General features: G+C 43.8%; 1 long non-coding RNA gene across 1 annotated transcript; it reads left to right on the forward strand.

The window, feature by feature from the left end:
• The first annotated feature begins 26,729 nt into the window (after positions 1-26,729).
• On the forward strand, positions 26,730-59,675 carry LOC109283850 (uncharacterized). The gene is made up of 4 exons (XR_002091133.2): positions 26,730-26,803; positions 54,771-54,987; positions 57,882-57,999; positions 59,524-59,675. It is a non-coding gene; the product is annotated as an uncharacterized LOC109283850 (long non-coding RNA).
• Positions 59,676-72,089: the final 12,414 nt, after the last annotated feature.

Here is a 72,089-nt window from a genome sequence, read left to right on the forward strand (position 1 = left end):
CTAACTTTACAGCTAGCTGGAATGTTTTATTGTGCAATAAGTACTTTGCATGTGTTGCTGGTCTTAGTTAATTGTGCAGTTAACTAGTTAAGTGCACAATACTTGAAACTAGGGCTGTGTGAAGCGTTGCCGCTGTTTCATTTTGATCCTGTTTCAACTTGTTTTGAGCAAAACTGAAATGAAATGAAGGGCTTTGAAACAGCCTCAAAATTAAACAAAGCCAGTCAAAATGTTTTAAAGTTTTGAACCATTTCAGATTTCAAAGCAGCCAGCAGGGGAGAGCCAGGGCTCCATAGCCCCATGTGACTCAGCCCCATGGGGAGTGCAGCCCTGGCTCTACCTGCCTCCTCGGATCGGCTTTGGTGCAGGGCCCGGGGCAAATCAGCTCATGCGCAGACTTACCGCTGCCTCATCCTGAGGTGGCGGTGGGTCCCTGCACAGCCTGATTTGTGTAGGGCCCAGGGCAAATCAGCTCATGCAGGGACCCACCACTGTCTTGGGATTGGGGTGGCAGTGGGTTTGCGCATGAGCTGATTTTCCCCGGGGCCTGCACTAGAGCTGACCTGAGGATGCAGGGAGGTGGGGAGAACCAGGGCTGCACTGACAGCCAGGGCTTTGATCGGCTCCAGTGCGGGGCCCAGAGAAATCAGCTTGTGTGGGGACCCACTGCCACCTTGGGATCAGGGTGGCGGCAGGTCCCTGGATGAGCTAATTTGCCCCAGGCCCCACATTCTCCTCTGATCAGCTCCAGTGCGGGGCCCGGGGTAAATCAGCTCGTGCAAGGACCCTCCGCCACCTCAGGATTGGGATGGGGCCAGGTCCTTCCACGAACTGATTTTCCCTGGCCCCATACCAGAGCTGCTCCAAAGAGGGTGTGGGGTCCAGGGCAAATCAGCTCCTGTGGGGACCCACCCCCACTCTGATCCTGGGCTGAGGCAGGTCCCCACAGGAGCTGATTTGCCCCAGGCCTGCCTGCCACTGGTCCCTGGTGGCAGCACCAGCCTCCTGTGATCCAGGAGGAAGATCAGGATCCACACCCCTGGGAGGAGTCTGGCACAGCCTCTGCAGTCCTCCTGGGGCTGCAGGTGAGCCTCCTGTCATCAGGCAGGCAGATCGGCGGCCCCCCAATCTGCCTGCCAGATGACAGGAAGCTGGTGCTGCTGGCTGGGGCCAGCAGCAGCACTGATCTTCCCAGCATGGGCTGCACCCAGCTGGCAGCACCAGACTCCTGTGATCTTGTAAGCAGATCGGGGGCTTGCCCGCACCCCTGGGAGGGTTGCAGGGGCTAGTTGCAGGTGGGCCTGGAGCAAATCAGCTCCTGCAGGGACCCACCCCGACCCACTGCTGCCCTGATTGTGGCAGTGATGTGGGCTGGGGCCAGCAGTAGCACTGATCTTCCTGGCACTGGCTTTGGGCGAAACTTTGAAACAGCATTGAAACAGACAAAGAGTTTTGATGAAACAAAATGGAACAGTGCTTTCAAAACTAAATGAAACTCAAAATGAAACACAGTTCCATTGAAATGGAAGTTGAACGATGCTGTTTCGCATAGCCCTACTTGTAACCTGTGGAGGGGACCTCAGTGTAGATAATAAAACTTACATGTACAGCAGCCCTTAGGCTCCTAGCAGAGCACAGGCAAGGAAATTATTGCATTATGAGGATATCTTGAGTTAACTATCCTGGCATTTGTTTCATATGGCCTTGCTCAGTTTTCTGGTACTTCCGTAATCTATAGTGCATTGTATCCCAGAATGCCAGTTCATGGCCCTCTCTTTAACGTGGTAAAGGTTCCTGTATCTCTCTTACCTCAGCTTCTCATTGACAGTGTTTTTCATTCCAGTCCACATGCAAACATTGAATGGGAAAATTGTGGGAAACAGACTGGCATGGATCATTAGAGAAAAATACTGTGTGTAGTTTTCTCTCATACTGTATTCATTTTTAGCTGACCAACAGCTGCAGATAGTTTTATAGGAGTTCACATATCATCAGCTAATTTAAATACCAAGCTCTTTCAGGTGATGTGTAACACATCCAGTTTACCATTCCTCTTAACTTTCTAGCAGTTGGTTCAGGTTCTTGAGGTCCATTAATAAGTAGCCTAGGTTCTTCTGCAGCTTCAGAAAACCGAAGCTATCCTATGGTATCTAAAATCTACTTATGTGAACATTTACCATGGCCACAGGGAAAACCATGGTATTATATTTACAGCAGACTGGCTGCCATTGCTCTACATATTGTAATTTTCATAAGCCCTTGCCCATGGTGTTTACATGGTCCAACCAGTATAAATTGACATGTAAGCAAAGTTTATTTCAACCACTCCTGGTGGCTGTGTACACATATTCAAGAGATCTGGGAGAATTATCCCAGGTTTGCTGTCCTGATAAAATGTATCTGGAGATCCCTAAAGAGACATTTGGATGTTGAGCCTCCGAAGAGCAGTGCTGATGCTCTGCAGCTGGGGGGCACCTGTCTACATCTCATCATGCTCTTCAGGCTCCCCCAGTCTGCCTGGAGACAGATGTCAGCAGTGCACAGAGCAGCCCTGATTGGCTGGCCCAGATTGCTCAAGGTCATTCTGTGTCTCCCTGATGCAAAATATGAGGATTGTGAAGGGGGCATGTTTTACTCCTGCTTAGTGGGAGTCCAGCCTGAGTGATATGCTGTTTCCTGGGGTGGGTGTAGGGGGAGGAGAGAGGGTGCAAAGCATCCAGGGATTCTGGAGGACTATGCTCTGGTTTCAATCAGAAGGGAACATCTACAGATATTTGTTCTCCCAGGACAAACTTCCCTAGGAATGATTTAACCCTGGTTGTTCCCGGGCTATTTTTCTCTTGGAGTAGCCATTTTTGCTCTGGGAGAAAAATTCTGAACATCTATCATTTCTAATCATGGTTTCTACTGTGAGAACAGTGCCTCTCCTAGGAGAAATTAAATGTCTGTACATGGCCTCACACTGCCCTCAATACCAAGCCAGCTCTCTGTAGCTGCCTTCCATATCCTACAGAAGGCAGGGTAGATTTGCACCTTCTAACTAAGATGAGATAGATATAAGCTTTCTTGTACTCAAGCTCACTTCCTGCCCATGATAGCTGTTTCCAGCTCTATTTGCACAAATCCGTTTCCAAATACACTATGTACTGGATGCATCTACATGTGCAATTAAGGCAACACGGTGAACTCCAGACAGCTTTGAGCCAGAATACACTGCTTCTGAGCACAGCCTCTACATGTCTACCTGGAACAGCAGCACTTTGAGCTGGGGTGGAGCAGCTTCGAGCTGGCAGGGAGCATAAGGGTTCAGCCCCGAGCTCCAGGTGGTGGTGTCAGGGCTGACTTGGGCACACGGGTGCAGAACCTGAAGAGCTGTGTGGCTAAGTGGCAGGCAGCCCCCACACCTTCATAGATTTCATAGACATTAGGGCTGGAAGGGACCTCGGAAGATCATCGAGTCCAGCCCCCTGCCCAAAGGGCAGGAAGTCAGCTGGGTTCATAGGATCCCAGCAAGATGAGCATCCAGTTTGCTCTTGAAGGTGTTCAGTGTAGGCACTTGAACCACCTTTGGTGGCAGGCTGTTCCAGACCTTGGAGGCTCGGACAGTAAAGAAATTCTTCCTTATGTCCAGCCTGAAACGGTCTTGTAGTAGTTTATGACCATTCGACCTAGTCGTCATCCCTTGGGGCGCTCTGGTGAACAAACGTTCCCCCAGATACTGGTGGTCACCCCTGATAAACTTATAGGTGGCCATCAGATCACCCCTGAGCCTGCGCTTTTCCAGGCTAAAGAGCCCCAGGGCTCTCAGCCTGTTATCGTAGGGTCTGCTTCCCTGACCTCCGATCATGCGCGTGGCTCTTCTCTGGACTCTCTCAAGCTTCTCCACATCCTTTTTGAATTGTGGAGCCCCAAACTGGACACAGCACTTCAGCTGCGGCCTCACTAAGGCCGAGTACAAGGGGAGAATGACATCCCGGGATTTGCTTGAGAAGCATCTATGGATGCAAGCCAGCATTTTGGTCTCTTTACTAGCCGCAGCATCGCACTGCAGGCTCATGTTCATCTTGTGCTCTATGGTGACTCCCAAGTCTCTTTCTTGCATAGTGTTAGCCAACATAGCACTGCTGAGCCTATAAGGATGCTGCGGGTTTTTTTTCCCCAAGGTGGAGAACCTTGCATTTATCGGCGTTGAACACCATCAGATTCTCGTCCGCCCACTTGCTGAGCCTGTCCAGGTCAGCCTGGATTACCTGCCTGTCTTCTGGTGTGGATGCTTTTCCCCAAAGTTTGGTGTCATCAGTGAACTTGGCCAGTCCGCTTCTGACTCCAGTGTCCACATCATTAATGAAGATGTTGAACAGTATGGGTCCAAGGACAGAGCCTTGGGGGACCGCACTGGTCACAGGACACCACGATGAGTGACTTCCATCAATTACTACCCTCTGGGTCTGACCCCGGAGCCAGTTTTCCAGCCAGTGGATTGTGGAGGACCCAAGGCGACAATTGGCCAGTTTCTCTAAGAGGTGATTATGGGAAACTAGGTCAAAGGCTTTTTTGAAGTCAAGATATATGACATCAATCTCTTCTCCCTTGTCCAGGTGATAGGTCACCTGGTTGTAGAAGGAAATGAGATTGGTCAAACAAGACCTACCCGCAACAAACCCGTGCTGGCTATCCCTTAAGATGTTGGCGTCGGCCAGTCCATTAAGGATGGCCTCTTTAATAAACTTTTCTAAGATCTTCCCTGGGATAGAAGTCAGGCTAATGGGCCTATAGTTAGCCAGATCCACTTTCCTCCCTTTCTTGAAGATAGGCACCACATTGGCCTTCTTCCAGTCTTTGGGCACTACATCAGAGCGCCAAGAGTTTTCAAAGATCCGCGCTAGAGGCTGGGCTATGATGCTCGCCAGCTCCTTGAGTACCCTGGGGTGAAGATTGTCAGGGCCGGCTGACTTGAAGGTATCCAGCTTCTCAAGATGTTCCTTCACGAAGTCAGCATCAATGGAAGGCAGGGGATCACCCTCACCCGGACTTCCCTGTCCCGTAGTGGGCATGGGCGTCCCATGGGACTGATGAAAGACCGACACAAAGTACCTATTTAATAGGTTGGCTTTTTCCTGGGTGTCAGTTGTCAGTTGCCCCATCTGCTTCAGCAGGGGTCCAACGTTGCCCCTGCTTTTCCTCCGGCTCCCCACATATCTGAAAAAGGACTTTTTATTGTCCTTGATGCTCAAAGCTAGTTGGAGTTTAGTTGCAGCCTTGGCTTTCCTTGTCTGCTCCCTACAGGACCGGACTAGTGCAGAATAATCCTCCTTGGAGGTGACTCCCATCCTCCATCCTTTGTAGGCCTTTCTTTTTAGCCTCAGGAGGTCTGCTACGTCCCTGGAGAGCCAGGGGGGCTGCTGTGCCCTCTTGCTGCCTTTCCTCCGAGATGGAATAGACTTAGTTTGTGCTTTGAGGATCGCTCCCTTGAGGAGCAACCACTCTTTTTGAACTCCCCTTTCTCCGTGTTCATGGTCCCTTAGGGCCTCACTGACAAGCCTCCTGAGCTTGTCAAAGTTGGCTTTCCTGAAGTCAAGGACTTCCGTGTTGCTGACTGACTTGCCAGCTTTTTTGCGGATGGTGAAGGTGATCAGCTCGTGGTCGCTGTCACCCAGCTTCCCATCGATCACTAGGTCACCGACTAGGTCATCCCCAGTAGCTAGCACCAGGTCGAGCAGTACTTTGCCTCTCATTGGCCCATAGACTTCTTGAGTCAGGTAGAGGTCATCCATGCACGAGAGGAAGCTTTGCGACCACTCAGATTTTGCTGAGCGATCCTCCCACAAGATGTCCTGGTAATTGAAGTCACCCATGACAACCATGGTCCTGGAGCATGCAGCCTCAGCCAGTTCCCAGGCAAACTCCTGGTCAAGCTCAGGACTTTGGGTGGGAGGTCTGTAGTAGACTCCTACAATTGTGTCCCCTGTGCCGTGTTCCCCACGGATTTTAACCCAGAGGGTCTCCAGCCATCCACCCTGGTCACCAATATCGGCTTGCAGGGACATGTAGCTTTCCTTAACATAGAGAGCTACACCCCCGCCCCTTTTCTCTACACGATCCCTCCTGTAGAGGGTATAGCCATCTATACCCGTGGTCCAGTCATGGGTGGAGTCCCACCAGGTCTCCGTTATCCCTATGACATCATAATTATTTGCATTGAGCAGGAGGATGAGTTCCTCCTGCTTATTCCCCAAGCACCTGGCATTTGTGTACAGGCAAGCAAGTGCCCCCTGGGGGACTTCTTCTTTGCCCACAGATTTTGCCAGTGCTGGGGCAGGGGTGGGCTCCCTTAAGTGCCTTGACCTGCTGGCTTTGCAAGGATTGCTCAGCGGGCCAGCAGTGGCGGTAGTGCCCCCATCCCCCAGCGGGCTTAGTTTAAAGCCCGCTGGAGCAGGTCAGCCAGTCTGGCTGAGAAGAGCCTCCTCCCTAGGGGAGAGAGGTGGAGGCCATCTCTTCCCAGCAGCTCGCTGCCTCTCTCACCAAAGAGTGGGCTGTGGTCATGAAAGCCAAAGCCTTCCCGACAACACCAGCGCGGCAGTCTTTGGTTGACCACGTGGATCCTCCTCTCCCTCCTTGGCCCATAGCCTGAGACTGGGAGGATCGATGAGAACACCACCTGTGCCCCCAGACCCTTTAGCCCCGCTCCCAAATCCCTGTAGCGCCTCATGACCTGGCTGGGAGCTCTCCGAGCTGTGTCATTGGTGCCCACATGAATTAGGAGCATGGGATAGCGGTCTGTGGGTTTGAGGAGCTCTGGGATCCTCTCTGCAATGTCCTGGATGCGGGCCCCCAGGAAGCAGCAGACTTCCTGGGCTAAGGGGTCGGAGCGGCAGATTGCCCCCTCAGTCCCCCTCAGGAGAGAGTCTCCCACAACAAACACCCTACATTTTGTCTTGGGGAGAGCAGGGGTGGGAGCTGCAGTTGGGTCCATGTTGCCTGCGGGAGCCAGCAACTTAGCACTCTTGTGCCCCAGCCAGCCCCTGTCACCATCTACACATGCATTTCAGTGCAGTTACTTACTCTGTTGTAAAATAGTACTGTCCTTGATGGTAGTATCTTATGGCAGAGTTAGTTTACTGTGTCCTAGTACTGGTGCACATGTAAAGCACATGTATAGATGCACCCACTTAGCTTTATTCCAGTGCTCCATGTTGTCCTGCTTCCCATGCTTTTCCCTATCACCTGTTTACTTGTAAATTGGAATGGGCATCTTGCCACAAAGTCTGACCAGTTTCATCCTCCTGAGTCAGGAGTGAGATTTTTCGACATGGTGGATTAATTTTCATTGCTATTGTCTTTATTATAGATAAACAAACATGTAGACCCTGTTTCTGCATTGCCCTGTTCTTGAACTAAGCATAAGAATGCAACATGGACTCCATGTTCCATTAAAAGCAACTCCAAAAATTTGAGAACAGATCCCTTGCTCCTATACATTATTTTACTTCCAAGGACTTCAAAGAAAACATGACAATTTATACCAGTGGAGGATCCATTCCTCATTCCATTTTCTGGGGGGAATCTTAAGGCCTATTTAATTCATAGTTCCAGTAATAGCTATCTGAAGCTTGTTGTATCTCATAGTTTGTATTCCATAACCCAGAAGGTCAAAGAAAGACTGAAGCACAGGAGCACTCTGGCCACAATCTTTTTTTCCTTTTTCTTCCCAACATATGTCCAAAAATGAGGGATTGTTCAGACTACAGCCATTCTGGCAGTTTTCCACTAGCCGAGGAGCTCCTTTAGACAAGGCATGCTCCCAAGGCTGTTTTTGTCCTGTACTACCAAAGTAACATATGTTATCCTTAGCAGAACGGGCAGTTGGCTTCATTCTTTAAGGCTGCATGCCAGCATTCCACAAGCATTAAATCTTACTTTAAAAAAAGGGTAGAAGCTTTTAAGTAAGCACATAAAGTATCTCCTTCTTTCTTTCCCTCTTCAATTCATTTCCATTACAGCAAAAGCTTTGTTTTCCGGCACCCATGGGGAATGGGGGGTGCTGGATAACAAAATATGCCAGTTTACTGAGAGGCCTGAACAGGTGTCTTTGCCTGTTCGGGCTGCTGCCCCTCTCGCTACATCACTACCTTTCCGATGGGCCCCATGTGTCCTGAGGGACAGGGAGGGGGCCCCTGCACAGGCTACTATGCCCTGGGCCATGGGGGCTCAGCAAAACCAGAAGTGCCACAATGGACACTTCTGGTTTCTCTTTTACCTTACAAACTGGCATGCCGGTTAATAGAGCATGCCGGCTTGTAAGGTGCTGGATAACACAGCTTTTACTATACTTTCTTCCTCTGTTGATATTTTCCTCATCTTCTATGTACCATCATTGCAAATACTGTACTTTGAAGGAAGACTGTTTCAAACAATTATCGTAATTAATAGCCCCTTACTTTTTCTTGGGTAACTGCTGACAGGTCTAGTTTTCCCTTCCCTCCAATACAAATATGCATATCTGATCCTCTTTTTGATTGTTTAATTGTATACTTGTGGGCAATTTATTTGGCACTTAGAAAGTTTGAATATTTTACTACTTGAACATCTGTAAATTAGTCAGTCTGTCTGGTAGCCAAGATAAATTAACTGAATACTAGAAATAGTCTGAATATAAAGTACAGTATTAATCAAATTTATTTTGGCAAAAAGATTATAAACTTGTACATCAGTATCCATTCATCTTAAGAATGAGGATCACACAGGCCACTTTCAGTAGTGCATATGGTGTCAAAATCCCTACTGCCCTGCTGGAAAGGAAAGGATTGCCTTTTTTATGAGAAGTTAGTGTTACTTAAACAACCATTTTGGAAACATCCAATGTAAATGAACCTCATTCTCCATTCCTGGGGGGGGGGTGGGAATCACACTTTTTTTGCTTAAATAATGTTGACATGGACTTAAAACATTAAGATTGATTTGAGATCAATTGCTCCCTTTAGAAGTTTTGGCTGCAAAAAGAATAGAAATTTTTCAAAATTATGCTCATGGATTCCTATTATGTTCTGTCAATTGACAGCACTTTTTTAAAGCTAGCAATAACCATTTTTATCAGCATAAAATGCCACACTGAAACTTGCTCCACATATTCCACTGGAAGTAGTGAATCCTCCCTCATTCAGTGTTGGGAGACATAATGATAATCTGTCTGAAAAGGGAAATCTTCTAGGCATTTTCCTAGCATAGCACTGAGACATTTACGTTACTAGTAGTATGGGTGGTTGTACAGGTGGAGTGGGTATGGTACGTTTCAGCATGATGCTTTCTGGCACCATATGCATTGTTTCTTACCACTCTTCATTTCTTTTTCCTTTGGTCCTCTGGGCATCATATGTCCAGCAATTTCTTAGCAGCAGCTACATTTTAGGCCATACCTATAATGTGGATGTAACTTTCCCCATTAAAACTCAATTTAATAATGGAATTATGTTGATAATGCAATGATAATTCCTAGTAAAGTGATATTGGTTGTGTTGGGAGTCTTCAGTATTGTGAAGAATGGCTGCTTCCATGATACTGTTTTTCTAGATAGCCTAATCTCCATGGAATATCCACTAAGTATTCCCTTAGGCTGAGTACAGACAGTCAAAAAGCCCAAGGCTGAATCCATTCAGTCTTTGCAGGTTAGTTTAAGCTGCAGAGATTAAAATGAGAAACAACTGGAAACACATTTACTTTTGATTCAGGAAATGCAGCCACATGCCTGCAGTGGCTCAGGCCAGAAGCTAGGGGGTGCTAGAGCATGCCTGTCTGGTACATAGCCATTATTGGCTGTGTGTTCGCTTCCTCTTCCTGCTGCCCTTGAGGTCTCTGGGATTTGCAGTCCAGAATCACAGCAGCAGGACTCTCCAGGGTTGCTCATCACTTCCTCTTCCTGCTTTCAGGTGCCTCTAGGATTTGTAGTCCACAGTTGCAGCAAGCTGTTAAGTTTCAGTAAGTTTAGCAACAGGGTAGCTCTGTACTTGGGGGAAGGCAGGTTTAACCCCCCTCCCTGGCCCCAGAGCCCAGCTGGGGTTTGCCTGGGGACATAGTCTCTGTCTCCCTCCCTTCCAACCCTTGTCTGCTGGAGCAGACAGCATATCCCAGGACTAGAAAGCATTTTGGGATGCTGGAGGACTGTGATTAAACTCGAACCAGGAAGGGATCTGAAACAGAAGTTTTATAAACCATGTTGACCCAAATCAGTTAAGTCTTATACTACATTCAGCCAGGTTAATCTGAAACCAGTTTTGGCCATTTTGAAACTGGTTTATGTGCACTGAGCTTCTGTTCTGTTACAGGTTTAAACCAGTTTCTGATGGCTTGAACCAATTTATATGTAACTTCTGTCCCTAGCCTTAGTGTTCAGGGAATACATATAGCATCCCAACTCCACACAAGATGCTTGTCCCTTTTATATGCAGATGACTGTTATCTCGGAATATAAACTTGTACCTGTGATAACTGTAATGAAGTGAGTATATATGCATGTATGTAAGTTGTATAATCATAACAGCATGCAAAACCACTCAACTGGAGTATTGTAATAAGAGCACCAAATAATAACATGACAAACCTTGGCTACATAACGCACCCAGTATTGAACCCCAAGAAAAAAAAACCAAACAAACCATTATGAGTCAGATAACCCAATATCATGAACTTGGCTTTAAAATAAAAAAAAAATAAAAAAAATGTTGCACTCCTCTTATTTGTATTTTGGTTTCTGGGCCAAGACGTTACTTGAGCAATATTTTCACATTAAAAATATGGGTTTTTAGAAATGAAAACAGATAATCTCATAACACGATGGCTCTGTGGCTTTAAGAAAACACAAGCCTCATGACAGGACTGTAAGAGTTGGCAAAAATGGGACTCAGACCATAAAATTAAACTTTAGCAAGAAAAACAATCCTCTAAACTCTGAAGTAAATATAAGAATTTTTATGTATGTGTGTTAACTGCTGGATGCGTTCATTAGAAGCAGACATAGTCACATGCACTAAGCCATTATTATTACATTAATAATAAAAAATGTTACATACTATGCTATTAGTAATTAGTAATGCACCTGTTATTACTAAAGTCTGAGAAATGTGTGAGATGATATTAACAAGTTTCAAGTATGCCATTTGCAGAGCTCTGTCAAACACGTTGTTTTGTCTACTTACATTTGGGACAGATATGGCAGACTGTTCAGGATTAGCAAAACATTCTCAGATGCCAATTTTCCTGCTTTCTGCAATTTCCTTTGATATCCATGTTTTTAAAGTGAAAGGTTATAAAAGAATAAAAGTGATGTAGCACATGGAGCAGCAGCGTGTGCCACCATGTTCTTGCTACCAGCCAGACTCCAAGCAGCCTTTTCTATGCTGCTGCTGCCCTGGAGGCCCCCAGAACCCCAGGGAAGGCTGCTGGGACCAACCCAGGTGCTGGCTTCAGCCTCTCCTACCCCACCCAGGTCACTTTGGTGCATGCTGGAGCACATGTGCAGAGGTATGCCTGGGGGCAAATAGGGGCACAAATATGTGCCACTGCTATCTGCCCCATGGGAAATGTGCACCCCTGCATGAGTGCTCATTAGAACATGCCCATGTGATGGGCCAGTAGGGGGTACTCCTGTGTTGAGCCACCCACCTCACTGTGCCTGACCACCTTCCAGGCTCCAAGTGCCTCCCTGGGGGTTCCTCATGGTTGGCTGACCCCCTTCCTGGAGCACACCCACTAGCCTGGGGTTACAAACTGCTACCACCCAGGGCTGGGCTTGATTCTGGCTCTGTGTCCCGTGGGTAACACAGGCCTAGTAGCCCTTGAGGGTACTTGATTCACTTCAAGCACTTGTTCTTCTCACTGAGGGAAGCAACCCCAAGTAGTGGTCTCCCTTAGTTAGCTGAACCAAGGGGACCTCAAGGCATAATCTAGACCCACACCCAATAAGTCTCCCACACTAGGTACAAAGGCAAATTTTATTGGTTACAAGGGGTAGGGTTGGAATAGGGTACAGGGTAGAGCAATATCAGAGAAATCCCATAGAGCAAACTGGCATGGCTGGGTAGCCTTTGATCATGCATCTGAGTTACTGCAAGCTATATATCTAGTTAGATCTCAGGTAGCTTACTCACAGGTATCATCCAGAGGCAGGTGGAGATTCCCTCTGGAGGCAGGCAGTTACTTGATCATGAGTTTTGAGAGAGAGAGAGCAAGTTTCAGATGGTCCAGTATGCTCACACTCTGAATCTTCCTCATGACTGTTGCCCCCTCCTCCTTTGCAGTCCTTAACTTATATAGCCATTATGACCTCATTTACCTGGTCCAATGAAGGCCAGCACTTGTTGACAGTCAGCCAACCAATTTAAAATGCATCACTAGTTGCTGGGCAGACTGGCAGTTCCTAGCTCCCCAGGGAGCCCAAGCTCCTCACCCAGGTATGTGATGCTAGTCATGTAGGCAGAGGGAGCAGGTTTCCCCGCTCCTTCAGGAGTGTATCCAGCTCAGGTTACCTAAAGAGATAGGGTAAGGTGTGTCTCCTCTGAAGGGCCCATCTTAACCAAATTGTCACAGAGCAGAGCTTTGGGGAGAAACAGAGGTGGCCTTCTGCCACACCCCATGAGGGCAAAGTAAAAGCAGGCCAGAGGAGGAGTATTTAAACCCTCTTTGTCCTGCTATAAATGACTTCCTGAGGCACAGGCAAACAACAAAAAGGACCATGGTATAAAAACAATTAGCAATTAAAAGAAAGGGACAGAGAGCAAGAAAAAGAAAAGGACAGAGGAGGGAGGTGATCAGAGGATGAAAGGGAAAGAATGAAAGAAAAAAGGGGGGGGTTATGATAAAGAGGAGGAAAAACGAAGACTACAAACAAAGACAGCAGTGGGGGAAAGTATTAGCTGAGGGAACTGAGCTTATAACCCTTAAAATACCAAACAAAGACTTTCAAGCTTAAGCTCTTTCCCTCCCAAGGAGAAAAGGAAATAAAAAAAACCACAGTGCTCTTATGAATAGCAGATAATCATTATTTGGAAGCTGAAGGCACAAAGAAGATTGTGTAAAAATTCTTGAATCTACATTCAAGGCATGATCATTAAATGAAGCCAAAACATTTAGGGGAGGAGAAATGCCCAACACTTTGTGTTGCAACTGCTCATCTGAAATTTGAATTTTGTTTGAAAAAAATCAATTTAGTTGAAAATGTATAGGGCCTGCTTTCATTTACAGTAAGGCATCTATGGCTGTATAAAGGAAATGAATCAGGCTCATTCATTAATTTACCAGTTCGCTTTGAAAATACTTATCTCGAGAGAAGACAGAGTATATTTGTGCCTTACAGACTAACTCAGCTTCTTGCAATCCCCTCACAGCATCTGATTAAGTAAGGCCCCTGCTTACAACAGCTTATGCTAGGCACCTCTGATTTAATTAATCTGTAAGATCCAAATCCAGATGCATTCTGTCTGATGTAAGACTAACAAAGCTAACTATTAATTTCTACCTCAAAAGAAAACAATATTCCACTGTAAGAGATGGTTGAAAACAAAACAAAAAAAAGAGACATAAATACAGGGTTTGGACTGGTTTTGTTTTAATATAGCTGTATTACTGATAAGGTTTTTTTTTTCTTCAAAAAATGTGTTAAAGAGTCACTGACATAGTTTTGAAAAAAGGATTTAGGCTCCTAAGTGACTTCAACTGTTTAGAATTATTTCTAGGCATACACCCTCCAAGATATTTATAATAATTAATAACATTAATTTCTAGCAGAATAAAAATGTTGAGAGAGTCCTCCCAAATATTTAGTACTTCTTGTTTCAGAAATGAGCTGGAAAAAAAAAAAACCTATATCAGAAGGATGTTAGTAGCTTGATAGTATACTTCAGATTTGCAAAAGCTACTCAAAATTAATGGATGTTTTCCTATGCTTGAAATTATTTTGATAGAGCCATTTTCTTTTTACAAGCAGCAAGTGAGATTTCCATGCATGCTTTTCCTTTTATTTTGCTTTGTTTATTTGTTTGATGCTGTATTACACAGTCTTCACTCTATGAAGTGAAGACATGAAAACAATTGATGAACTTGCATTCCCATGGATTGCATTAGTTATACTGACAGTAAAGGCATAAATCATTATGTCAGCAGGTAATGAGCACCTTTCCTTCTACCTACAAATTCCACAGCAGCTCTTTATTGGTGTTTTGTATTTTGTACCTTAACAATTCTTTACACATGACATTTTTCCTCTCAGCTTTTCCCCCTCCCTCTTGCAACATATGATGGCTATTGAAATCCTAAATTAATAAGAAAATAGAGCTACAACTCATCCACACAGAAATGTAATAATGGCTGTAAATGACAAACCCTGCTTTGATGTATTATTTAGAAAGGCAGTGTTGCTGCTACGCTATTCCTGTGGGAGATGACAATCTATGACAGTGTATGGTAATGGGCTGGCAGAGGAGGCTCTCTTTAAACATGCTTTCTAAAGGGAAGCTTGTGTGTGTGTGTGTGTGTGGCTAAATGCTTAAAAAAAAAAAAAAAAGAAGACCACCGACATAACTTACAATCATTAGCTCTGCTTCTTCTAATTGTAGTAGTTGGTAGGTGGCAGTTAAATATTGCTTTGTTTATTTGTCAGGAAGCTTTTACCATATATTTTTTTGTTGTTTCCCCCTTTGTTTGAAAGAGTGGTTTATTATACTACTGTCATATTGCTCTTCTGCCGGTTCTCACAGACTGGGAGAACACAGGTAAACTGTGCTGCCAGCAAGCAGGATATGGCTTCAGTTGCAGTAAATTGAATGGGGGTAAAGAGACAGAATTATTCATATCATGGGAGCTAATCTATGACATGGAAACCCACAAATAGAAGTAATAATTTTTCCAGATACACTCTATTGATGAGGTGGTTTGATAATTTAGAGGTAGATTTAATCCAGTTTATTCCTTGGAAGTGGAATTGCACTAGTTCAGTTGCACATGAGAAGGAAGGGGGCATATATGTCCTGCATAGTTCAGCCAACTTGCTCTGCACAAGCTTCTTATGTGGCAGCATATCAAATATGGAAAAGAGCAGAGTAAGAAGGCATGGTAGTATGACACCCTGAATATCTTCCCATGCTTCCATCCATGCCTATGGGCTCTGTTAAGACTTGAAGAGGCAAATAAAACCATCAGCAAAAAATCACCTCTCAGAGCCCCTTTGCAGCCACAAGGAATTATTCCATGCCAAGTACCTGACCCAGCTATTCAGAGTAAGCAGTTGACTCTGCATTTAATCCACAGCACTTAAAAGTATTTAAGGAGCAGAAAGATGGCTTAATGATTAGGACATTAGAGCAGGGTGTTCAACCACAGGCCTGCATCCTACAGAGCCATGGTATCTGGCCAGTGGGGCTTCCCATGGGAAGTTTGATGGCAGGGGAACAGTGGCCATTAATACTACCACCCTCCACATCTGTCAAATTCCCAATCTCCACGTGGCTGAATCAGGACTAAGCCATGCTCCCTCCCCCACCCAGCCCCCTCTGTAGGGTTGAATCAGGGCCAGGCGATGTCTTCTTCCCTCGGCAGGCCTGGTTTGGGGCCAGGCCCAACCTGCATCCTCCTGTGTGCCTAGGTTGGGGCCAGGCTTCCCCCCAACCCCCTCCATGCAGCCAGATGGGGCTCCTCTGTGCCTGCCCCAGACACTGGGTCAGGGTCACCAGCTGGATCCAGCCCATGGATGGACCAGGTGCTGCCCATCTGACCTGCCAAGGAATAAGGTTGAGCACCACTGCATTAGAGTGTGACTCAGGAGACCAGGCACTCTTCCATAGTCTTTCTATGTGATCTTGAGCTTCCCTAAGCCTCAGTTTCCCATGTAAAAAGCTGAGATAGTAGTCCCTTTCCTTATAGGGATGTGAGACAGGATTTGGGCCCACCCCAGGTGCAGCCACAATGCCCCCCAAGGGCTGTATGGTTCTGCTCCTGCCCAGCTCAGACTCTAAGGTAGCCTTCCCTTGGTTGCTCACCTGCCACACCTTGCTCCTGTTGAAGACTGTCTCTGTTCAACCCCTGCTGACCCTCCTAGTCTCCATTCAGCCTTCAAGCTTAATAGACCCTCTGAGCTTGTCCAGGCCTCTGTACCCTTAAGAGCTCATTGCATGACTCTGTTCTCCCCTACACCATGCCACATGCTTCATGGGTGTTATTGCTCAATGATATCACCTGATGTGCATTCCACTAGGCCCCTCTCTGGGCTCCTCAATACCCTTGGGCCCTCTCCAGGCTCTCAGACCCTCTGTTCAACCGCACAGTCCCTCTCCGGGCTCCTGGGCAACGTAGTCACTTATGCAAGCCCCCTCTGGGCCACTGGACCCTATGGTAGCCTATGTAGCCCCTCTCTGGGCTGCTGGACCCTCAGGTCCCGTCTCAGCCCTTATCTCTGGGCTCTCAGGTCCCTCAGTCTCCCACACAGCTCTTCTCAGTGGACTCATGGATGCTCTGATATGACATTCAGCCACTCTCTGGCTCCTGGACCTCCTTGATCCCACTCTCTCTGGGTTCCTGCACTTCCTGCTTACCTCCCACTCTCCATCCCTCCTGGGTTACTGGTCCTCTAAGTAGGCTTTGAGCCTGCTCTCAGCAGGGCTCAAAGCTAAACACTGGTGCAATTTAATAAAAAGCACTTACATTCTCTGGTAGGTGTTACCAGATTTGCCCATTACTTTGGGGTGTGCTCATTTATTAGGGATAGTTTCTAGGGCCTTGGTAATTCTGTCAATGTGCTGCTTGTGTTACTATACAGAGCTGTATCTCTCCCTTCTGCAAGCCCTCACCCCCAATGGAGCTATCTTGCAGGACTCAGTTTCAGTGGGGCTGGGTTCCACCAGTCACCAAATTAGTCATACACACAAACACACACAGATTAACGTGACATGCCTGACCCGGCCAGGTTGATCAGCACGGACAGGCTGACACCCTTGTATGCCAAGAATCAGTTCATCAGAGCAACAATAAACTGCAGTCAGACACAAGCACACAGGTAAACAGAATCCCTCTGAATCCAGCTGGGTGTCCAGCTGACACCCTCATGGGCCAGCATTCAGTTCATAAGGGCACATCTGAGTCAAACTGGGTCAATCAGCCTGTACAAGCTGATCCCCTTATGTGTTTCAAACTCAGCACATCCCAATCTTTGGCCTCTGGATGAGCAGACCCCACACTATTTTTGGGCTTCATGGGGATCTTTAGCTTAGGTAAAAGAAGCGTTGCTGCAGAGCATGGGAGGAAAGAGAAGCAGAGAAGGAAAAATATACCCAATTACTACCAGTTTAACTATAAAAGTTATTTATTGCTAAGCATATGAAATATATAATGGTACTAGTAGTAATAGACATGCAAAAGAAAAACAAACACAAACAATTACAGTACACCCTAGTTTCAGTAAGTATTTGGGGAAACTTAGCTCAAGCTTAACTAATACAGTTCAGGTTCAGAAATTTATGCCTAGAGTGAAAAGAGAGAGAGAGCGTTGGGATCTCACCAGTCCAAGGTAGTTGGGCTACAAAGCTGACAGGCACAGTCCTTGAAGGGAGATGATCTGTTCTTCCAGCATCCCAAGAACAACAGGGGATGGTGTCAGCACAGGATTTTCTTCTTTCTTTCTCTCTTTTCTTTCTGAAGCACCCACACTTTTTACAGATTTTTATACCCTCAGTTCAGCTGCTTCGAAGCATCCTCAATTGTGTAAATCATTGTCTTTTCTCTTGACAAGGGGTTATCTGGTTTGGAACATCTCAAGAAACTGATTGATAATCAGGAAACGCATAATGTTAGGGAGTTACCAGATACTTGGGAGCCAGCTTGAAATTCCTATGGATAGCAGATATACTGATGGGATATCTCATGGTTTCTTCAGAAACAATAGATAGCTTGCAGCATCAGGATTTTGAATTTTTACTTGTTGTGCACAAGCCTCAGCTTAGCATGACTTTTCCAGATCTTACTATAGTCTTTTAACAGACTTAAGACAATTATTGGGGTGCTCATAACCTTTTGTGGAGAGGACTCCTGCCAGTCGTCTCGGGAAAAGTATGACAACACCTGTGATTAGGGCTCCAATGGGCTGGACGCTGTGATGAACCCTTAACCATTGTTCAAATGTTGCCCATACCCCCTCTGACTCGGTCTCTTGCCTCAGCATTCCCTAACCTGGCAACCGAGCTTTAGTCAATCAAGTTTAAATAGGCCTCCCATAGTGGGACCGGGGAATGTACGGCCCAAGATACCTATTAAACTTAGAGGTGTGTGTGTGTCTGGGAGGGGAAAAGTCCTTAGTAAATCCAGATGAGAACTGGTCTGATAAATGCTGAGCTGGGTGTGTGTGAACATGGGTTGATTAGCGTTTGGAGCACAGATTCCCCATCATGCAGTGCTCCCCTGCTTCTCTGGTCCCAGAATTCACTGCAGTCTCTGCTTCAGGCTTTCTGTTCTCCATCTCCCATGTAAATGAATAGTCATCTGGTTCCATCTTGGATGCAATTGAGACCTAGGGCAGTTGTTTCACTCTTGTCACCCTTATCTGGAGGGTCTTAGGTGTGTCTCTCACTGCATCTTAATCAGTTTTATTTAAGTAGAGAAGGGGAGGGGGGTGTGTCAGACAGACTGCATCCTGTGCCAGGGTTCCCAAGAAAACACAGCTGAGATGTAACACAGGCACCCAAACCTCTGGGTTTGGTGTAAAATCAAGGTCACTTGCCTGCATAAACAAGCCCCTCTCTACCCTTAGGTACCTTTGCCATGTTCCCCAGCCTCCACAGTTGTTTCTTCAGCCCCACTGTCCATTCAGGAGCCCTTCCACTCTGCTGCCAGGAGCTCCTCATTTCATGGCTCTTGGGGCTGGACTGCCTGAGTGGCTCAGGGCCAGGGCTTGCTCAACCATGGCTTGCTGCTGGTCAGGTGAGTCCCTAATTAATTCTCTTTGCCAGATGCAAGCTGCCTCTCAGGCTGCTTTCTCCCTTAAAAGGGCAGGCATGCCCCAGTGCCCTGCTACAGGATGATATAAAGAAAACTACATAAAAATTGTGTGACGTTCAGGTACTACGGGAAGAGCTAAAAAAAGATGCCTAAGAATTTGTAGTATCTAATATAGGCAAACAAAATAATTATATTTGATAGCTGTTAATGAACTCAGCACCATTAGGAGAGAGGCTTGCTGAATATGAGCTGTCTTTCTACATGTTGCAGAACAGGTGGTTAAAGCACACATAACTTGTGGTGGAGAGAAATTCTGATTTGGAGCTTGTCCTTTCAAAAATATTGAATATAACTGGGAAAGAATCAAGATAAAAAGGTACTGTAGAGATAAAAGCAGTGCCCTTACTGGACAGCTGACCTTCATGATCGACACCTAGGTCTGAATCCCCAGGTTAGACTATCTCAAATGTGAATATCTCCCTACACACTATTTACTGTATTTTCACAGTTTCCTGTGCTTGCCCCTGTGTGTCTGGGGAATATTCCATGATTCTTTGTGCTGAGACATTCTAAGATCCTTTCAAGTCAATTTTATCAGCTGTCAGAGGGCTTCTTTATTATTTAGTGGGAATTATGGGAAGGGCACTGGAGGACTATCATATCTCAGCTAATTTTGCCAGAGTCTTTGCACAGAGTAGATAGGTGGCAGCAGTAGAGAAAGCAGAATCCAAGCCAAATAAACTAGATTGGGTTTAAAGCACACTTTGTATACAGATGACAGAAGGTATTGCATTAAAACCCAAATAAAAGAGCCTTTGTTAACTGTACCACGAAAAAAAAATACCTTCAGAAAAGGCAGCAAGGAGAGAAAAATTGCTGCCTGTTTGAAGGCCTGAAAAGAGCCATTGTTTCTTTTCAGTTCTTCTATGCATTACATGCTACGATTAGCTTTTGCCACATAGGAGCTCTGTTCAATCACGTACATCAATAAATTAAATTAGTACTTAATTTAGAGTCGTCTATTTATCAGCACATTAGATTAAGGGCACAATGTTCTGGGCCTGTGACCATTAATTCATTTCCCAGCAAGGAAAAAATCTACTTCTGGAGTCCACTAATCTACTTGGAGTTTCAAGAAGCAATAATGACATAGCCTCTAATACATGTTAGTTGCTTGCAGGTTAAGAATGTGTTTCTTCTTGAATGTTCTGTATAAAATAAGATGGCATTAGCTTTCCTGTTTCTATTTAGTTGGAACATGTGGCTTCCCTGTATAGAAATATGAAACTTTGACTGAGAATTTATGTGAACCTGTTCTTCAGTTTTTGGTTTGATAAATTCATGTTGCCATTTTTCAAAAGGCTTCCACACAGGGTCACAGGCTGGTATCTGTTTTTCCCAAATTGATCCTAAGTTTGCAAGAAATGTTTGCAAGTATTTTAACAAACCCAGAGTTTCAAATTTGTAACAAATCTTAGACTTAAGAATTATTATTCTATTTATATTTCAATAGCATCCAAAACCCCCGTCAGGATTACAGTCCCATTTTGTAAACTCATAGATTTCATAGACATTAGGGCTGGAAGGGACCTTGGAAGATCATGGAGTCCAGCCCCCCGCCCAAAGGGCAGGAAGTCAGCTGGGGTCATAGGATCCCAGCAAGATAAGCATCCAGTTTCATCTTGAAGGTGTTCAATGAAGGCGCTTGAACAACCTCTGGTGGCAGGCTGTTCCAGACCTTGGGGGCTTGGACAGTAAAGAAATTCTTCCTTATGTCCAGCCTGAAACGATCTTGTAGTAGTTTGTGACCATTCGACCTCGTCATCCCTTGGGGCGCTCTGGTGAACAAACGTTCCCCCAGATACTGGTGGTCACCCCTGATAAACTTGTAGGTGGCCATCAGATCACCCCTGAGCCTGCGCTTTTCTAGGCTAAAGAGCCCCAGGGCTCTCAGCCTGTCATAGTAGGGTCTGCTTCCCTGACCTCTGATCATGTGCGTGGCTCTTCTCTGGACTCTCTCAAGCTTCTCCACATGCTTTTTGAATTGTGGAGCCCAAAACTGGATGCAGTACTCCAGCTGCGGCCTCACTAAGGCCGAGTACAAGGGGAGAATGACGTCCCGGGATTTGCTTGAGAAGCATCTATGGATGCAAGCCAGCGTTTTGGTCGCTTTACTAGCCACAGCATCGCACTGCAGGCTCATGTTCATCTTGTGGTCAATGATGACCCCCAAGTCTCTTTCTTCCATTCTTCTCAGCTGCAAATTGATATGAAAACACATAGGAACCTATAATTTCCACCCCAAAATAGTCTAATCATCTAAACAGATGCATTTTTCTGTTTTGTGATTCTTATTATGATCTTTTTATTTGACTCTAATAATTTATCTGATTTATTCTTCTAGGGTATATCTACAAATGAGGCAACTTTTGGGGAAAACTTTAATACACATCCATGCACTCTTCTAAGCACAAAAAATAGTGGAATTACAATTTGAGAGTACTTTTACACAACTATGCAAGAGATGAAAGAAGGTTTCTTATGTGCCTGTTATGGATAAGAATAAGGCACAAACATTGGGGTAAAAGATATTATAAAAAAATGCTGGAACAAGTCTCCAGTAAATGCAATATCATTGCCATTCTTACCTGGAAGATACTATTTTTACAATTAATGTCTAAGAAACACCATTTTTAACTCCTGGATACTTGTGGGATAGGATAATTAGTGGTGAGGACTGTAATGCTGGAGATCTTTTTCTAATATTAGCTATCAACATTAATTAGAGTCTGGATTGTTTTGGAAATATTCCTGATTAAAATGCAGCCTCTCTGAAGGTTTCTCAGGGTCTCTGGTTCCCCACATTGCCTAGATAGTGATATGTCTGACAAACTAAATCATTTTAAAAGTCTTTCAGATCAAAGTTGAGAGTGTGCTTTTCATCACTGTAGGGGGGACTTCATGCTTAGACTCTCTTCCTGGGAACTACAGTTCCTTATCTGATGTTTTTTCAATGTGGAATGATTAGTAGTGAGGATATTATGGAATATGTGGAGGAAGCAACCTGTCCGTAAAAGAAAAACAAACAAAAACAGCACAGGAAACAGTCTTTTAAAAACCAGTGCTAGACGAGAAGAGCTACTTCATCTGGGATGCCTGAGACTCAGTTGTTGAGGTCATAACCAGGGTGTAACAGAGCCTGTACCCCCAGGGGTGGCCATCACACCCCCAGTGGTGACTTGAATCCTGCACCATGCTAAGGTACCCTTCTTTTGTTCTCAGCTGCAACACCTCCTATTATTAGTAACATTTAGAAAGGAAACTGCCCAAAAGTCTTAAAGTATGCCATAACCTGTCTTCTGCTCATGGATTCCTCTTGGACCATGCTATATGGGCCCTCCTGGCCTGCACATGCCTCCCAAGGGCAGCCGTTGCTTTAGGAGCTAATCATGGCCTCTGAACCTTCCCTATAGCCATGCCCATGCCTCACAGGTGTTTCTAGTCATTACAAACCAGGAGGCCGCTTCTGGCTTCCATGCCCTTGTCATGGCCTTGACCTTCCTGACTTCTGCCCAAATGCTCTGGCTGGTCCATCTGGCCTAGATCCACCTAACTGGGTCTGGCTTCTTGGCCTCCAGCCCCTCCTAGGTTCTTATTGCTGCCCCTCATGGGCTATGGGCCCCATGGCCCCAAACTCTGTCCCTCTCTATGCTGTCCATTAAGTGCTGAAATGAACAACGCGAGCTCCATATTTGAAAAGTCGAGGGCTTGGATGGCAAAAGCACTGTCATCAGTGTAAACAAATTTTTGCGAGCCAGTCACAGGTAGGTTATTGATTTACAGGTTGTAAAGAAGAGGCACTGCTGCTGATTTTATGTCTCTAATAGTTCAGTTGGCCAGGGGAACACTAAAGGATTGACCACATAGTACTACTTTGACTAGATGAGTGGCCCAATGTGGTAGAATTCCTGATATTTTTGCCAGAGGACTGGTATGTGAAACAGTGTCACAGTACATATGCTGCAGTTAAATCAAGGAAGACAACACCAGTCTTCAGGTTTTTCTGAAAGCCATTTCCAAGGAAGGAGGTTAAGGCTAGAACTTGATCACAAGTGCTCTGGCCATGGCAGAATCCAGCTTAATCTGGCCAAGAATCAATTACTGGAGAAATGTTGCAGAACCAGTCTCATGTATTCATGTATTGAGTTGCTTTGTCATATTTTTAGTCCATGTTTTAATGAAGAAGGGGAACTTTCTTGAAATCTACAGTGATGCTCTATTGAATACTAAGTGATGCAAAACATGATGATTGAAGTACAGAGTATTCTACATGCTGTATCTCCTCTCTCCATTTTGCCCTTCCCCTGGAAGCTAAAATCTTTCTTAAACTTCCACTGCTATCCATTACAGTCAGCAAGAATCCTATGGTTATGCTAAAGCTTTCGTGTTTTCAGCAACAACTCAGTTTCACTGGGTCACTTCAATCTGTCTGATTTTATTATAAAAAATTCAGTGTTCTGCTTGTCCCCATTACAATATCTGACATCCATGTACATGTTGATATTACAACATTTTAGTTCATACATATACCAATGACATTTTTTTGTAATACAACTTTATTCCTGGTCTAAGACCAAATTATATTTGGTATAATTCCATTGACTACAGGCACATTTGACAGCTGGAGCATCTCTTGGTTATAAAGTCTAAATGTGCCAATCACTCATGATCAGTACTGTGTGAAATAAGAAATATGAAAATGTGGAATGAGAGGGCATAAAGGAAATTTAGAAATAAACCTCCATTTCAATGAGCAGTGACTGGTTGTCTCTATGTCAGTGTCAGGAAAAAAGCTAAGTACTGAATGAGCATAAACACTGAATAGTCTTCTTCCATCTTTTTTTTAGAAGTCGTTTTTTAGTTGCCTTCAGTTTAAGACCAGGTCAATGTTCAGAAAACTCACGTGGTGAACCATACCCAAAACAGTCACCTGGAAGTGATTCTATGGATATGGGTGGATTTAGGATTTTGAAAAGGGTGGTGTAGATGCTCTGGCATCACATATACCACAACACATTTTTCTCCAGTTAGAGAAACTAGAAGCTTTACTAATATACTAGGCTAGCACTATATTATTTAGTTTAAGATCAAAGCAAAAACAAATAGAACTGTGCCCTGATTTCCTAGATCATGTATAAAATAAAAAAAAAACAAAACCCCACAACAAACTAGGAAAAAACTAGGCAAAATAATCAAAAGATATTGTGTCATTAGTCGTGAAGTCACCTTAGTCATTATAGCTACAAGTACATCTCTTATTTAGATTTATAAAACAAAATTCAGTCTTTTTGAGTGTCTTGACAGTGCCTCCAATAGTTAACTGTCAGTTCTACACCTCACTTAATACCACCAGACCAGAGTTAAGGTTTTTAGAGCTAAAAACAGTCTGCAGGGCTGTGAAATGGAAGTGAGACATTACCAAGAATGGCTAATAGACAGGAAAGTTGCAGAAGAAATTGTAGTTTGAATAGTGGAATGTCAGAGCCAGAATAAAAGATAAAATGTTGTTAACACCTGTGGAGTGGAGAGAGATCATCAGAAATCAGGGAGATGATGATGAGCCATGATGTCAATTGACTTCCTTATCATTGCCTGAATAGAATTGCCTCTGCCCCTCCCAGGCAGTTGGTTTTAAACTTTAGTTGGAGCAGGAATCAAAGAAGAGTGCAGCTCTACCACTGCACCACAACCTGGAACCTCTCAGTACAGGCAGTCCTCAGACTTATGACACAATTGGTTCCTGAAAACCGCGTCTTAAGTTGAAATGTTGTAACTGGGAACCGATTTTCCCATAGGAAACAATGTTATAAATGGGGGATTGGTTCCTGGACCAAGGCCTGATACACTATTTTCACCAAAAATAATCCAGAATTTTGTACTCAATCAATTTTAGATGGGTCATATAGCTACATTAACATATTTATATTGTAAATAGCAGTCATATTGATTTGTAAAGACTTCTTTGAGGTGACTTTGCTAGACTTTTTGAAGGGCTCTTGGTTGGACTTTTTGAAGGGTTCTTGGCTGGAGTCTTCTCAGGAGTCTTGGCTGCAGGTTTTTCTGGAGTCTTATCTGCTTAAAGGCAGTGTCCAAGGACACTTGGACAGATGTTGTCCAGGGAGATGGGTGACACAGCAAATTTGTTCGCTGGCATCGTGTGGTGTCAGATCAAGCATTGTAAAGTTGAAACTGATGTCAGAAAGTTGAAACAGGGTGTCAATTTATAAATGTTGTAAGTGTGAAATGTTGTAACTTGAAACGTTGTAAGTCAAGGACTGCCTGTAGTAGATAGAATGTTGCTGAAAGGTGCCAGAATAATATTCCTAGGGTATTACAGGAATAATATTTCAAAAAGATATATGAAGGTCATTTAGGGACTGAAATAACTATATGAGAAAAGCCAGAAATGTTTTATGGTGCTTTCCAGTGAACAACAACACTGAAGAAGCTGCATATGCTAAAATTAAATGCCTAATTCTAAATCAAACAAATGAGCCTATGCTGGTGGCATAGAAGAAACTGGTTCCCTGGAGTAAAGCAAACATAGATTTGCTTATGCTGGTTTAAAGAAAATAATTATGAGTTACAAACTACTAGTCTTGCTTCCTTAAAATAGCCTTCCTAGAAAACACTACATCTAAACAACTGATAATGCATATCAAATGTTGGTATCAGTACTTCTCTAATATTCTGCATCTGATTTGGTTAGTATAATGGCTATTAGCTGTTCTGATTTGTTGGAAGTCTTTAATCTTGTCCCCATATTAAGCATTATGTATATAGTGCTATCATAAATCAAGTGTTAAGGATCAGGTGATCAGAAGCAAATCTTCAGCTCTGCCTCCTTTTTTCTCAATGGTAGTACAAAAATCAGGCTTCAAAGCAGGTGTATCTAAACAGCTGGATATTCTAGGACTGCCAAATTGCTGAGTGCCATAACATTCACTGCATGGTGAAAACCCAAGGTTGCATACAGTATCTTGGCTTCATATTAGGCAGCATAGTTAGGCAGCACCTACAGTGGAAGCAGGGATGAGTCAGCCACCTCCACTTGGGATTGTGAAGCTGAAAATGGCTGTCTTGTGTCTTGTCTCTCAGCTATACTCAACCTGTATTGGGTGCAGCACTGTACTGAGTTCACTGGATTAATGGTATCTCATTGTATCTATCTCTGTGTTCTAACATCATCCAGTCACATGCTCCTTACTGGAAGAGTTTTGATTTTTATCAGATTAACTCTGTGTTCAAGTTAGATATTTTAATGTCCTCTGGGAAGTAGGACGCTGTGAACATGCAATGTATCTTCAAATGGAGATAATGTGGAAACTTCACTTATGAAAACACTGTGGGATATTTCAGTTCTCATAGTGAGAAAGAGAACAAATTAAATTATGGAAAAATGATTTCTGAGTGAAGAGGAAAAAAATTGCATATTTGAAATCCTTCTGAGCTTACTTATTTTCCAATGACAAAAAATTTAAAATAACCCTAAACCTTAAATCTTTGTGGTATTTGTTTTTGGGCCTGCATTTATAATTTCCAGTATGGAATATTTCTGTATATATTATCATGTTGCTAATTAGGAAAAAAGCTGTTTGCATTTCCAAAGGCTTTTTTTTTAACATTGAATCTATGGTTTAAGTCTATGTCTATCACTGGGTGTATATTACAGTGTCTCACCCAATGTTGTAACTGAATTACAGGTGTGCTGATCAGCTCTTCCTACACAATCAAGTTATGCATTGCTTCCTATTGCTGAATTGTGACAAGAGAGGTATGTGCTGCTCAGAGTTGTGCTAATACTGCAAAGATTTCATGAATATTTGTCTGAACAGGAAAACTAATTCATTTTAATTGGGTTCGCATCCCTTCAGCATCTGCTTTCTGATCTGGATAAATGCTTCTTGGAAACCTTAATATAACTCAACAGTGAGAGCTCATTTGCAGCTCTGTGTGCAGTATTGGTCACCCCATCTCAGAAAAAGTATTAGAGAATTAGAGGGGATTCCAAGAAAAGTAATAAGAATGATACAAAATCCTAAAAAAATTTTTAAAGGAGATAGGTTGAGATTGTGCACCTATTTTAAGGTAGACATCAATAAACATGATAAAATTATATAAAATAATAGGATGCTATAGAGATGATACATGGGGGATCTCTTTTGACTGTCTCATAAGTCAAGCTCCATGGGAGACCCAGTGATATTAAAGCTGAGACATTCAAAGCAGGCAAAAGAAAATATGTTTTAACACGTGTAATTAAACTGTAGCTCATTGTCACAAGTAATCACCAAGACCAGTAATTTTAAAAGATTCAAAAGTAATTTTTGCTGACCTCAGTGAGAGGGCAGATACCAGACTAAGTAGGCCTTGGACTGACCTGGTACAGTAATGACATTCTTATGACCAGATTGAAGCCAGCAACCTTATTTCACTTAAGATTTTTTTTTTTTTTAATTTAAACTTTAAAAAATTAAGCCCCTGATCCGACACAATACTTAAGAAAACATGCCTCAGACATGAAGGAAGCCCCACTGTTCTTCAGGTTAGGTACATATGAAGTACTTATCAGGCAGATCAGTCAGCTTGACCTCTGTACCTGGATCATGGAGCAGGTCTTGAAGGAATCCGTTGTGAATCACCAGGAGGACAACAAGGTGATCAGAAACAGTCGGTATGGATTCATTAAGAGCAAGTCATGCCTAACCACTCTGATTGCCTTCTATGATAAAGTGGCACTCCCCGTGGATGAGGGGAGAGCAGTGAATTGGTATAACTTGACTTTAGAAAGGCTTTTGATGGTGTTTCCCGTTTCATTCTCATTAACAAGCTCAGGAAATACAGACTAGATAACAGTACTGTGAGGTGCATACATAACTTGTTGAATCATTGTATTTAATGAGTAATCCTCAATGCTTCTATGTCTGGTTGGGGGGAGGTATCAAGTGGATTTCCCCAGGGGTCTGTCCTGCATCCGGTATTGTTCAATATCTTCATTAATGATTTCAATTGTAGGATTGAGTGCACGCTTAGCAAATTTACAGATGATAGCAAGTTGGGTAGAATTGTGGACACTTTGGAGGACAGGGCTAGGATCCAGAATGATCTGGATAGACTGGAGAAATGATCTGTAATCAAGTAGATAAGATTCAACAAGGACAACTGCTAAGTCTTTCACTTGGGATGAAATAACTGCATGCACAAATGCACACTGTGGAGTGACTGGCTAGGCTGTACTACTGCAGACAAGGACCTATGGCACAGGTGGGCAAAATGGTGGATCTGGCTGGTGGCTGAACTTCATTTCCCAGCAGCCCCTGCCTGCATTGCTGCAACAGGTTTCCATTGAGACCCCAGCAGTGGTGGGTCCATGACAGAGTGAGGCCAGGGTTTCCATGGAGACTGGCTCCAGCAGTGCTGGCAAGGTACACAGCTGGGTGGGGAGCTGCTCTGGGGCCAGAGACTGGGATCTTGTGGCAGTGACAGTCTGGTTCAGAGCCAGGCAGAGCTGTGAACCACTGCCTGCACAGCTCTGACCTATGGGCTACAATGGATGATTAACTAAAAATGAGCCAACACTGTGTCTTGTTACAACAAAAGCCAACAGGGTATTGGATTGTATTAACAGGAGTGTCGCTTGCAAATGAAGAGAAGTGATAGCATGTGGAATACTGTGTCTAGTTCTGGGCCCTACACTTCAAGAAGGCTGTGAACAGTTTGGAAAGAGTCCATCCCATGCAACAAAAATGGTCAGGGGAATGGAAGACAAGACTTATGAGAAATGACTGAAATAATTAGGGTTATTTAGCCTGGAGAAGACAAGGCTGAAGGGGGATTTGATAACAGTCTTTAAATACTAGAAGGACAATTACAGAGAGGATGAAGATGATGAAGATGGGCTTTTATCTGTGGCTGTAGGGGACAGGACTAGGAACAATGCCTCAAACTGCAGTAGGGGAAATTTAGACTGGAGATTAGGAGGAACTTTCTGACTACCAGGGTGGTCAAGCATGAGAACAGGCTACCTAAAAAGTGTGGAATCTCCATTGCTGGAAACTTTCAAAAGCAGGTTAGGCTGGGATGGTTTAGTCAGGGATGCTCCTGCCTTGAGCAAGGAGCTGGACTAGATGAACTTGTGAAGTCCCTTCCAGCCCTACATTGCTATGATCCTATGATTTTATCATCTTACGTTCAACAGCTCTGCTGGGTGAGAGCCTAAAAGGATTGAGTTGACCTAGTCTCAATACTGAAAACATTAAACACTCAGGATACTCAGTGCTGGAGTCATATCAAATTTTTCTTTGTTTTTTGCTTTTCACATATAGTTTAGCAAACCAATTTATGGGCAGAAAAATAGGCAGGGATAAGGAATTTTCAATGTATTTTAAACTCCATGGAACAGCATATAATTCTATGTTCACGTCTTCAGTCATATCAGGTTTGCTGTCTTTTCTTTTTTTCTTCTATTTAGATTACAAGGATTGCAGGCACTTGGAAAATCCTTTGACTGATAGAGACTACTTATTTAAAATAAGATATTAACATTTGTCACATAATTAATATTCTTAGGTTCCTTCATGGGCAGTCTTCACAGTAGTGAAGTGAAGATATGCAAATCCCATAGCCATCCTTTTGAAGTGCCACGATGAAGGCAATTTCTTGCTTGTTTTTTAGTTGTTTGGAAGAATTCTGTGTGGAGTCCTTATGGTCAGATTTGGATGCTGCTACATAATACAGGAGAGCTCTCTTTGTTTTCCCATGTGATCTAAATTAATATTTTTGGAGCCTTTGCTAGAAGGAAGGAGTTTAGGAATATCCTGCTGACAGGAGAATTAATTCATTTCATTTGGACAGTTAATAGGAACTCAAAAAGTTAGGCTTCTAGGGACTTAGGAAGGTCAAAAGCATAATTCAGCTTCATGCTTATTTATTTATTTTTGTCCTTTCTTTTATTGGATTTGAGAAAGAGATGGTGGAAATGATTTTTTTTTTATCCTTGTGGTTTCTTTTCAGACATTGAACTGACTGCATTATGGTAGGGGAACAGAATGTTCTACCATTCCCTCTCCTTGTCAGATCAACATAGGAAAAAAAAATCACGTTCTATGTAGAGCTTACAATATAAAAAATGCTAGTTACTCTAATGTAAATCTAAGTAAGCCATCAAAGTCAACGGACTTACTATGAATTACACTATTGTAACTGAAATGAAAATCCAGCACCATGTTTTATTAGGACTCCTAACTCAATATGCAATACATTTCATATGTACCATAATGTGGGGTTTATTTTAACAGTTTTATTGTTATAAGTGGAAGCTGTTCATTTCCTCTTGTCCTCTTCTATAAGAATTTCACAGATGGTATCAAAAGAGAAGATCATTGCTGAAAGGCCACCTATTCTAATTCAGTGTTTTAAATGTACTTAACTTTGTATTTAAAAAAAAGAGCATCATTAGGCACCTTACTAGTGTCCAGTACATCACTGTGTATAATTATGATGGAATAACTCTGGTATAAAAGAGTGGTGCATCAGTTTCTTTCCAATTTCTGCTACACCCTGCTCCATCACAAATTGCTAAAAACTTCTGTCTTTGAAAGTCTATGAATCAGATTAGGACCCAACTCCTGTTTGGTTTCAGACATAGCTAAAAGGGACTTTGACAACAGTTAGGACTAAGTTCCAAAGAATGAACCAAATTGGTGCACTCTCAAGCTACAAACCTCATTTGGCACGTAAGTTCAGATCACAACTCCGTGTTGGACTGCAGAATTCCCTTGGCACTGTATTTAACCTTCTGGGAGCTGCAATTTGATCACCTAGATGTTTGTGCTCTGTTGTGATTCAATTTGGTGCTGGGCAGGTGCCTAAGTACCAGTAGACTTTTTTCTGATATCCTTTATTGGACTAAGTGACAGGATGACCTGAGGTAGGGCACCTGATACCTGAAAGCTTGTACAACTACCTTCCCAATAAAAGACATCACAAAAAAGCCTTACTTCTCGGACATTTCCTGGACCATCATAGCTACAAGAGCACTCCAACGTGCCAAGAAGTCCTATTAGGCATTCTCAGAACATATTTCACTAGCATTAACAACATTAAAATCATGGTGGCCATGTTTAGATGAGTTGCTGACTGCGCAATAGCTCATGATTACTGTGCAGTAGTGTCGCTTGGGAGGAAGCATGACACGATGCTACTGCACAGTAGTCATGAGCTACTGCACAGTGAACATCATGAAAAAGCTGTTTCTTGGTGCAACTGCACAGTAAACCAGTTACTTTATAGTCATGTAGAACTTGTTTATGCAAGTACTAAATGACTGTGCTATAACTACTGAGCAGTCGGTGTTTTGTGTAAATACATTTGATAGTGATAGTGGTGGGAGTGGGGCCCACAATGTTGCCCAATAGCCTAGTGATTAGAACACTTACCTAGGAAATGGGAAACCTAGATTCACATACCTCCTAGTCTGAAGGGATTTGGTTTTACATCTCCTACTTTCCTTTAGGTTAGGGACAGACATTCAAAAAGCCTGAGCTTGAATTGATTCAATCTTTGCAGGTTAGTCAAACCTGGCTAGGCTAAATCAGTTCTGTAACTGGGAAGACATCTCAGAAATGCAGGCACATGCCTGCAGTGGCTTAGGCTAGAAGCCAGGGGGCCCTAGAGCAGCCCTCCTTTCCATCCAAAGCATGGAGCTAAGGGGGGCATAGCCAGGCTTGGCAGGAGCTCTGATTAGCCCAGCAGGGAATTGATAACAGTGTTTATCACCCAATTAAGAGCACAACAAAGGGACATTACCAACTACTTGTTGATTCTGCCTGTTGATTCAACCTGTTGATTCAGCATGGACAGTATCCAGCATGTGATCTGCTAGCTAATACACAGACACCTCCTCAGCAAGGAAGAGGGGAGGAGGGAATTCCTGCTTAGCAATGAGTGGTGAGGGGGAGGGGTGGGAGCTACAGCCAGGGAGCAGAGGGGAGGGGCCAGCCCTGCTGTGGAGCAGAGAGTCCTGCCCAGCCCAAAGAGCATGCTGGAATGGTGGGGGTGTCTTAAAACAGCAAGGGGTCTGGCACAGACATTGCATTAACTGGTTTGAGCCAAATAAGTTAAGTCTGATACTACATTTAAGCAGGCTTATCTCAAACTGGTTTCAGCCATTCTCAAACTGGTTTATGTGCACTGGATATCTGTTCTGTTACAATTTTAAACCAATTTCTGATCACTCAAACTAGTTTATGTGTAATGTCTGTCCCTAGCCTTAGAGTCATTGGCTAACAAATAAATAACCCTGACAGCTTGGACCAAAATGAAAGACCATTCTTCCCAGGGGAGTGCTGTAAATATTCAGTAACAGTGTCATGACCTTTCTTGTTTGTTGTCCTTCTGATTCCATTATTTTTGTTTTCTTGGTTGCCAAGTGGACCAACTTCAAGAAAGATGGAAAGTTTTTTCCTTGACCTCTTTTATAGCTGGTGGTTTAGGAATTTTTCAGAGAAGGATGTGTACATTTGAATCCCTCTCCCCAAAGCAAGAAGGGCCTAAAACTTAGGTCCTCCACTTCCTGGTAAATATTTAAACCATAAGGTTACTGGGCAAGTTATGGGCACCACCACCAGTTGGATAATTACCCTCAGAAGCAATTTAAGACATTGTGGGTCACTATTTAACAGAGGAAATTAATGTTCCACCTGTGAAAGTTGCCAAAACTCTGGAGAGGGTCACACAGCAGTAGTTTTCTTGTACTGTTGGATATCTCTAGATGTCTCTAGGCTTTCTGAATTACCCTTTAGGTAATTCAGAGGGGCCTCAAGTGCCTCCCTCTTTCCACTGTCTGTATAGAGAACCTGGGCAGTCAGTGAAATTTCATTGCTCTCCAAGGCCAGGAGTCTTCTTTTCTGTTTGGGCTCTGTGATTAATCTATGAATAGATCATGATTTTCCTGACTATATTTGCTTTTCAAAATTAATCTGTGATGTAGGAAGTAGAGATATATCCATTTGTTAAAGAAACAAACAGAAACAAATTGAACCAGGTGGATGTTAGGGGATGTAAAACTTTGCATTTGTTTATACCACTGATTCTTAACCATTGGCACCCTGGGGTGCCTTGAGATCCTTATAAGGGTGCCTTTGGACACCACACAAGGTTATACCTTTAGGCATGCAAACATGACTTACAAAATAAGCCCAGACATTTCAAATATAAATTCATAGTATTAAAACCATTCTGCTTCATTATCATCTTTGATTTTTTTTTAAATAGAAGAATTGAACTAATACTTTTCTATGGTGAAAAAAATGAGTGAAAATTAAGAGCTGCCACTTTTCAAGGAGTGCCTCAAGTCTAACAAGTGGTGTCTCAAATCTAACAAGGGGGTCCTCAGGTCTGAAAAGGTTGTCTCAAATCTAACGAGGGGGTCCCCAAGTCTGAAAAGGTTTTTCATAGATGTTATGATTCATAGATGTTAGGGTCAGAAGGGACCTCAATAGATCATCGAGTCCGACCCCCTGCATAAGGTTGAGAATCACTGGTATAGATCATGGGTCAAATTATTCTGTTTTTTATTTTGCATAGTAATTTACTGTTTTTCAAAGAAATTCCAAAGTTGATGTAAAATACAATGACCAGTTTGAGTGGAAAATCCTGATCTGATAGCTTTTTATTCCAACTTCCATGGGGCAAAGCTGTACTGCAACCCAGTGCATCCACAGGTGGTGGATAGTGGAATGACCTTCAGGGAAGGTTAGCTGTGAAAGAAGCAGGGGTAATTCTGACAAATAAGTAGTCATAGACCAAGCAGCAGCAGTACCACTAGGATGTGGTGAGGCAGCAGATGGCAATGTTTTCCCTCCTGAAAAGCCACATATATCTTTTGATGGTGTTGTGATATGGCAAGTACAGGCCACTACTAAAATAAGCCTGTCCAGCCTCCAGCCATGAGTCTACAAGTCCTCAAGACTGGAGCAGGTAAAAGATATTAGAATCTCAATGGCTGAGAAGGTAGATGAAGGCTGTAGTGGAACAAGATCCCCAGTTGTCTTTGTCTCTATGCCATTGGATCAAGATCCCGTTCTGTCAAGAACCATGTGGAAGCTGATATGCAGCAGCTTCTCCATGATAAAAGAAGCCATTCACGGGTGTCTTCTATGAAAACAGCTTTCCCAACACATTCCTCAAGCCCTTTAGTGACTAGCTAATGGTGACAGGAGCAGGATTTTGAAGTATGGAAGCTCCTAGTCTTCAACTGGCATGAAGAACACAGTTTCAAGAAAGTTGTCTAGCACTTGGATGAGACAGGGCTATGACATGGCAGCTGTAACTGACTGAGCAGCACTCTTCAGCGTCCCCTCTATTTACCCCACATAGAGAGTGGGCTAGAAAACTCTACCTTCTTTCTTACTGGATAACCACATCCAGTGGGATCACCTTTACTGTGGTTGAAAATACCAGTGAAGATGCACCATCATGTTCGGGACCTGGAACATCAGGACCCTCATGAACAACCTGAATAGTGAATGCCCAAAGTGCCATACTACAATCATGGCCTGGACAATAACATCAGGGACCAACTTATGTGACACTACATCAGTGTAGTTACAGTAAGCAAGACCTACCAAGCAGGATATGGCAGCTCAAAGAACATGGAGGCAGCTATACCTCCTTCTAGAAGGTAAACAGGAAGGAGAACTCCGACTTCATGGAGTTGGTTTTGCTATTAAGAATGAACTCATAAACCAACTCAATGAGTTCCCTATTAGAATTAATGAGTGCCTCATGACTCCATTTTAAATTGGCAGACAGCCAGTATGCCACTATCATCAGAGCTTAGGCCCCAATTCTTGATGCCACCGATGAAAGCAAGGAGGAATTCTATGCCAAACTTGACCAAATCCTTTCTGATGTTCCAGACAGAGACTGACTTATTCTTCTCAGTGATTCCAATGCCAGAGTCAGAAGGAACTCTAACCTCTGGAATGGAACTACTGGCAAGGAAGGAGTAGGAAAGGTCAACTCCAATGGCATCCTCCTTTTGATTAAATGTGTGGAACATGGATACATCATCACCCTGATCTGCCAGAAAAACAGGCACAAGGCATCATGGCAATACCCACAATCTAAACATTGGCACTTGATTGACTGTGTCATTGCCTGTACCCAGGATTGCAAAGATGTCTGCATCACCCTAGCTATGCTAGAAGCTGATGATTGCAGGACTGATCACTGACTCATCCAGTAGGTTACATCACTCAACTGGATCCCAAATGATGGCTGCACCCAAGCAAGCCTTCCACCAGTGCCTCAACAAAAATGCTTAATTTCAATCAGCAACAATATGAGAATGTCAGCAGCATGTGGGGTGCCTTCAAGGCCGCTATCATCAGCACCTGTGAAGAAACAGTTGGATTCTCTGCCAGGAAAATCAAGACTGGTTTGATGAGAACAACCAAGAGATCCCAGAGTTGATTGATTGAAAGTGCAAAGCTTTTTGTTCTTAGCAAAATGACACCAACTCCAAACAAAAGAAATTGAATCTCCAACAATCCAAGCCAGGGGCCCAAAGGAGGACCCTCATTATGAAGAACAAATGGTGGAAAGACAAGGCTAAGGAGAATCATTGTCTCTCTGACATCCAGGATATGCATGGTTTCTTCAGTGCCACCAAAGCCATCTTTGCTCCTAACACTCAGGAACCAACCCCCTTGAGATCAAAGGATGGAGGAGACCTGATCAAGTAAAGGGGAGCCTGTTGGAAGGAGCATTTTGAAGACCTTCTTAAGACTCTGTTGTGGACAGGAGTGTTCTCAAGTCCATCTCACAACAAACAGAGATGATCTAAGAATTCATAGTTCCTAAGGTCGGAAGGGACCTGAACACATCATCAAGTCCAACCCCCTGCCCTGGGCAGGAATGAGTGCTGGGATCATAATACCCCAGCCAGATATCTATCCAACCTCCTCTTGAAGGTAGCACCACCTCCCTTGAGAGCCCATTCTGGAGCCTGGCAGCCCTAGCCATAAAGTAATGCCTCCTGATATCAAGCCTGAACCTGCTCTCACTCAATGTGTGGCTGTTATTTCTTGTTATACCAGGTGGTGCCCGCCCGAGGGAACAGAGCCTCGCCTATTTTCTGCTGGTCCCCCCTGGTGAGTTTATAGACAGCCACCAGATCCCTTCTCAGTCTTCTCTTGTGGAGGCTGAATATATTCAGGCCCTTTAGTTTATCTTCATAGGGCCTGGCCTGCTGCCTCCTGACCATGTGAGTGGCCCTCCTCTGGACCCTCTCAAGGTTAGCCACATCCCTCTTGAAGTACGGCACCCAGAACTGGACATAGTACTCCAACTGCAGCCTGACCAGCACCACATAGAGGGGTCCTCCTTGGACCTGCTTATGATGCATCTGTAGATGCATGACAAGCTGCGGTTAGTCTTACTGACCGCTTCCTTGCATTGGCGGCTCATGTCTATCCTGGAGTCAACAATGACTCCAAGATCCCTTTCAGCCACTGTGTTGTTGAGAAAGGTGTTCCCCAGCTTATAGGTATGTTGCAGGTTCCTTCTCCCTGGACACAGCACCTTGCACTTGTCTGCATTGAATTCCATTCTATTCTCATCTACCCACCTCTGTAACCTGTCTAGATCTAGTTGGATTCTGCCCCTCCCCTCCAGCATGCCCAATTCTCCCCACATTTTTGTGTCATCAGCAAATTTGGGCAGTGTGCTTTCCACGCTCACCTCCGAGTCACTGATAAAGATGTTGAATGGCACAGGCCCAAGGACCGAGCCCTGGGGAACTCCACTGCCCACATCCCTCCAGGTCGAAAATGACCCAACTACCACCATTCTCTGGATCCGACCATTGAGCCAATTTGCCACCCATCCGACTGTGTAGGCATCAATGCCACAGTCGCCTGGTTTTTTTATGAAAATGAGGTGAGAAACAGTGTCAAATGCCTTTTTGAAGTCCAGGTAGATGACATCCACCTCAACGTTTGCATCCAAGGATTTTATGACCTGGTCATAAAAGGAAACAAAGTTAGGTAGGATCTGCCTGCATTGAACCCGTGTTGGTTGCCCCTGAGCATTATCCCCCATGCTGGGCCTCCACAGATGTGTTCCTTGATAATTTTCTCAAAGGTCTTCCCAAGGACTGAGGTGAAAGTAACTGGCCTATAGTTACCCGGGTCCTCCTGTCTCCCCTTCTTGTAAATGGGGGCCACATTGGCCCTTTTCCAGTCCTCTGGGACCTGGCCAGAGTAACACAAGCACTCATACAGCCATGAGAGGGGCCTTGCTATGATCTCTGCCAATTCCCTCAGTACCCTCAGATGAAGAGCATCCAGACCTGCTGGTTATACATGTACAGCCCCTCCAAGAGTTCCCTTAATAGATTGTCCCTGACCTTAGGCATGGCGTTGTGTCCCCTGAGCCTGTCCATAATCCTAGTGGGGGAGTTTTCCCAGTCCCTGCTCAGAAATATGGAGGCAAAGAACTTGTTGGAGAGATCAGTTCTTTCCTTTGCTGCAATCAACAGATTGCCAAGCCTGTCCTGTAGAGGCCTGTGGCAGGGCACTGTTGGGGCCTGCCACTTTAAGGACTGAGCCAAGCAGCCAGCAGGTGCTTGATTGTGGCAGCCAATTTAGATGTCTGGCTGCCTATATAAACAGAACAGTTCACTGCTTGCAGGCAGACAGTAACATTGCCTGGCTGCAAGGCTGAGTACAACATCTTAGAGGTAAGGACAGGAGCTGTAGGGGATGGTTTGGAGGCTCCTGGTCCTGGACATGACCTAAAACTGCACCCTGCTAAAAGTGGGTGGCTTGGTGGGGCTTTCAGTGGTGCGGGAGTCCCCAGGAAATGCCAAGCCAGTTACCACCCGGCGAGTCGGAGCACCTTAATAACTCCAGCTCCCACAACCAAATGGGTTACCCCATAGAAGGGACAATAGGGTGGATCCAAGTTGGAGAGGGGGCTAGAGGCTCAGACACCTGACTGGAAATCCCTTGACTGGTTAATGCTGGTGCCAGGAGCAGAAGGGTCAAAAGGGCCAGGGGCCCACCGTGAGGGACACCAAGAGCTAAGGGCCTGGGGTTTCTGACTGGCCTTGGAGGTGAGGCCAGAGCCTGTGTGGCCAAAGGTCCTGGGGGGACCATGCCCAAAAGGGGGAACAGTTCAGGGAGCTAGGCAGCCCAGAATGAAGGTGAAGTAGGCCACTTGACGGGAGGGATCTGGTAAGGGTTCGTACTAGAGGATTCTGGGGCCCAGTGTGGGGCTGGTGATGATAAGATCTGTGGATGTCATCTGTGAGGCTTGGGCTGTGGTATACGGGAGGAACAGGGCCACAGATAGCGCCCCCTGGCATTGGGGCAATTAAGATCATAATTATATATCATCAAGGCATGGCAGGAAAGGAGGTGGACGGTTGGCCCAGAAACAGGTGGGCGGGCCAAGGGTAGACTGGCCCCAAATAAGCCCCCTGTTACAGGGCCCCACGTTACCTGGTGCCTTCTTCTTACTCCCTGCGTATTTGAAAAAGGACTTGTTGTTTTCCTTAATTCTGGCCACCAGCCCTAGTTCCATCTCTGCCTTGGCCTTCCTAACTGCCTCCCTGCAATCAAGAGCAATAGAGGTATAATCCTACTTGGTGATTGCCCTTTGCTTCTACTGATTGTGTGTCACCTTTTTTGCCCTCAGGCCCTCCTGGATGCCTTTACTGAGCCAAGGGGACTTTTTAGCACTCTTTCCCGCTTTGGTTTGCGTTGGGACTGACTCTCTTTGAGCTCAGAGGATTGTCTCCTTAAGGAACAACCACCCGTCTTGGACTCCCATCTCATTGAGTCCCCAATGTCTCTCTTACTAATCTCCTTAGCTCATTGAAGTCGGTCCTCTAGAAGTCAAGAACTTTTGCCTTACTGCTTACTTTCACCACCCTGCACCGGATAGTAAATTATAGCAGATGATGGTCACTAATGCCTAAGTAGTCGAGCACCTGCAGAATTCTTTCAGCCCTTGATGAGGTGAAGAAGTCCATCAAGCAGATGAAGAATGACAAGGCATCTGGAGTGGATGGAATCCCCGTGGAAATCTTTAAGCAGGAGGGAGAGAAGCTCATATCACAGCTTCATGTCTTCATCTTAATGATCTGGAATGATGAGGAAATCCCAGATGACCCCACTGGCACTGCGTGGATTAGGGGGCTGGGGGAGCAGGGGGGCTGGCGGGGGTCCCCACCATAGTCCCTTTTCCCCTCCTCCAGCTCCCCCAACCCCTTACTCACCAGCTCTGAAGCCCTGGTGCTGAAGCACACTGCTTCAGCACCAGGGTGAGGGGCTAACCATGGAGATGCTCTGGCAGCGAGGGTCTCCTTGGAGGACCCAGCCTCTGGTTTCCTGCTCTGCTTTTTTAAACTTTGATTTTTTTAGACCCCTGGATATCCAGGGGTCTAATTTTCTCCCCGTGCTGCAAACTTGCAGCACGGGGAACATTTTTTCATTCCCACACATGCCTCTTGCCCCATCTCAAAGGGGTTTGAGACAGGGCAAGAGGCACGTGCATGCCTGTCTGGACGCGGCCATGAAAGCTTTTGACTCTGCCAGCCAAGAAGTGTTGTGGATTGCAGATGCCCACCAAAATTTGTCACCATTCTCTGCCTGCTCCATGATGGCATGCAAGTGTTGGTTCTCAGTAATGGAACTATCACAATGATTTTGAAGTTAAAATGGGAGTTAAGCAAGGGTGCATCATTGCTCCAACACTGTTTTCAAGATTCCTTGCTGTAATGGTACATCTGATCACCAACAAGCTTTCAGCCAGAGTGGAGCTAACCTACTGAATGGATGGTAAGCTGTTTAAGTTTAGCCAACTCTGAGCCAAAACCAAGACCACCCCAACCTCATTGAGCTCCTGTGATGCTGTACTGTGTGCTCATTCAGAAGCAGACCTTCAGGCAATTGTCAATGTCTGTACCAAGGCATACAAGAAAATGGGACTGACACTTAACATTCAGAAGATTATGGTCCTCCACCAACAAGCTCCTAATGAACAGTCCCCAGCTTTGGTAATCCAGATCCATGGTGAGACTCTGGAAAATGTTGAATATTTCCTGTACCTCGGAAGCTATTTCCTGAAGAAGGCTGACATTGAGAAAGAAATTCAACATCACCTCAAAGAGCAGCCTTTGGGTGGTTGAAGAAACAGGTTTTCAAAGATCAGGATATCAGATCCAAAACCAAGCTCATGGTTTATTAAGCAACCATGATCCCCAGCTTGCTGTATGGAGCTGAGACACGGACAACATACAGGAGATATTTAAAGTTGTTGGAGAAGTACCATCAGTGCTGCTTATGGAAGATCCTCTGAATCCAGTGGAAAGACAGATGCACCAACATTAGCATCCTCCTGCAAACAAATACTATGAATATTGAGAGGATGATTATCCAACATCAACTTTTTGGGTGAGCCATGTCATCTGGATGTCCGACTCCAAACTTCTAATGTAAGTTTTATTCTCCCAGCTCAGCCAAGGTGTACACTCAAGAGCAAGGCAGTGAAAGCACTTTAGGGATGTCGTCATGGCCAACTTAAACAAAAATGTAACATCTATGTCAACTCATGGGAGGTTATCTCTCAGGACTGCCCCAAATGGAGGAAGAGTCTGCTGCAGGGATCTCAATACTTTGAAACCTCACAACAACAACAGGAGATAGAAAAGTGGGAGTGGCAGAAACAGCATGTCATAGACATAATCAAGAATCCAGTGCCACCCACCCTACATGGAACCACATGTCCAAGCTGCAGTAGTGTCTGTTGATACTAGATAGGTCTCATCAGCCATCTTTGGACACACAGATAAGACAATCATGGAGACAGTCATCCTCAACTGTAAGGGATTGCTGAAGATACCGACTTTACACTCCTTTTCACTTGCTGATTGGAAATGACTACAAATGAAGCGTGGCAAGCAAGAATCAGCGTCTTGCTTTCCTGTTCAATTTAGATTACATGTAAAATCTATTTGGTAGTTTTATTTTGTTCTTTGCTGCTTATTTACTTATTTATACAACTTCTCACTCAACACTAGAAAACAGTATTTTATATATATATATATAAAAAAAAATGAACAATTGACTCACTGTTCTCAGAATTGGTCCAGTCTAAGAATGCTAAGGGTATTGCTTAGGACTGATGTGCATTGGAAAAGCTGTTTATCATCATTGTTAGAGATGTTAACTGAAAGCCTCTTGTGCCAAGACTGATTTCAAGAGGCAGCTCTTCCACCCCTGGTAGCTGCCAAGTTTCTGCTCTTACTTTGGCTGTCCAGGTATTTGCTCCTTCCCTTCAGTCTCACCTGCTATGCCTTGCTGTTATTCTCAGATCTTGAGACTAGAGAAGGCTGGCCCAGGGTCTCCAGAGTAAGTCTATATCCTCCCAGTCTATAACTTATTTATAGACCACTTGTCTCTGAGTTCTGCTCAGAAACCTGGATCTTGTGGCCCATAGGCCCCTTCTCTGACACAAGTCACTTTAAAGGCTATACATAGTTTCTGACCTCCCCTACAGCTATACCCATGCCTCACAGGTGTTAACACTTTAGCATTTTTGGGATGCTTGCCACAGTCCCCTATCAGGCTGCTCTCAACCTTTCTGTGCCTTGTCAGCGCTTTGACCTGTTTGGCTCCCACCCCTATTCTCTAGCTGGGCCATCCAGCCCTGTCTATTATGCAAGACCAGGCTTCAGGGTTTCTAGTCTCACTTTGACCTTCCTTTCAGCCCTGATCCTTGGCCCCTTTACAGGCTTGGGTCTTGCTCCATTTAAGTCTGCGGGTTCCTGCCCCATTCTGGGCACTGGGCCCCTGACCCTGTCTCAACTCTGTCTGGGCATTGGGCCTCTGGCTCCTGCTATGTCCTGTCTGGGCCCTGTCTGGGCATTGGGCCCCTGGCGCTGTCTTTGTCTAAGCTCAAACCTGCCTTGGCTTAAACCCATTCTGGGTCTCAAGCCCTGACCCCTAACAGCTGTGTGCCCCCCAGTCAAACTGGGATCTCTGCTTCCCCTGATTAGTTCCAATCTGGTCCACTGATACAAGTCATAACAGGAAAGTTCATCCCTCCAGCTATAACCAAAATGAAGCCCTCTGGCTGCATAAAAAGTGTAGCTCACAGTTCCTCTTTAGTAATCTACCTGGTTTAAGGTCTCTGGCAGTCTCAGCCTTGGTGTAGCACAGAGCCTCTTTCATGCCCCAATCAGGCCCTGCTCTATTATACTACTGCTGGATTGCAAGCCCCGCCATAAGGACTCTCAGACCATGGTACCCCTGCAAGCTGATCTGGCGCTCCTTCTAACACATAAATTATCCTGCTGGAAGTTCTGCCTACTGCTGTTGTGCCTCTGGCTCCTTGTTACATCTCTTTTATATGATTATCTTTGTGAGTGTGAACATCACCAAACTCTCCCAAAACTTCAGAAAAAAAATCTCTCTTGAAGGCATACATTTTCTTATCTTCCTATATAGCCTTTGGGTTTCAGACTCTTAACCAGCAGATCATGACTGTGTTAACTAATGAGGCCTCCTCACCATGAGAGGTACAGCAAAAGAAGTACTGTTTTATCTGAGGTTAGGAGCTATGTTCCCTAAATGGGATTGGTGACACTGATATTTTAATCATGCTTTCCTACTGGTACCAGCACAATCCCACAGAGACTCTTAGCGTGGATGATAGTGAGGAAATAATATTTTTTACCTTTTCCAGTCTTCCAATCTTTCCAATCTATGGAACAGTACCCAGATCTTAAAAACTCCCTTTCTTTATCTACCCCACATTAAAACCTTTCAAGTGAAATATAAAAATATATTACTCAGCCACTGTGTGAAGTTCCCTGCTCTTGCATTTCAAGTGGTAATCCCATACATTTCATTGTATAATCCATAAATCAAGAAACAATTTTGCTTATCTAATTGCTCGGAAGAATGGCTTGTTCTCTCTTCCCACTTCTTTTTATTCATTATGCTTTCTTTTACTATCTTATCCTAAGATTTAAGTCATATTACAAGCAGTTTATTAAATGGACTGTTTCCTCATATGTGTTCTAACCTGCTACAGTCAATGTCCTGCTTCTATAAAATGTTGTCAATATATGCTCAAAGAGATCCTGGGTAGATAGGCATTGCCCCCATTACTGAGGAAGGCAAACCCCCTAACCCCAGTCTGCAGCAATCTGACCATGGGATGAAATTCCTTTCTAACCCCAAATATGTTGATCAGTCTAACCCCGAGCAGAGAAGCAAGAACCCCCTAGCCAGGAGCCTCCAGCCCCAGCAGAAGCATTGACACACCCCAGTCAAAATCCTGAGCCATGGCTGTAGCCAACCCTGAATGCCCCGAGGAAGGCTTAAAAACACCCTGACATGCAGCAGAAAGAGTGGTGGGGAGCAGGGGGCAACTAGCAAAGCCCAGAAGCATGAGAAATACTCAAAGTAAAATATAGGCATAACCTAGATCATCCTTGACCACTGTCCAACTTCTTCTTGAACACCTCCTGTGATGGAGAGTCTACAACTTAAATAGTTACTTTGTGTCGGTCTTTCATCAGTCCCATGGGACGCCCATGCCTGCTATGGGACAGGGAAGTCCGGGTGAGGGTGATCCCCTGCCCTCCATTAATGCTGACTTCGGGAAGGAACATCTTGAGAAGCTGGATACCTTCAAGTCAGCCAGCCCTGACAGTCTTCACCCCAGGGTACTCAAGGAGCTGGTGAGCATCATAGCCAAGCCTCTAGCATGGATCTTTGAAAACTCTTGGTGCTCTGGTGTAGTGCCCGAAGACTGGAAGAAGGCCAATGTGGTGCCTATCTTCAAGAAAGGGAGGAAAGTGGATCTGGCTAACTATAGGCCCATCAGCCTGACTTCTATCCCGGGGAAGATCTTAGAAAAGTTTATTAAAGAGGCCATCCTTAATGGACTGGCCGACGCCAACATCTTAAGGGATAGCCAGCACGAGTTTGTTGCGGGTAGGTCTTGCTTGACCAATCTCATTTCCTTCTACGACCAGGTGACCTATCACCTGGACAAGGGAGAAGAGATTGATGTCATATATCTTGACTTCAAAAAAGCCTTCAATCTGGTTTCCCATGATCACCTCTTGGAGAAACTGGCCAATTGTCGCCTTGGGTCCTCCATGATCCACTGGCTGGAAAATTGGCTCCGTGGTCGGACCCAGAGGGTAGTAATTGATGGAAGTCACTCATCGTGGTGTCCTGTGATGAGTCGGGTCCCCCAAGGCTCTGTCCTTGGACCCATACTGTTCAACCTCTTCATTAATGATGTGGACACTGGAGTCAGAAGCGGACTGGCCAAGTTCACCGATGACACCAAACTTTGGGACAAAGCATCCACACCAGAAGACAGGCGGGTGATCCAGGCTGACCTGGACAGGCTCAGCAAGTGGGCGGACGAGAATCTGATGGTGTTCAACGCCGATAAATGCAAGGTTCTCCACCTTGGGAAGAAAAACCTGCAGCATCCTTATAGGCTTGGCAGTGCTATGTTGGCTAGCACTATGGAAGAAAGAGACTTGGGAGTCATCATTGACCACAAGATGAACATGAGCCTGCAGTGCGATGCTGCAGCTAGTAAAGCAACCAAAACGCTGGCTTGCATCCATAGATGCTTCTCAAGCAAATCCCGGGATGTCATTCTCCCCTTGTACTCGGCCTTAGTGAGGCCGCAGTTGAAGTGCTGCGTCCAGTTTTGGGCTCCACAATTCAAAAAGGATGTGGAGAAGCTTGAGAGAGTCCGGAGAAGAGCCACGCACATGATCAGAGGTCAGGGAAACAGACCCTACGATGACAGGCTGAGAGCCCTGGGGCTCTTTAGCCTGGAAAAGCGCAGGCTCAGGGGTGATCTGATGGCCACCTATAAGTTTATCAGGGGTGACCACCAGTATCTGGGGGAACGTTTGTTCACCAGAGTGCCCCAAGGGATGATGACTAGGTCGAATGGTCATAAACTACTGCAAGACCGTTTCAGGCTGGACATAAGGAAGAATTTCTTTACTGTCCGAGCCCCCAAGGTCTGGAACAGCCTGCCGCCGGAGGTTGTTCAAGCGCCTTCATTGAACACCTTCAAGTTGAAACTGGATGCTTATCTTGCTGGGATCCTATGACCCCAGCTGACTTCCTGCCCTTTGGGCAGGGGGCTGGACTCGATGATCTTCCGAGGTCCCTTCCAGCCCTAATGTCTATGAAATCTATGAAACTTCCCTAGGCAGTCTATTCCCCTGCCTCCTATTCTAACAATGAAGAAGTTTTTCCAGATATCCAATCCAAACTTACTTTTCTGCAACTTCAAGCCATTGGTCCATGTGCTCCTTTCTGCAGCAAAAGAAAAATGGTGTTTTCCCTCTTCTTTATGGCAGCCCTTCAAGTATTTAAAGACTGCTATCATAACCCCTCTTAAGCACCTTTTCCACAACTGAACATGCCTAGCTCCTTCAGCCTCTCATATAACTTACCATATCATATTGTTGCCTGCCTCTGGACCTTCTCTAATTTTTCCATGTCCTTTTAAAAATGTGCAACCCAGAACTGCAGGGTTGTTGCTTGTAGCTCTGTTGGTCTAAAGACATACACATCTTTTATTAGACCAACTAAGTAGTTGGAAAAAAAGTTCTTTGCAAGCTTTTGGGCACAAGCACCCTTCTTCAGGCATTGGGAGACTGCTGTTGTTATGAGATCTCCAAGGTAGGAAAGAACCAAGAGCAGCACACAGTACTCCAGATGATGCCTAACCAGAGCTGAATAGAGAGGCACCTCTTGTGTCTTATATGAAAGCTTGCAGAAAAGGACAGTTTTCTTGCCATTTTCCAGTTGGTCTAATAAAAGGTATCATTTTGGAACCAAGAGTTCTAGTTTTTTGTATGTCTTTTTGTCTCAGACCAACACGGCTACCAAGTACACCCCTGAAACATGGAAGATGCCAAATTTCAGCTGATTTTGGATTTTAAACTTCACTGCAGATCTACAAGGAAGCTTTTTTACCTCCCTGCCTCCCATCTGACACCTTCAGGGAAGGAATTCTACCTGATCAACACATCAAAGAGCTACTCAACACAGCTCATAAAGACACTCTCATGGACCCTGAGGGACAGACTTCCATCTTCAGCTCTCTCTGTGCAAAAATGAAGTTTATTTCCTACCTATGGGGACTTTTTACCATCTTGTACCATCTATACTTTTCCCAGAGCCTGACAAAGGGACTTTGATCCCGAAAGCTTGCAGAAAAGGACAATTTTCTTGCCATTCTCCAGTTGGTCTAATAAAACGTATCATTTTGGAACCAAGAGTTCTAGTTTTTTGTATGCTTCTATTAATGCATCCCAAAACCACATTCAACTTTTGTGAAGCTGCATCACACTTCAGACTAATATTGTGCCTGTGGTCTACCAGGACTCCCAAGTCCTTTTCCATAGTGCTGCCATCCAGCCAGGTGGCCCCCATTTTATATTTGTGTTTTTCATTATTCCTCCTGAGGTGTAGCAGTTTGCATTTTTCTGTACTGAACTTGAATGAAAGTTTTCAGCATCTCCAGATCAAGTTCCACCCCACCCTTGAAACCTGTCATTCTATGAAATTTTTCAATCATTTGACTTTCCTTCCTGATTCTGTGATATCTATGAAGTGTAAAGCCTGTTGCAGCTGGTGTGTCTAAAAGGAAATGCCAAATAATTAATCATATAGGGCCAGATTCTGGTCTAATTTACCTTGGTGTCATCCAAAGTAATATAATTCAGTCAAACTCCCCAAAAAGTTGTAATCTAATTTATGACACAATACAACAAGGTCTACTATGGGAACAGCTACTGAAGTAAGAGGAAAAGAGTAACAGCAACAGCTTGAAGCAGGATAAATTTAAATTTTATTATGGTAAACTCTGGGGAAAGTTAGAATCATTTAAACGTATGTGGGTGAAATCCAAATCTAGAGCATTTATTTCCTATTCAAGAAAAATTTGGAGTCATAAACTTTTTGCGTATGTAAGTGCTGAGTGACAGAAGGCGAGCAGAATTTTGGAGATGAGATGGATGGGAAGCTCTGAACTGAAAATTTTGCCTAAGCTTCTGATCATTTATTTTTATAGGGATGACGTTCTTATATGCAACTGTTGTTTTAAGTTCATGTATGTCTTATGAACTGTCTCCTCTTCTCACAATTGGCTAGGCAGCCTTCTGTTTCATTGGTGAAGTAATACCAAAACCTCAGACAAATAAAAGGATTACTTATTTGTAAAAACCTAGTATTTAATGGAAGTATTTTTATGAAAAAGGAAAAGGAAGTATTTTATGTACATCAGCTTCTTTTAGTTAGCAACTGAAAACAGTAAGACTTTACTGTGTGACCAGTCAATTCTCTGTAAACAAGTTCTCCATGAACTATAGTTTGAGAACCACTGCACTACAATTTATAATTCCTTTGCAGAATACTTTCACATCCACTCCGGGCACTGTGACAGCAGAATATACCCACATAACAGCAGTAGGTAACAGTTACAGTTCTGGCATATGATCTTTCTCACTGGAAATAAAATTACTGTTATGATCTTAACACAATCCCACAGGTTTTCACCCAGTAACAATTTTTAAGATAAATGTTAATTAGTTGATGAAGAGTTTAAGCCTTAATTATAATCAAATATCTCAGCACAAACACCTAATACTAGGCTGATTAAAAGGTTTTTTTCTTCTATGTTAACAGTTTTTAACAAGAATTAACAGTTTGAGATAATGCCCATTGAAAGTGATTTTCAGTAACTTCTTTGTTCTTTAGATCAGGCCGTGTATGAAAGTTTGGTTATAGTGATGTCTGCTATTTACTAGTCATCATTCCTTCTAAAATAATTTTTCCAAAATATGATGTTTATATGTAAGATAGTAGGGGTTAACTTCAAGCTCTTGTCCTTAGCCAGAAACTCACAGCATTTTGGGTAGATATAAAGTATTAACCACTGCAGTGCAGTGTAACATCATTGTTTCAATTGCACCATTGGGGATTTAGATACACTGTTTGTATGAGCTGTAAAAAGAAGTGCTAAACTGGCAACCATAAAAAGTATGCTTAAAGCCAAGAATGAAAATGCTGTTTTGAACTTTAAATATTAAAGAATGCTCTAAATTTATCATGCCTTTGGGTCCTTGCTCGCTTTGTTCGGCTGGATTTCATATGAGATAATGCTATTCTTGGTTGTAGACAGAAAGTGATAAGGTCTTTTGACGAGGATTCATGAAACTGTGGGCTGGTAGCCCTCAGGGGGTCACCAAAATAAAAACACTCCTTTAAATGTCAGGAACATGAAAAGACCTGGTCATTTTCTATTGGTGAGACTCAAGTTGTACATTGGGGAAAAATTATTTTTTATTGAGAAACATTTATTTCTCAAGCAAAGGAAAATAAAGATATGTTCAAAATGAACAGCAGCTTATCTGGGAATGCCATGCAGTACTCATCTGTGAGCAAGACACAGCTTTAGTGTCTTGTGATCAGAAAATAGCATTCTGATCAGAAAAAAAGACACCTTGATGTTTCATATGATTTTCAGTAAAATGCTTCTAGATCAAAACCAAGTTTGTTTATAAACTGAAATAGGAATTTTCTAAGTGCCAGCAAGGTCAACTTGAAATCTGGAAAACAAGTTGTGTTCTTTCTGCTCTGTGGAAACCAGAGGTTTTTTGATACCAAGGCAAGGGCAGTCTTCACCACATGCACACTTCTGAACAGCAGTGCATTCTTGTAATTTAAAAAGGCATACAATAGTAAGCATGTTTCAACAGCAGGTTTTCTCATTTGTACTTAATATATCAGTCAGGACTAGGCCAACTTTGCTTCCACTTACTTATTACAGCAAAAATTTTGTTTCCAAATTGAGCACCTCATCGACAACTTGTTGTATGAAGTATAAGAAAATGCAGATGTTTTGCATTTTTACCAAATATAATGTTACTAAAAGGAATAAAAGCTAGTTTTGGCTGGCCTAGCTAAGTCAATATGAACCAGAAGGAATTTTAAGAGTTCGATATGGATAAGACGTGTTATATTATCTTGGCTAGCCCCTGCCAGAAAAAGGTTGTTCCCTACAATATATTCTGAGGTATGTCATTCATTTTTTAATCTATAAAAGAGGAAAGTAAAGTTTCTATTACTTATTTGAGGATAGTATTCCAAAGTTTAAATAGAGCTTATTAATAAGAGCATTTTCCTGATATGTGGCCCTAGGCATTCATTATTTCAATTCTATTCCATTATCCCTAGCTTTACTTTCTTGGACTATTCACTAGTACTTTTTGTCCAAGGATCTTAAAGTATTTAATTATAATGCATCTCAGACTCCCATCAACAGAAGTATTTTTATAGGTAAGTAAAATGTAAGCACAGTTAAATTAAGTGACTTACAGAGTGTGAGAGAAAGAAGGTCATCGGCTCAGTTGGGAACAGTTTGTAATGAATAAGTCATTCAATGATTTTTGTCTCTTTTCAGTTTCTAGGTAGCCAGGAACATAAATAAATTGTAATTTCCTCAAAGTAATTCAGTAGTGGAAGTAGTTTGCTGAATAATTTCTGTGAACATATTTTGCTCTATAGCTTGTTCGTGAACAGATCGTTGTAAATATTTAGTAATCAAAATTTAGAATTCAGGCTTTTTTTTCTGACAGGACACAGTGCCTGGTGTAGTGTCTGCTGGGTCCCTTTTTGCTGACTTCAGAGAGCCCTGGATCAGGCCTCATAAGTCATGTGATTTGTTTCTGTTCTTTTTCACAGATGTATCAGGTTTATGATACTAATTATTCAATTATAAATTCATAATTGCACTTCCTAATTTTGCCACTTAAATATGCCATTTTGGGGAATGTTCCTGCTAACAGACTCATTTCTTCAACTATTAGTGAAAAATGGGCAGAAGCTGAAGCAGATTTTTAAAAAAATGAATATTCTTTTTTTTCTTTTTATAAAGTACTTTTAACACTGAATGCTTAATTTTTGCTGTAAGTCCACTATTGAGAAAACTATTGGGACCAGGTTGCCATCATTGTGTGAAGTCTGTGCTGCTATTGCATTTATCATCACCTAGGGATGGTGCTGTATTTAATGGGATAAAATGACAAAAATGTTAATAAACCTCTGCAGAGAAATTCATCCATCAGTTGAATTTACCTTTCTAAAATGCCCTTTTGTGCAAATACCTGGGGGTACAGCATACAATTAATATAAAATATAAGCACTAATAAAACTTTAAAAGGTTTAATCCATCAGAATGGTTTTTAAGAAAAGTCCCAGACCTGGACCATGCATCTGAAATTCAAAATGCATAAATAAATTGGACTCCAATGACAAAGAAATGAGTGTGAAAAGGCAGAATTTCCACAAAAAAAAAGAGCATATTGAACATGCAAATCTCTGTTGACTAAGTGAAGGGAATATTCAACCAAAGTCAAGTTACTAAAACAGTAGCTTGATTTAAAGTTTTAGCAGCTTTAATTGGGAGGCAGGGAAGTATCTAATTGAAGTATGGAAAAGATGCTTATACAGCTGAAGCATATTATACATTTTTGTGGCTGAACCTGGTATTGAAATGTACTAGGTCAAGAAACCAGAAACAGCATTTATATCAGGTCATGGGAAAAAATATGCCCTCAGAACAGCATGGACTATTGTTTCCACAACTGACTTTAGCAACACAGCTTTCAAGCTGTTCCATTCCAGAAGTGGTAGCAGCCACCTTAATAATGACTGATGTGCATTTTTAAATAAACCTGAGAATCTACTGTTGTTTCAAGGGGCATTGGTAGATGACATGGGGGTTTAATTCTCCCTAAATTGAAGCGGTGATGTTTTAAAAACACTGTTTCAATTTAAGGCGAAGTAAACCCCCGCGTCATGTACATCCGTGTCACAGCCTGATCCTTACCTGCCTTTTCAGTGGCAGGGAGGAGAGAGTGAGATGCTGGCAGGCAGAGCGGTCCCTGAGTTGCAGGGGGAGCTAGTGCTTCCCTCCGCAGCAGCAGCGCCCCCAACAGGAGGCACCCACCCACAGGCACCTGGCTTGGGCAGTCCCAGGGGACACAGCAGCCACAGAGGGAAGCTCAGGCAGGCAGGCTCTGGGGGTGGTGGTGGGGGGGAAAACAGACATCAGGCTTACTGCTTTTTTTTTTTTTCTTTCTGTGGAGCCTGCCTGCCTGAGCTGCTGCGTGGCTGCCTGCACAGTCTGCCTGCACAGCCCCTGAACTGCACAGAGCCTGGTACTTCCCTCCATGGCTGTAGGGTAGGAAATTCCTCGGAGGTGTTTTACTTTGCAGCACCCCAAAGTCATTTGCTGCTTTCCAAAGTCATTTAAGGTGTATTATGCAGCTGAATGTGCTACAGCAGCTGGAATTAATGCACAATACACTGCCAAATGTGCAAACAGCAATGCCGTTAAAGTGGTGCAAAAGGCATTTAACCCACTTTAAACCCACTAAAAAGTGTCATCTACAAATGGCCAAGGTTACCAAAGTTATTTGAAGGATAGAAAAAGCTGCCACTGAAGGAAGCCATCAGTGGTCACACCTGACAGCATGATCTTTAGCATAGTATATAGACTTGGAGCGCTTCCTAAGAAGGGCTGTTTTCCAACTGTCTTGGGTGCTATACATATTAGCTGCCTAATTTTTACATGAAAAATAAGAAGAAAAAGTTTATTAGTGATCACACTGGGCAACAGGTTTGCAATGCAGAAAGTATGTTTTTGTTTGGCTGGGATCTCTCAGGAAGCCTTAGCATCAAGGCTATAAATATCAGCATTCTCCTTCAACAACCATGCACGATATTCTACTGTAGAGCTCAAAAAGGGGTCAAAAATACACAGTGCAGGCAACTTTTTCCCCTTGAAGGACATGTGAGAAAGCAATATTTATTTCCCGGTGAAATTAATTATTGATGTATCTTATGTAAGAATGTGATCGGTCATTTAAGTGAGCCCATGTTTGGCCACAGCATCAAACAGCCTAAAATATGACGAGGAGAGAGAAAGTTAATAAATTGGATGGGGGGGAGGAAGGAGGGCTGCCTTCAGATGCCCAGAGTTTGACTTTTGGTGCCTTGCCCCATCCCGCTCATCATCAGGTTGCCAGTTGATTCATTCCTAACTGTAGCAGGGCTCTCTTTTTCTCTCTCTCTCTTTTGTCTGGGCCTCCCCTGGCCCACACTCTCTTTCTCACTAGCTGGGACCCTTTAGACCTGCCAGACTTTGACCTCTCTCCCTAGGCTTTAACCCTAGTTGTCCCCTGTGTCCCCAACCCTGGCAGGTCTCTGTGTGGGTGTTGGCCCTTCACAGTATGGAGCATCTCTGGGGTACTCCCCTTGGTAGCACTTCTGGCTTGGGTCATCCTGTTCAGGCAGCTCTAGCTCATTTTACTCAGCCTGCCCTTTTGAAGGACTTGGAACTCAGGGTGTCTCCTCCCCCCCTACACCCACAATCCAGTCCTTCAGTCTAACACAAACCCTAAACAAAAAAAGAAACAAAACCTAGAACTTAGCTCCTCATATACTGCACGCCTGTAGGGCTTCTTCCATAGTGAGAATCTGAGCTTTGGGGCTCCAGGCTCACATTTATATGGCCCTTTCTCCCTGACCACCCTTTCAGTCATTGGCTTGTACAGCCCAGGTGCTGCTCATCCCCTGTTCAGTAGTTTCCTGCAGTTTACAGTCTGAGTCCTGCAGTGCTTTTAACTTGGCTCTTGCAAGCAGCATGCGCTTTGCTACCCTATTCTTCCTTCTCTCAAGTAATGGGGAAGGAGTCCCCTGTTACAGTGTTATAAATTATATTCTAAGAATAGAAGTGAAATCCAATAAGATCTTACTTTAAATACAGAAACAGAATATTGGCGAAACACACAATAACCCTTGGTATTCTTCACTTTCCCTCTTTAGCTACACATATCATGGAAAACAACTTTGAAACTGAAATGCTCTGTAATGGTTTCTTAGTCTCAGATCTCTGGTGATTTCAGCTCTGATCTTGCATAACAGCTCAGGCCCAAATAGGGCCTTTGGATGCCCAACTGGTCCTGCAGCAATTTCCTTTCTTCTTTTGCTGTCAGTGCTTAATATAACATTATTTTCATTCTTCTTTTCTCTCTTCTCATTTACTTCTTCCCTACCACTCTTTCCCTGCATTCCATGACTTTTCATTATTGACCCATTTCTCATGTCATTGGGACATCATTCTCTTTTTTCAGTTCTGTCTGCTCCTAACTGCTGTCAGTCAAAAACACAAGAAATAAACTGTCAGTCAAATGAAACCGCATGAAAATTGTTGTTACAGACACTCCTCTTCTTCCTTTTTCTGCATTTTTAAATCCAGCCATCATATATTTTGTTTGCCATTTGAAACAGAATTCATATATACATGAATGCTTAAGGCTGATTTTCAAAGGCAGTCCTTTGCCTTGACTGGTCTTCAGTCAGGCTTTATTATTATATTACTGTACTATTATGACTACAATATCAATCTCACAAATTACTACCCTTTCTTTCACAGGTTATTTGGTTCTAGGCCAGTCCCAGCAGTATCTAAATTCAAACAGGGTGCATCTATATGAAGTTTACTGTAGAGCTGCCTAACTAACTAATAAATGTTTCTGCATTTCATGTGTGCCCTTATTAGAGTGCATGATACTAATAAACTCCAGAGTAGGCTAGTAATAGTACAGTATAAGTACTAGTCTGCTCTGGAGTTTTTAATTCACAGCAGTGCACATGTAAGTGCAGCCCAACTGACTGAGGCATGAGCATGTTTTGTTGTAGGAGCTGCCCTCCAGTTAGCTCTATGCTGAAGCACTGTCATGCCCCAGCCAGCCCTTCCACAGCACACTAAGCCCAGTGGGAGCAGCTCTGGGCTTCTGCCAGCTGGGGCTGCTCTGACTGGGCTTAGTGTGCTGTGCATGAATAAACTCTAGGGCAATATACTCCAGAACTTATTCATGCACATTAATTGCACATGTAGATGCACCCAAAGTATTTGACATTTATCAGGTCAATATGGAAATGATTTGTGCATGTATTTTATCACCGAGGTACTTCATTTTGCTCTACCTATTTAGTCTCTTTTTCTTTAATACCTGTTTAGTGTGAGTGCTTGTATATACGTGTACTCCAATGGCAGGAATACAGAACAATGCAACCAAAAATGGTAGAGAGATGAGCTGCTAGCTGGCCTAAAAGAAATATTTCCTAATTTGCTTTATAGCCTAAAATAAAAAACTTCAGGGAGCTGGGAAACCAAAATGTGTTTCTTGAACACCCAATTCTACAATTCCATTTTCACTGACTGGCTTTCTCACATGCATAACAGCTTCTGGTTTCTTTATTATTCCATCCAGGAAGAGCATAGACCAACTGCAAATGCTTCCTGATGAAGGGTTCTTGTACCTGAAAGCTTGTAAAGAAGAATTTTCCAAGTATTTGAGTTAGTCTAATAAAAGATATCAGATTTACCCAAAGAACTTTGTCTACTAACCAGTAGCATTACTGGAGGGTTAGTAAGTCATGTTGCTTCTTGATATTCATATGGTGGCAAATATTCCCATTTAAATCCAACAGACAAGCATGAAGATTCCAATTGAAAAAAAAATGTATATATAAATCTTAAAGACTTAATCTTAAATCTTTATCGTTTTCTAATTTTGCTTTTGTCATTTGTTTTTATAGAGGCCTCCACTAGGAGTGGGTGACTGGAGCACCAGCAAGGGCACCAATTTAGAAGGGGCACAAGAATGGCAGTTGCTACTGTTGATTGCTCAGCCACCATTGCTGCGACTGCCACCACTGCCACCCAAGGTACAGGAATTGCTTGTTATGCCTCTTCTACCAACCACCTACACATCTTGAACCTACAAATATTTGAACAAGTGACTAACTTCCTAATGTGAGTAGCTGCATTGAAGTCAACATCAGTTATTTTTAAATAACTACTTTCAGCATGATCAAGTGATTCTTCCATGTGCATATACATTTTCAGACTTGACTCTATGGTACCTAATTGACACAGTAGTGTCTGTGATTTTAAATTAGGCAGCAATCTCTTCCTTTTTTATTTTTTCCTTATTTCCAGGTTGCTTAGTACCTATTGATATGCCTCATGGAAAAAAAGATTTATATCATGACACTGATGACTTATGATAGCAGAGATATATTTTGACTACTAGTACTAGCTTGTAAATAGCTTGGTGACTTGTTTACTGGTAGTTGTTTCATACTGTGGTTGTTGCATAGATGTCAACTCTCTTTTCCTTTATCTCAAGGAGGCATGAAGAGAAGATAAAAATGGGAAGGCAATAAATAGATGCAAAAACTCTCCTCTCCTCCCCCCGGCCCTATCACTACTGTTTGCCAATTAAACACTAGCTATGTTTACACCTCCCCTGCAGATCTGTGCATACTTTGAGTGCATTTTCATAGTTATTATATCAAAGACATAGAAAATTGTTCTTTAATTCAGTTTACAAATTTTGCAAAGCCTGCACAAAAAAAATGGCTTAATGTCTAGAGGAAGGCAAGCATTTATCTTGTAAAGTTATTAACATCTTTGTTTGCAAGGAGGATTATTATTTTTTTCTCTCCGTGAAACAAATTTTTGCTGAGACCAATAAAACTGTTTAGAGTAAATTGTGCTCCCTCTGTGCTCAACACCTGATTTCATCTGCTGCCCTGCAAGAGATGTCATCTCCCATGATGCCCTGCAAGAATTGCTAGGCTCAGCTGAAATAGAACTCAGTCGCTTTGACACTGAACATCTGGCGTGGTGTTTATTTGTTCTATTGCTCTTTTTAAATGGATGTGAAATATTAGAAGCCCCGGTAAAATTAGTTTTCCAGCCATCACTGCCTAGAGCTAGTTTAATAATCTGCTCAGTATATTTCTGGCATACAATATGACTTTATAACTTATTATTACTGAAGAAAAGAAAGACATTGTCTGGATCATTTGAAAAATCGTTTAGCATAATTGTACTTTAACATCCACCAGATTTATTTCATAATCAAATCCTCTTGCTCTTAGTGGAGAATGGAGCTTGGGCATCAGACTCAAAATAAATGATCCATTCAGTGGATTAGATTTACATAAACTTGGTTTTGTTCTCTAATAATAGGCTATAGTGCTAATACTTGTTAATGTCTACTTAATTAATGTTCACTGCTTGCCCTCAATCCTATTCAAAGAGAAATACCATATTTAGTTGAATATAAGGGGACATTGGTTATAAGAAAACCCCCAATAACCAGATACTTTATATGGAAAAGTTATGAATTTGATATACTTTTCCATCTAATTATTGGAGGTTTGCTTTGAATTTATCCCTCTCCCACTGCTAAAGTAGGTAAAATAAATCTGAGGGTTTAGGCACCTCCTTCCCTGCTCCTTACTCTCAGACCCAGCTCTCCCTGAGCCTATGGAAGTGAGAAACAAATTTGAAAAAATTAGGCATGTCTAAATGTGCAATTAGTGTATGTGAATAAACTCCAGAGCTTATCACTCTGGAGTTATCTCTCCCAGGCATGCTGTTTAAATGTGTACCCAGGAACAAATAACTTTGGAACAATTAGCTCTGGAGTTTATTCATGTGCAGCACATGGATGCTGTTCAGAGCAGTCCATGCTGGCAGTGGGCTCTGAGGGTCAGCCTGCCAGCCCAGGGCTGCTCTGACTGATGTGAGTGTGTTGTGGAGGGGCTGCCTGGGGCATTGGCGATGTGTAGGGAGTGCACATGGGTGCACATGCACCCCCTGCAATTGGCTATCGCTGCTGCCGGTGGCACCTGTGGGAAGTCATCTCTCTCCACCCTGCTGCTGACACTGCTGCTGCCACCTGTAGGAGCTCTATGCTCACCGCCGTCATGCCTTTGACACTGCTGCCTGCGGGCAGTCGCTGTGCCCCCCGAGCCTCTGGGGCCATGCGTTGTTCATGACCTGAGGCATGAGGGTACTTCAATGTGGGGCTACCTGCCAGGCAACCCTGGCACTGAACCATCCTTGTACCCAAGCCAGCCTGTCAGCATCAACTCAAGCATTGCTGCTCATGACAAAACTCCTCTCTGGGATAGTACTTGCAAATACAAGTCATGGCGGGCAAGATTTAAACAGGGGAAACTCATTTTCTGAGAAGGGTAACAGGGGAGCCAGTCAACTAAAAAGAACCCACACCCAGTACACCTGGTGCATGGGATTATTCTGTCATGAATGCAGGACCTTGCACTTCTCTTTATTTTGCCTCATGATATTTATTTTGGTCCAATCCTCTAATTTGTTTAGGTTTCTTTGAATCCTAACTCTACCCTCCAGCATATCTACTACTCCTCCCCCCTCCCCCCGCGCTTGGTATCATCTGCACATTAATTTTATGCATGTGCTTATAAATCTATCCCTATTTAGAAGATTGCTTGTGTGCAACACATGCTAAAATTATATTGATGTGAGATAGATTTAAACTTCTGCCCTTCCTGAATAGGGGTGCATTGCTAAGTGGGGATCAATTCACTGCTTCTATGTGATGTCAGTTCTCCTTTCCTATAGTTGAAGGATATAATGAACAATTTCCTCCAGGGAGTGAGAGAAGCTGTGATATTCTGGCTTGGAAGTTGAATTAATAAATGTTAAATGTGTCATTTGTCAAAAGCTAATAATCTTTGTCACTGCATGAAAAAAATAACCAGAGCAATTTTATATTTTTTCTTGGTGTCATTTCTGTTGAATTAAATTGTTTTCAGGCATGGGGTATGATTTCTTGCCTGTCAAAAATTACTCTTGAATTTATTTTTCTCTAGGAAAAAAAATCATTGAAACTGGTATGAAGAAACACCTTTTATCCTTCTGGAAGTTCATTTAAGGAAGGTTTCAATGAGATGAGAGAAAAGAAAATGGGAAAATGACCATCCTTTGGAGGTGGGTTAATTTTAAGAAATTGAGTTAAAGCTGGAAAATTTGAGCTATAATGTAATTAGTGTCCTACTAATGTGTTTCACATCAAGTGCAATGAAAAAATTAGAGGTGCTATGTGAGAGAACACACATCACTTTGCTGTTCACAGTGAATCTAGGTAAATAATGCTTTGAATCACACAGTGTGGTTCTTGTTGTACTGTTGCAGTTGCCAAGGGCCAAATTCTTGTTTCTGTGCCTGAGAACAGTATTTGTCCAAAATGCAGTGTTGTCAACATGCTAGAGCATATGAATCTTAATCTTTAGGGCCAAATTCTGCCCAGATTTATATGAAAGTATATCTAAAATTTCTCTTGTGATTACATTGGGGTTACTCTGAATTATCAGATGCACTGACAGTCCTATTTGACTCCTAATCATAAACCTACTCTAGTTTTCTGCTCTCATCCATAATTTAGAAAGATCTGTTCTGGGGCAAAAGGATTATATTTGTTAAAAATGTCAAGAAATTTTAGCTCTTATGCGAAGTTCGCAAGATCGATAATAGTCTTGACTAATAAAACTCCAAGTTACTATTCATAGGACAGTGTTTTACAGTGTCTCCTTTGGTCGGCAGTTTGTGACACTGTGGGCATATCTGTCCATGAAATTAATGTGAATGAATAAACTCTGGCGCATATTGTTTATATGTGCACCTGCAAAGTGCATCTGCTTACACTTTCAGCTGTGTTGGAGCAGCCCCACATGGCAGGGAAACCTGGGGGTCAACCTGTCAGCTCGGGGCTGCTCTGACCCAACTGAATGTGCTGTGGAGGGGCTGGCTGAGCATGAGGATGCTCCAGTGTGGGGCTAGCTAGCAGTCCCTACATGTGCACAGCTGCACATTAAAGAATGCCACCACTGGATAGTACTTGCATTTATAAGTACTAATCTACGGCAGAGTTAATTAGTTTCCTATAGCTTAATAGGGCCTCACATGTAGATGCTGAGATTTGACTGTGGACCTAATTAGGCAGTTGCACAGTAAATGTCTCATGTAGATGCAACCTGTATTTACTCAAGTACCATACAAACCCTTTCTCCCCAAAGTCAGCTCTCCAAAACTGGGGCAGACATCTTAATTGGGAACCCTTCTGTCTGTGCCATAATAGACATAAGGATACTGTTATGGCTGCCAGGGCTCTGATTTTCTCCCATCCATAGGGAGAAAGGGGCAGAGTACAGCATCACACTTAATTTGAACCCTTTCATTGCTACTGCCAAATTGGCAGTTGCTTTTGACTGAATAGCCAAAAGCTGCTACCAATTTGGCAGTTGCTGTGTGAGAGTTAAATGTATAGCTGTGGCGGGGCATTGATGCCAGGATTCAATCGCGCGCTCCGGATCCTCTGCCATCAGAATGCAGCCATGATTCTGTGGTTCTTTTTATTAGTTCTGTCTTCTCAAAACAAGGTGCACAGCTTATTTGGGGGCATGAGGTACACAAGAAAATATGATATTAGTCCAGTGTTTTTATGGATATCAATAGGAACTGAAAATGAAGAGACAGAGAAATAGTGAAAAATGGATCAGATATTCAGCAGGTGTGAATAAGCGGAGCTCCAGTGAAGTCAAAGGGATCTGCACCCAGTGGTGTAACAAAGGTAGGGTGACAGGGCAAACATCCCAGGTAGTGACAGGGAAGGGGGGCAAAAATAATGTTTTTTGCTGCATCTGTGTGATTGTGACTGTGATAGCAGTGGCAACCAGGGGTAGCTACTTCCCCTTTATACAGCAGCCACCCAGAGTACCCAGTCACTTTTTTACTAGGCTGCTTCATCCAATTTTAATGTACTTTACATGGCTGTTTATTGCAGAGAAAAAAAAAGATGGCCAAATCGTTAGTGGGATTTAATTGAAATAACCCTATTCACTTTGCTGGAGCAGAATCAATTTTCACCAGCTGAGGATCTGGCCTATGACATGGGTGGATATTAATTCTATTACATTACCTATCATCCATTAAGGATTAAACTAAAATGTGGCTTTTGTCTTCTCTTTCCTATTTCTCTCTTTCTCTCTGAGGCTAGAGCTGAAAGTATATCCTGATTACTATGAGAGGAAGAGAGAGAGAGGGAGAGAGAGCTGAATATAGTAGAAGTTTCTTTCCCCCTCCCCTCTTCTGACTTTATTTGGTTGTTTTTTTCTTTCCAGGAACCTGTTGTTTCTTTCACCGATGCTGTTTGCTTGGGTATAAATTGACAGGAGTCTTTCCCTGGTAGTAGAGAAAATGCCCATAAATTAGCAGCCACTAGCTATATTGGACTGGACTGCAGTTTACTGTGGCTTGAATAATCTCATTTTGATGGTTGTTATTCCCAACTAGAGGAGTCAGTGTCATTGCTGTTGTCAGAAAAATCCAAGGACAGTTCAAATTCCTACCATTTTTCATGCTGAAGTAAACATTCCTTGTTTTAAAATGCATAAACAAGCCATCACCCTGTAACTGGTGTCACTAGAGGAAGTGTCCCATACATCCTAGTACAGGGAACAAGCCTGGGAAATCAGACAAGAGTGTTAGGGGAAGCCTGCCAATTTTTTGAGATCAAATCAATAATAGTGAAGGGAGAGAATGAATGGGAGCTGCTTATGTATCTCAGTCTGTGGATATATGTATCTTTCATTTCAGCAACTCTGTGGCAGCTTACTTTCAAGGGTATTCTCTTGTATCACTGTAAGACAGGCAGCAGCAATTTAGTCTTTAATAATCCATAAGGGAGTTACATTTTATTTGCAATCAAGATGCAGGATTGAATTTAACACCAAAGCATACTGTATACTCAGAGTCATATTTTCAAAGTGCTTTGAAATTCATTTTTTCCCCCAAAAGTCTGTTTAAATATCTAGATTTCATGTAACCAAAAAGCTACTGCATACTCCATTTACTTCTCTCTCCTCCATCATATCTAGTTCCCAAATGACAGCCTTCATTAAGGGTAATTCTCATGGAAAACATCTTTCAGCTTGTCAGTCTTGGTCTGACATATACCCACAGTAATTGGTAATGACTTATTTTATAATACTTAAATATCCTGTAAGTGTTCATTTGCTTACATAGGGTGCATTCCACACATGCAGAGGCATGCATTTGCTGCATCACAAATAGCAGCAACACAAATATGTGCTGCTGTTTTGTACCACTGCACATGCCTCTGCACACAGGGTTTGCTGAGGGGCAAAATGCCCCAATTCAGGGAAAATGCCATTTTCCTGCTTCTTCCAGGTCCCAGCTCCCAGCATGCTGGAGGGGCTGTGTGACACCTAAAACAGTGGAGATGCTCTGGTCAGCAGCCATAGCATCTCCCTGGAGGGCCCAGCTTTCTGTTGTACTGGCACATGCTCTTGGAGCATGCCCTGCACCACATTTTTTTGTGGCCTTTTTTTTGATACCAGGAATTCTCAATATAAAATTCTGGCACTGTGTTGCAAATTTGCAGTGCAGCGAACAGTTGCACATATGCCATGTGCAGTTTGTGGCTCATTAAACAGTGTTGAGGCACCACAAATTGCACGTGCATATATTTGGATGTGCCCATAGTGACTAAAATACATAATATAAACTTTAATTGGTACAGCGTGATTATTTCTATATTCCTGCAAATAGCATAGGAATATATCATGACAAGTTCCCTAGTACTATTAATAGACAGCTTTCCTTAAAGTTCAATGCACACACTAGAACATTTACAGTAAATCCATTATTAATTTAAATTTTACTAGCCTCTGCCTTATAGTATAGGAACAAGAAAACTATTAACTTGTGAAATACATACCTACTGTTTCTTTATCATTGCAGTACAGCATCTTAATAATCACACCTTAGTTATAACGTAATCAACATGTAATATGAAATAATTATACATATTGATTTACATGCAATTTCTACACTGTTAAATGAAATGTTATCAACAAAGACTAGCAAAATATAAAATCATATTGAAATTAAATTTCCTTATTTTTGTTATCACAAAAGTAACAATTATAATTAAATGTATACAATAATAATCAGTATTATGCAGTAGTCTACCTGAGAGAATCCAACCTGGCCATAGAAGTAAAGGCAATTTCTAGCTGCACAAGGTAAGCATAATGCCTGTAGTCTTAGGCAGGAATGAAATTATACTGGAATTGACTATGAAGGTTTAAAAAACATGAATCTCCATGATTCCCAAAAAACCCTCTTCCTCTTAGCTGTCCATAACCCAGCATGTTGTGTGTACATACACAAACATATGCGTGAATAACGACAACAACCTCTTATGTAAGGTTTTTTCTTCCAATTTGCTTCACAAAGAGTAATTTATAATTTTACTCATCTGTAAAATGGGGAGAATCTGAGGCATGGGGCTATGAACAGATTTGGCAATTGCCACACAACTGGTTGGTAACAGAGGTGAATAGGGCTTGGTTTTCCTGAAGCTAAATTCTATTAGATTTCACTGCCTCCTTTAGATCAAGAACATCACCTCCCAAATTTGACGATAGGGAAAGGGAGCAGGAATGTTAGGGGAGAAACTCCTTCTCTCTTTATGTAAGGTTCCTTTCCATTATTTTGTAATAGGTCAGTCTTGGCTTCCACACCAGCACTGGCAGTCCTCCAGAAATGTCTGAGGCATCAGAATCTCTGGCAAGGACCACACAGGATTTTCAGAAGAGCTCTCTCACAAACCATAATTCTGCTGGCAGATGGTAATCTAGAAAAAACTCAAGTCTGGAAAGCCCATGGAAAGTATTATTAGATGTTACAACATGAATATTTCAATGAAATAGCCTTAAGAAGCTGAATTATATCCAGTGAAAAATATACATTGGCAGAAAAATTGCAAATGCATGTAAACAAAAGCTTTTTTGATTCTTCGCTATGGCACAGGATTGAAAGCAAGAAGAGATTCTTAGTGTCTATAATAAAGGGTTGAAAAAATGTAGGGCTTAAAGCATGCATTGAGTTATTGGCCTTGGTCTGGCTGTGGTACTTTGAACATACCATATATCTTCTACTATCTTGGAGTATGCCTTTAGAGTACTCCATATCCATTCATTAGATTTATTCCATTGAACTAGTCTGAGAAAGAATGAGGGAGAAAAAGTATGACACTTTAGCTTAATGGTTAGGGTATCACCTGAGAAAATAAAACATGAATTCCAGTTCCTTTTCCAGTGAATACATAATATAAAATAGTGATAGGGACCCAGCTGTTCAACCCTGTTTTGAGGAAAGCATTTTTGGACATAGCCAGAAGCAGAACTTTATGCACCTGAGAAACTTAGTTATCAGAAATATAGGTACCTGTGGAGTTTAGATGCTTCAAGGATTAGGCAGTAACTGAACAGTGAATTTGAAGAGCCATATTGTAGACTTAAATGACTAAAACTGAAATTAGGAATCATAGGAATGTGGGGCTGGAAGGGACCTCATGAGATCTTGTCCTCTGGTCAAGGCAGGAGCATCCCGGACTGCATGATCCCAGCCAAGTGTCTGTTTAAGATGCTCTTGAAAATTTCCAGGGATGGAGGAGATTCTACAGCTTCTCTAGTTGACCTGTTCCAATGCTTGACCACTTATGTAGTCAGAAAGTTCCTCCTAATCTACAACCAAATTGCCCTTGGACACAGGCCTTTCTGAAATTTTTCTTCAGGTATCTGAAGACTTATCAAATCCCCCCTCAGCCTTATCTTTTTAAGGCTAAATAACCCAAGTTCTTTAAGCAATTTCTTGTAAGTCTTGCTTCCTAGGCCCCTAATCATTTTTGTGGCTATGTTGGACTCTTTCCAAACTGTCCACATCCTTCTTGAAGGGTGGGGCCTAAAACTGGACACTGTACTCCAAGTGAAGCCACTTCCCTTGATTTGCAAGGGACATTCCTGTTAACAAAGCCTAGTATGCTGTTGAGTTTTTTTTGTAATAAGAGCACACTGTTGGCTCCTATTCAGCTTATGGTCTACTGTAAACCCCAGATCCTTCTCTGTAGTACTGTAGTCTAGCCAGTCATTCCCAAATCTGTAATTGTGCATGCAGTTATTCTATCTCAAGAGCAGAACGTTGCTCTTGTTCTTATCAAATCTCATCTGATTGATTGCAGAACATTTCTCCAGTCTACCCAGGTCATTATGGATCCTAGCTTTTTGCTTTGCAGTGTCTGCAAGTCCTCCCATCTTGGTATCCACAAATTTGCTAACCATGCACTCAATTCCATTGTCCAGATCATTAATGAAAATGTTAAACAGTACTAGATACAGGACAGACCCCTGAGGAACCCCATTTGATACCTCCTTCCAACTAGAGTTTGAGCCATTGATGACTTCTCTCTGCATGACGATCCAACCAGCTATGTATCCACCTTACTTTAGTCTGTATTTCCTTAGCTTGTTGAGGGAGACAATGGCAAAAGCCTCGTAAAGTCAAGATATATCACATCCGCTGCTCTCCTCCCATCTACAGAGCCTTCTTAAAATACAGCCAGCTCTCCTGGACTCCTTTTCTCCTCCTATCTACTTCCCAGGGCATCCTGTCCACCACTTCTCTGAGTTGGTTAAAGTCTGCTTTTCTGAAATCTAATGTCGTTAGTCTGCTGCTCTCCTGCTTTCCACCCCTTAGGATATTGAACTCTATCATTTCACAGACACTGGGTGCATCTACATGAGATGCTACATTGTCATAGTGATGAATTACAGTGACATAGCTCATCACTATGGCGACATAGCATTAGTGGGCACAAATGGTGATGCTGATGCTACATTGCCATAATGACAAGCTACGTCACCATAGCTCGTTGCTATGGTGACATAATGTCTAAAAATAACTATGCGCTGCCAGGACTGCACAGTACTGGTAGGTACTGAGCAGTCATTTAGTACTTCTTAAAGCAGTACCAAATGCATAGTCAGGGGCACATGTAGATGCACCCACTGTCACCCAAGTTACCTTCCACCTTCATATTCTCAACTAATTTTTCCCTGTTTGTGAGCAGTATGTCAAGAAGAACTTCATCCCTACTTGGCCTCCCTGTCTGTGGGCAGTAAATCAAGAAGAACTTTGTCCCTACTTGGCCTCTGTTTCAAAAAGCTATCCCCAACATACCTGAGGAATTTCCTGGACTAGTTAAACACTGTTGTGTTTCCCTCCCAGCAGATATCTTTATAATTAAAGTCACCCATAAGAATCAAGTCTTGTGATTTGGAAGCTTCTCTCAGTTGTTTAAAGAAGTCCTTGTTCACCTCTTCCACCTCATTTAAAAGCCTGTAACAAATACCCACCGTGACATCCTTTCTGCTGCTCTCCCCTCTGATCTATCCCCAGAGGCTTTCAATAGGCCAACCTTCCACTTTCTACTGCACCACAGAACACATACATTCTAATATATTAAAAGCCTTAGTCTGTCTGTCTGTCTGTCCATAATGCTTTATACACACTCTGATTGGTTGTCTGAAACAACCAATCATAGTGTTTCAAGAGAATTCCAGACAGGAGGTGGAGGCAGCGGCAGCAGCACAGTGGAGTGTCATCATGACAGCACCACTGGCCTCAGCTCCCTCCGCCCCTGCTCCATGTAGGTGGGTGGCACGGGGTGCTGGCTGAGAGGGACAGAGGGGTTGGCAGGGCAAGCTCCCTCCTCCTGCTCCTGGGAGACAGCAGTGGTGTGGGGTGGTGCTCTGTCCCCGCTCACCCCCCCATCATTCCTGACAGGCAATTTGCTAGTCTTTATACATAGGACAATACCTCCTCATTCTTTTCCTCTGTGTATCTTCCTGAACAATCTATACCCATCTATCACCATAACTCCAGTTGTATGAATTATCCCACCATATCTCCATAATCCCAATTACATCATAATCCTGTGCTTGTACTAGGACCTCCATTTCATCCCCCAGTGAACCTAATTTAAAACCCTCCTCACTAGGTTATTAAGCCTATATGCAAAGGATTTCTTTCTCCTGTTCATCAGGTGGACCCCATCTCTTGTCAGCAGTCCATCTTCCTGGAATGCCACCCCATGGTCAAAGAAGCGAAAGCCCTGCTGGCAACACCATCTACTTAGCCATTTGTTGATCTCCAGGATGTGCTCCTAGCCAGGTCTTTATCTTTGATTGGAAAGATTAATGAGAACACCAGCTGGGTCCCTGTACACTTCACTTTTGTTCCCAGAGCCATGCAGTCACTTTTCATATGCTTAAGGTCACCTCTGGCAGTAACATTAGTTCTCACATGGATGAACAGCATGGAGTAGTAGTCAGAGGGCTAGATGAATCTTGGGAACTTTCTTCTGACATCTCAGATGAGGGATCCTGACAGGCAACAGACTTCCTGAGCCAACAGATCAGGCTAGGAGATGGATGTCTCTGTGCTCCACAGGATGGACTAACCAACCAACCACCCTCTTCACTTCCTCATGGCAACAGTGGTCTTCATCCTTCCTACTCCTAATGTGCATGGATTGGCTTTTCTTGTCACTGGAGTGGACTCCTGTTCATCCAATGCCAGGGCTTCATACCTGTTCTCCATTTGTATCACCACAGGTCTGGAAGAGGAGTGCTATCTGGTGCCAGAGGTGACAAGTGGCCAGCTTCCATCTTCTGGAGTACCTGTGTCTTCTGTCTCTTCCAATGCCTTCTCTGGCTGTCCCACTCCCATGATGCTTGAGGTGTCTTCCATGATTGCCTTGAGTCAATTAAAGCTTTCTATTCATGGATGTTTCTGAGCCTGCCCACTTCCTCCCTCAACTCCTTGACCCGATTCCTGAGAGACTCCACCAGGAAGTACCTCTCACATCACAAGCACTCCTCCATCTGGCTATCTCTGGTACAGATATGCACAGATCCTGGGTAGAAGCCTTGGTGATAAGTGGCTGTGCCTAGACAGAGCCCACAAGAGTATATGTAGAAAAAGAGCTGGCACTCAGGGACTTTGGCATCGTGGTGTGTTCCAGCCATCCCATTGATTACTTTGTAATTTCCTCTTCCTCTTTTACCTGCTCTCACTCAACAAGTTTACAATGATGGAATGGTGAGAAAAAAAGTGTCCAGGCAATCTCCTCAGCAAACTCCTCACTCTAACTCTCACTCAAACTCCCCTTTTGCTGACCTGTTTGCTGGTCCTGTGCTGCTGGCTCCTTTAAGATCACATTTGTGGATTTAGCCCTGTGTCCCTAAGTCACTTTTATTATGTAAACTGTGACTAAGCTGATCATTTAAAATAGACCATATGAAGGAGAAATAAAAAATAAAATTAGAGCCTTTTGCAAAATGAGAATTGCTCTAGTTTTCATTTAAAATTTTTATATTTAACATTTTTTAAACAAAAACACTGTTTGGGCTGTGGCTTACAAAAGCTTATACCTTTCTAAACAAGTTAGTCTCTAAGCTACCACCCTGCCCTGCCTTCTGCCTGGCTTCAGACTAAGGGAGCATGTCTACACAAGACACTAAATCTGCAGTAGACTAATTCTACTGTGTATCAGTGCGTCATGGCAAAAGCTGTGCTTATGTTTTAATTCATAGTAATATTAGTCTACCACACATTAGCATCACTTAAAAGACATGTGCTGGTGCTACTGCACAGTAGTGTTGGTTACTGCACATTGATTTAGTACGTGGTAATACAGGGTGCCTATACACAAGCATGGAGGCTGTTCTGATGCACTGTAATTAATTACAGCACGTTGGAGAAGACAGACAGAGTTTTTTGACTTTTTGTAAAGGTTGATTTCAGGGAAAAAGGGGATAACAATCTGACAAGAAAAAAACAAAATATGGCCCATGTAGGGGCCCTGATACAACAGACAGAGCCTGGGTATTTGGCTGCAAGGCCTGCCCTCAATCTAAAAATAAAAATATCCAGTACAAAATCAGCCTGCTGAGACCCCTGCCTTTACCTCAGGAAAGGGCTAGCACTATCACAGTGTGGGAACCAAATAGCCAACCTCAACACTGCAGTGCACCCCTTGAATTGCCCAATGTGCCTGGAAGGCAGGCACCATCCACTGGAGGACTGCATGCTCAAAACGCCAGTAACAGGTGTGCCCACACCAAAAAATGGAAGAGCCACAGGGCATCATCTGAGCCGGCCCCAGCAGGCTGGTTCCTGTGACATTTGAGGATGGCCATTTTAGCTTAGCTGAGTAAGAAGTTGGCCAGGCAGATGACACCCTCATTGGTCACCTGGTCGGGGAGGGAGAACAAGTAAATGGCCTCTGAGAAGGCCAAGTTGAGTGCCTCAAGTAAGGGGCTGAGGGCAGCAAGTAGCAGCGACAGCTGGGGACATCTGAGGAAGGCATGATGAAGATCCTCATCTACTCCCCCTGGACAAAAGGGATAGGCAGAAACCACAGATGCCTGGCTTGGTGCAGGAGGCAGAAGGCAGCTTACCAGAACCGCACCATGCTTTGATAGAAGGGTAGGAGGACACCCCAGTCCAGGAGGGTGGGGTCCAGAAGGAAAAGCTCCCGGTTGAAACCAAGGTCCCCCACCTGGTGCAAAAACAAATTAGCCTGCTGCCACCAGGGGAGCCAGTCCTCACAGTAGAGGAGGCTTTGGAGGGCCTATAGGCAGAAGGCTGCCACCCTGCCCACCAGGTCAACTGGGCAGATAAGAATAGGATGGGTTTCAATACAGACAAGTGCACCTGGGGAGGAAGAACCAGCAGCATACCTGCAGGCTGGGAAACTCCCTTCTTGAAAGCACAGAGGCAGAAAAAGATCTTGGAGTCACTATTGATTCTAAGATGAACATTTGCTGCCAATGTGGGGACATGGTCAGGAAGGCTAACCACACCTTGTCATGCATCCATAGATGCATCATGAGCAGGTCCAAGGAGGTGATCTTCTCCCTATGTGACATTGGTCAGGCCACAGTTGGAGTACTGCATCCAGTTCTGGGCACCGCACTTCAGGAGGGATGTGGATAATATTGAGAGGGTCCAGAGGAGGGCCACTCACATGATCAGGGGGCAGCAGGGCAGGCCCTACGAGGAGAGGCTACGAGACCTGAACCTGTTCAGCCTCCACAAAAGAAGGCTGAGAGGGAATCTGGCGGCCACCTATAAACTTGCCAAGGGGGACCATCAGGCAATGGGAGAGTCCCCGTTCCCCTGAGCACTACCGGGAGTAACAAGAAACAATGGCCATAAGTTGACTGAAAGTAGACTCAGGCTAAACATCAGGAGGTACTACTTCACAGTCAGGGTGGTTAGGAGCTGGAACCAACTTCCAAGGGAAGTGGTGCTCGCCCGTACCTTGGGGGTCTTCAAAAGGAGGCTAGACAACCACCTAGCCGGGGTTGTTTGATCCCAGCATCCTTTCCTGCCCATGGCAGGGGGTAGGACTTGATGATCTACTTAGGTCCCTTCTGACCCTACCAACTGTGAAACTATGAAACTAAACTCTGGCCTCCCTCAGCCACCAGCAAATAAAGAATGGCTCTGGGGAGCCAGTGACACCCGTCCCAAAAGAATTCCACAAGAAGTTGCTAGAGCTTCTCAAGCAGGTCTGGCGGGGGGTCCAACATGGTGCACCAGTGCCACAACATCACAGCTGTCAAGTTATTAACAATGAGGACCCACCCATGGTAGGAGAGGCTGGGCAGACGCTAGCACCATTGCTGCAGGTGTGCCTCCACCTCAGCACCAAGGTCTTCCCAGTTCCATGCCGAGAAGACCGATGGCTTGAGGAACACCCCCAGGGCCTTGAGGCCCTCCCAACACCAGGGAAGACCCCCAGGCAAGTCAGGGGGAAGAGGGTTGACCCAAGGAGGGTCAAGAAGGAGGGTGTCACTCTTGGTCCAGTTCACGTGTGGAAGAGGCATGCTCATAGGCTTGTTGACAGTTGACCAAGGATTGGACATCACCCTGGGTGCTAATGAGGACAGTCACATCATCCACATATGCTGTCAGCCTGACTAATAGGCAGCCCACTGAGCTGGAGGCAGATGGAAGAGTTAGTTTGGTCAGGTGCTGCTGCACTGCATGGAGTGCATGGAGTAGGGGCTCAATGGACAAGGCGTACAGCATTTCTGACAGAGAGAAGCCCTGGTGGATGCCCCTGCAGGCTGGGAATGGGGCACACAGCATGCCATTCACCTTCAGGAGGTTTGAAATGTCCTGATACAGGACCCGGATGGCAGAGGTGAAGATGGGCCTGAAGCCAAAGGCCTCAAGGGTCCAAAACAGATAGTCATAACCAACCCGGTTGAAGGGTTTCTCCTGGTCCAAGGAGACAAGCCCCATGTTTAAACTGAACAGGTCTACACCTGTCAGCAGGTTTTGAAGCAGGAACATATTGTCTTGGATGGTCCTGCCCAGCATGCAGTAGCTCTGCTCAGGGCTGATGATCGAAGTCATAATGGTGCACAGCTGGTTAGCCAAAGCCTTGACCAGGATCTTGTAATCAGGGCACAAGAAGGACACTGGTCACCAGTTCTTGATGCAGCCAAGGTCTCCTTTCTTAGGCAGCAGGGTGAAAACCACTCCATGGCAGCTGGTTGGCATTGTCTGGTCTGTGAGACTCTCACGAAAGACATGCAGGAGGGAGGAGCCAAGGAGAGCCCAGAAGTTCTTATAAAACTCAGCAGACAACCCATTGATGCCAGGGACTTTGCCTGAGGTGAGGTCCCCAGCAGCAGCTGTGAGTTCCTCCTAAGACAGTTCTCATTCAAGATGGTCAGCCTCTGATGAGCAAAGCCTAGGGAGGCCATCATGTAAGCACCTAGCAGACTCTAGGCAAGTTGGTTCAGCTGCAAACAGTTCTTGGTAGAAGGTGATGGCATGACATCAGATCTCAACAGGATCTGTGAGCATTTGGCCATCTGGGGTCTTAAGATGGTCCATTACCTTCCGTGTGACTCATCGTTTCCCAAGGCTGAAGAAAAAATGAGTTGGGGCATGAGAAAAAGTGAGTCTCTGCCAGTTCTTGGCAGTGGGTGCGGACCCTTGCACCCTGGACTGCACTCTCTGCCAGCTCCTGCAGATGTTTCTTGCAGAACTTAAGACTCTCGAGCAGCCCCGTATCAGCACCAGCATCGCTCAAGGCCACTTCAAGCTGTGCCACATCTTCCTCCAACTCCCACACATGGTGGCGAAGCTTGCTTGTTGCCAACTGTGTGTACTGCTGTCAGAAAACTCTAACCTTTTGAGGGAGGGAAAACAAAGCAAGAGAAGGAGAACAGCTCACAAAACAAGGAGATCTCTGAGCAAACACTCCTGTCAGTGGCCATTTTGAAAGAAAGAAAGACTTTTGACTTTTAACAACTTTATTTCACAAAAGATCAGGTACAGAAAGCAAAAAACCATCAAACCACACCAGAGAAAAACCATTCCAGGACATTCAGAACATCACACCGTGACAAACACCTTCGCAGTAATACACATCATGTCTAAAATGCTATATATAAGCGCCAACTAACGGACGGCGACCGCCACTCAGCTACACGGGCGGAACTTTTAAAGCCATCTCTTCTAACATGCTATTTATATATATAGCCCTCGAGAAACGAACAATTCCACCCTTCCCTGTCCCATAGTACACGTACAAAACCCTTCAACTTCTCACCCCGAGAAAATAAACAAAAGCAGCCTGGTGAGGGCCCAGGGCACGGCACAAGCCGGAAGCCACAGTCCGCCACCGCGCCCGCCCGGTCGCCCAGACCGGTCATGACATCAGAGCGCGTATTTGAGACGGCCGTCCTCCACGTGGCACAGTGCTCCCTCAAGGGCCCAGAGTGCCTCGAAGGCAGGCACCCCCCGCCGGAGCACAGCGTGCTCAAACTCCAGCGAGAGGCGCGCCCGCACTAGGAGGCCGAAGAGCTGCGGGGCATAGTCTGAGCCGGTGCCGGCAAGCTGGTTACGGCGGCTCTTGAGGACGGCCATCTTGGCCTGGCCCAGCAAAAAGTTGGCCAGGCAGATGGCGCCCCACTCGGCCGCCTGGTACGGGTAGGAGCATATGTACGTGGTCTCTGAGAGGCTCCTGCCCAGCGCCCGCAGCGGCAGCTCGAGGGTGGCAAAGAGCGGCCGCAGGCAGGGACAGTCCAGGAAGGCATGAAGGAGATCCTCCTCCACGCCCCCAGGGC

Source organism: Alligator mississippiensis, chromosome 3, assembly GCF_030867095.1.
Source record: "Alligator mississippiensis isolate rAllMis1 chromosome 3, rAllMis1, whole genome shotgun sequence".
Taxonomy (NCBI): Eukaryota; Metazoa; Chordata; order Crocodylia; family Alligatoridae; genus Alligator; species Alligator mississippiensis.